Source organism: Crassostrea angulata, chromosome 9, assembly GCF_025612915.1.
Source record: "Crassostrea angulata isolate pt1a10 chromosome 9, ASM2561291v2, whole genome shotgun sequence".
Taxonomy (NCBI): domain Eukaryota; kingdom Metazoa; phylum Mollusca; class Bivalvia; order Ostreida; family Ostreidae; genus Magallana; species Magallana angulata.
In genome coordinates, this window is record NC_069119.1 from 14,892,398 (window position 1) to 14,961,322 (window position 68,925).

General features: G+C 32.1%; 4 protein-coding genes across 4 annotated transcripts; 2 read left to right on the plus strand and 2 right to left on the minus strand.

Moving 5' to 3' along the window:
* Window positions 1–4,951: 4,951 nt before the first annotated feature.
* LOC128163988 (uncharacterized) lies at window positions 4,952–34,253 on the minus strand. The gene is made up of 14 exons (XM_052827696.1): window positions 34,036–34,253; window positions 33,522–33,923; window positions 32,971–33,104; window positions 28,105–28,351; window positions 27,493–27,632; window positions 17,346–17,586; window positions 12,535–12,672; window positions 7,518–7,539; window positions 7,289–7,329; window positions 6,973–7,006; window positions 6,506–6,594; window positions 6,333–6,378; window positions 6,113–6,199; window positions 4,952–5,866 (listed from the first exon to the last, which is right to left on the minus strand). Exons 1-14 carry the CDS (start codon window positions 34,097–34,099, stop codon window positions 5,803–5,805), a joined length of 1,749 nt encoding a protein of 582 aa, XP_052683656.1. The 5' UTR covers window positions 34,100–34,253; the 3' UTR covers window positions 4,952–5,802.
* Window positions 34,254–36,021: 1,768 nt separating this feature from the next.
* Window positions 36,022–47,971, minus strand: LOC128162383 (uncharacterized). The gene is made up of 14 exons (XM_052825563.1): window positions 47,836–47,971; window positions 47,320–47,721; window positions 46,776–46,909; window positions 45,148–45,394; window positions 39,853–39,992; window positions 38,851–39,091; window positions 38,589–38,726; window positions 38,282–38,303; window positions 38,054–38,094; window positions 37,811–37,835; window positions 37,472–37,566; window positions 37,329–37,374; window positions 37,124–37,210; window positions 36,022–36,906 (listed from the first exon to the last, which is right to left on the minus strand). Exons 1-14 carry the CDS (start codon window positions 47,897–47,899, stop codon window positions 36,843–36,845), a joined length of 1,746 nt encoding a protein of 581 aa, XP_052681523.1. The 5' UTR covers window positions 47,900–47,971; the 3' UTR covers window positions 36,022–36,842.
* Window positions 47,972–53,798: 5,827 nt separating this feature from the next.
* On the plus strand, window positions 53,799–54,389 carry LOC128162139 (uncharacterized). The gene has a single exon (XM_052825332.1). The coding sequence runs from the start codon at window positions 53,799–53,801 to the stop codon at window positions 54,387–54,389; it is 591 nt and encodes a 196-aa protein (XP_052681292.1).
* Window positions 54,390–54,542: 153 nt separating this feature from the next.
* On the plus strand, window positions 54,543–62,199 carry LOC128162140 (uncharacterized). The gene is made up of 3 exons (XM_052825333.1): window positions 54,543–55,727; window positions 57,923–58,215; window positions 62,110–62,199. The coding sequence occupies exons 1-3, from the start codon at window positions 55,352–55,354 to the stop codon at window positions 62,197–62,199; spliced, it is 759 nt and encodes a 252-aa protein (XP_052681293.1). The 5' UTR covers window positions 54,543–55,351.
* Window positions 62,200–68,925: the final 6,726 nt, after the last annotated feature.

A 68,925-nucleotide genomic window follows, 5' to 3' on the forward strand; every position in this document is an offset into this window, starting at 1 on the left:
CGAAACGTTCAAGCAATAGAACTTTTTTTTATTAAATTCTTAATTTTTTTTAAACATTTTACTCAATGTGATGAATAGTAACGTACCGTAGGTAAATGTAGTAAAATATCTACTTTCCGTTTCTTAAATCACTTCCGTTTGTTCATTTCCTGTCATGAGACAAAAACCTTTTTTCAACGAGATATTACAACTACCCGGAAACAAAAACTTGAACATCCAAACTTTGAGGAAAGACAAAATGTATATATTATATCCATTTCCTGTTTACAAGATAACTGGAGATTTGTGCAGATTAATACATGAGGAACGGAAGACCTTTTTGTTGCTATAGCAACAAGAGTCTAGTTATTATTATTTTTTTCCCCTTTTTGTCTTGTGAATTTCTCAGAGATGTCTTGATGAATTTTTATGAAATTTTCAGGAATGACTGAAAATATAAACGTCTAGCGGATTTTAGTAAAAGATTTTCTAAATTCACTTCCGTTCGTCCGTTTCCTGTCCCGCGACAAAAAGCTTGTAACCTCGAGATCTCAAATACAGTAAATACTTGAGCATTCAAACTTTGTGGGGTGATAGACCTATAGCTGTAGATGTGTTTAAACACTTTTGTTTTGTTCGTCGTAACTTCCGGTTGTCACCGGAAGCCCTTCAAAAATAATTATTTTAAGGCATTAATTTTTTTGTCCGTAGAATAGCTATATAAGTATAAATCTATACATAGGATATCTCTGCGATGTAATATCAACGAAAATATTCTACTTCCGGTGAGATATCTCAATTATCTCAGGTAGCTTTTATAAAACACATTTTGTACCCGCGATATCTCAGAAACTAAAAGTGATCAAGGCACGAAACATTCACGTATGATAGACACTTGATTGAAGATGTGTTTAAACGCTTTTATTTTGTCTTCCGTCACTTCCGGTCCACACCGGAAGAGTTCAAACAAATCGAGCTGTTTGTCAGTTTAACTTTTTTCCTTTGATAGTTTTAGTTATTTCGATAAATAATAATGTAAGATAGGCAAGTAAACAAGAAATTATAAATTTAATTTTTATTGAGCACTTCCGTTTGTCCGTTTCCTGTCCCGAGACAAAAATTCTTATTTTGAAGAGATCTAAAAAACGGTAACAACTTGAACAACCAAACTTTGTGGAATGATAGACCAATGTACGTACATGTGTTACCACTATTTTGTTTAATCCGGCGTAACTTCCGGTCGTCAAAGGAAGTACACCAAATTTTGATTTTTTAAAAATTATTTTGTTTACTTAGCCTGGAAGTAACATTTAAGCTAAAGAAATATAAAAGGTCATATTCAAATGGTAAAAAAAAATCTACTTCCGGTGAGATATCTCAAATATCTCAAATAGCCTTATTTTATAAAAAACATAAAGTACTCGCAATATCTCAAAAACTGTGAAAGATCAAGACAACAAACTTATATGGATGATGAACATTTGTTTGTACATGTGTTTAACGGGTTTCATTTTGTCGTACGTCACTTCCGGTTCTCACTTGAAGCGTTAACGCAGAAGACTTTTTTTTACTTTAGATTTTTTTAACATTTTACTCAATGTGAAGAACAGTAACGTTCCGTAGGTAAATGTACTAAAAATATCTACTTTTAATTTCCTTAATCACTTCCGTTTGTCCGTTTCCGGTCCCGAGATAAAACTCTTTTCTTAACGAGATACTATAGATAACAAAAACTTGAACATCCAACCTTTGAGGAAAAACAAAATGTATATATTATATCCATTTTCTGTTTACAAGATAACTGGATTTTTTTGTGCAGATTAATACATGAGGAACGGAAGACCTTTTTGTTGCTATAGCAACAAGAGTCTAGTTACATGTACATCTGCAAAGCTATATTATATTATACACTACATTACACAAAGTTTATATTCCATGCATCTTTTAAGTTGATGTGCACTTATTCAAATTTGAGTATTATATACTTTCTAGATTTAAACATTCCAATGGATAACTAGATTTTGAAACGTCAGAAAAGATTTAAAATAATTAAAATTACACCTAAAAAATTCAAAAAAGGAAGAATTAAGGTGTGTAGAGACTTAAGTTATCGATTCAATGTTTATATCTGTAATTAATAATATTACATGTACAACACCAACTTAACTATTTTACAAAGCAACCTAGAAACTCTTATATTTAATTTGATTGCTGTTACTTTCTTTTTATAATTTTACTTAGATTTGATAATTTAGCTTTCTTTTTTACAGATAATATCGAAAAGTGGGAGGAGACTTAATAATGATACAAAGCGTTCGTATTTATTTGTATTATTTTTGGCAATATGTATCATCGCCTTAGTTTAAATACATTTTTTTAAACCCTAACGTTTTCCTTAAAAGTTACATCAGACCAATTATTCTTTAATTTCAATTAAGAAGGCTGGATGGTTCATAAATTAATTATCAAATATGACCTAAATTTTCAGAAATGGTATGTGTTGTTATAAAGAATCATTAATATAAAAAAATATCAATATTAAAATATTTAAAGAATCTACTTAATTTAGATTTGAAATTTATATACTTTACTATATATTTATATATAACTCTTCTTCTTAAGCTTGGTATAGCATTACAATGGCCCAGACTCTCATGTCCTTTAATTGTTCTGTTTTTCACATTTCTGACTCACAGCAACATACAAACTTCACAGAATATATCGTATTCATTTATCAATGTATTGGACGTTAAATATATTTGCATGTCTTATCCTGCATAGTGTAAATTTATATTTAGTTTTTCCATTTATATTCTTTTGCAGTATCCTACTCGGTTCTATATCCAACTAGCATTGTCGCATTATGTAACTGTTTGTCCATGGAAGAAGCCGGACTTTTCGGACTTCAATTAGGACTTCCACCATCGATAAGGGAAGTTCTGTTAGAATCGCGTAACCCACCTAAAGAATTAACCTTCAGACTACTTCAAATTTGGAATGGATCAAAACATTGTCCTCGCCGAGTTAAAAAATATACTGGATGTCATTAGATATACATCTATTATTTCAAAGTTTGTACTAGAATGGTTTTAATCTTCTAAATTTGTCCCAGTTTATTTTCACCCCTTTGCGCCCGCTTTGTTATGCAGTGAACAAAGTTTAAGTATGGGCAATCAAAAACAATGTTTACATAGTTATTTTAGTTAAAAAGACCAGTTATCTTAAACTGCATCAGAGAGAATTAAAGACTGGACAACACTGCTTGCAAGTTTAGTAAAGCGAATGAATCACAAGGCGTGAATGCCCTTGCATAAAGTAGTTTACTTTTAATTTAATCTACCAAAAGAACATATAGGCTAAGAAACTCATTTGAATACATAGAACGCGTCATTGATTTTCCCAGAGAAAATATAATTATGTTCTTGCTTTTTTGCTTGCAGAGTACAAGAAGCACTTCGTTGTGTAGACAGGGATGATCTGGCAGATGCATTTGGAGCAGCATTTGTTAATAAGTTACCATTCGCTGAAAAAACACCTTCTAGTCTCTCTAAAAGTATATTTGAATTATCACATTTCGATGCATTTTGAATTCTCCCTCGAAAACATTTTCATAATACTCTTTCAGAATTTTGAGTCACGCGTACAGCAATAATTAATTCTGTTTAAACGAGATTTAATGGATTATATGTGAACATGTGTTAAAGCATGTCCATATATATATATATATATATATATATATATATATATATATATATATATATATATATATATATATATATATATATATATATATATATATCTATATATACTCTACTCGTCTATGTTTTATATTCACGCTTGAACAACAGTGTTTTGAGGGTCTTGCGGAATGCTCCATGGGTTTCAAACGTATGAAGTTCCAATGGTAGTTCATTCCACAATTGGGCACCTAGAATGTTTATAGCTCTTGCGCCATATTTATTTCCTGACCTCTTCACTACAAGTTTCTATTGGTTAGATGATGATCTCACTGTCCTGTTAGCTTGGTAGACAGAACATAGATCGCTCAAGTATTTTGGTGCTGTAGAGGAATGCAGATATTTGTGGATAGTTGTCAGTACTTTGAATACAACACGTTGTTTTACAGGCAGCCAGTGCAGTTGTTGAAGTACTGGCGTAATGTGTTGTCTGTAGTGTGTTTTTGTTAGACAACGTGCAGCGCTGTTTAGTTTGTTAATTAAAAAAACATGAAAAAAAACTTTGAAAATTCACAATTGCCTTACAATTACACTTTTCGTGACATTTGCCCTCTATAATATTTCTCGCAAATACAGTCCTTTTTGGGAGGGGATGGGGTACTTATTATTGCACTTACAAGATATACTTCATAAAAATAGTCAAATTTAGTCGCTGCACAAGGTTTACCTTCTTAATTTTCTTTGTTTTCTTAAATTTCATGTTTATATATCACTCTATATGTCATATAATCGGCATATACTCCCCAAGATTTTAAACTACAGACCCTGAAACTTACTACTTCACGAAATGCTCGCTGCATTGCACATATGTACATGTACGGTACTAATTTAAAAAAACAAAACACTTTTTCGAACCGCTATGGTAAACAAGTTATCCTTCCTATATTTCTTTTTTTTATATGTCCTATATTACATATCTTTCTATTGATCTAAAAATGAATTAATAATATGCCCTGAGGGAGTTAAAAGTTATTTGCATCTCTTTATCTTTTTTCTTTTTTCTTTGCATCAGAAAATACCAGCTGTATTATGAATAAACCTTTGATCCGTAGACTTGTTATAATATTAAATCAATAGGTTGTTAAAGTATAAAATTAATATGATATTTAGTTTTCAAGTTAAGAAAAAACCATTGATCGTTTGATATGAAATATCTTTAAATATCATAAAATACAAGATTTATAATATATAATTAGATAAAATACAAATATACTTTGTACATTTGTATTTTTTTACATTCATGTTCTTGGAGTTCAATTTGTACTAGTATAAGTAATAGACATACAATCCTTGACAAGGGAAGCTTCTATCGACCGATGCAACCGTTAATTAATTAAACAATCATATGAAATGATATCAATGAGGTAAACGAAATATACATTTTTTTTTTTACATCTTTATTGTACTACTAATAAGGATAAAATTGTTAGGACACATATTTTCTTATATAATCTAAAGCAAATAATACTATGTACATTTATCGTAACAAAAACAAATATAATATAAATATACCTATATTTGACACACAGATAGATTCGAAGTTAGATGAATGTTAAATGAAGTTGTTTAGGGTTCTTTAAAAAACCTGATAAGGGCGTACGTTTTCATGTACAGCTGATTCGATCACGTAAGAATGGTTTTTTATTGTTGAATGAATGCTCTTCTTAATCATTATAGGATTGCTATACCCACGTGATTGTAGGATTGCTATAGACCTATAGCTAGATAACCTGTTTTCAGCTGTCAATGAATGGTCAATTTCAAAATTTGAACGTCAAATTCCAAAAAAACAACTCGTGCATGTATCTGTAGTTAATCATAAATAATTTGTTAGAAATCTAATGTCAGAAGGCAAATATATGGTGATATTTGACTACAACCAAATATGAATGGTTTTTATACATTTTTTCTTTATACTTCTACTATATTCTTCACTGATATGAAATAGGATATTAAGAGCATCATAAAGCAAAAATATTAAATACATAGTCAACAATTATACATGTACATTTAGTCTTGATAGTTACAGTATAGAATTTTCTTGAATGATTTTAAAGCGAGAAAAGTCGTAGATTTATTTTGTTCACTATAATTTTAAGACATCGTAATTTTGCTCTTTGACTTCCTTTGTGGCATCTTCGTAAATCGATCTGAAAATAAAATCAAGAACATATGTTACGTGTCTTATTCCCTCTTCAACATTTCATCATCATCATCATCATCCTCATCATCCTCATCATTATTATGGTCACCATCTTAATATCCGTCTCACCCCCCTCTCTCTCTCTCTCTCTCTCTCTCTCTCTCTCTCTCTCTCTCTCTCTCTCTCTCTCTCTCAACGCATTTTTTGTTTTACATTTATTCTTGGTTTTTATTTTTTTTTATACTTTGAATACCCCTTTCTTTCGTGTTCCAAAGCCTGGTTTTCATAAAAACTTTGTTTTCCAATTGGAATATCGTAGTTTGCTGGTAGATAATATTCACTGCAATACAATAGAATGCAATATATTTGAGTTTGGAATTTTATCATTATTTATCAATACATATTGGTATATCTTGAAAAATGTTGTAACAATAAATGCAATCGATTTATAAGATCAAAGAAATAAGGCTTGCCTTGAATTGTCATAACATTCTCTATCAATGTCTCGACCTTGTGTTTCTATAAACGGAAAATGGCACATCAAAAAGAAAATCTTACATTTATTATCCTTATGGATATCAATTGAAGTCATCAGTGTATTCTTGGTTTATCTAAGAGTAAGGTAAGAAATGCATGCAAACAGTACCTTCTATTGAATTCGTTTTGATTCCTTTCTTTGGAGCACCAAGAGTGGAGGAAGGTTTCTCTACATAACGTGTACTGCTTTGTGTCTGGCTAAAACAATAAATGATTAATGTTGAGAATCAGTAAATATTGAAATATAGGTATTTTACGTGTTTACTCTGCTCTGGGTTTTTTTTCTTTTTTTCTTGGGGGGGGGGGGGTGGGGGGTGGGTGGGTGTTTAGTTAAGGCATTTTTAATTTGAGCTCAGTGGCTATTAGAGTTGATTTAAATGTTTTTGAACATGCATGCGGATTATTGATGTAATTTTACATGGAATATTATCAGACTGTTGGGTTATTTTTTTTGTTCAAAGTAATCAAATTATATTTTCTCTACTACATGTACAAGTATGTCTATCAAACATTGGAAGTTAAACTTTAATGCCAATGCAGTTGATTACGCTGAGAGATAGAACACATCAATCTTACATGCGATTTATATCCGCGTCTATGGCAGACAAGGCTAAAAAAAAAAAATAGAAAGTTGGTATTAAACATACTGTTTTTCTTTTTCTTCTTAAAATTGAATTACATCCTAGATGCAAAACTTTTCTGAGTCATCGATACGGTATCATTCACCATGTATGTTTTTTTTTTTACTTTCAGGTTTTTCAAAATTAAGTGTTTGAATTTCAAATTAATGTAAATCTTAATTATATAAATATTTTTTCAAGTAACAATGGATAAAATATTATCAATTCTAAATGGAAACTTTATAAGTTCATAAAGATATAAAATGACTTACATTGATTGTTTGTTGTCCCTTCGATATAATATTTCTTTTCACTTAAAAGTAAATGTTAAAAAGGTTAACACTAGATCAGTATGAGTTTCACATTTTGAGAATTTCAAATGAATGGTTTGAAAAAAAATCAGAAACCCGCTTTAATTCACTGGAACCCTTGACTTCGTATTAAACATAAAAATATAACAATAAACAATTCCAAAAATACAAGTCAAAAGATATCGCATACCTTTCAATCTTAATTACCATTCCTTAAAAAGAAAAATATATATGATATATAAATTGAAATCAGACAGATAAATCTTATATCATTATTGAAAATTGGTACAAGTGTGTGCATTAAAATATACAATAATTTTATGAAATTATAATCTATATACTCTGGAATCATTTAAATTCTTGGTGGGAAAGTTATATGGATAGTGGGTTTTTAGCTTATTCATGGGGATGTAATTAATTTGAATTTAATTGAGCCATCATGAATTCTAATGATTCCACAGTAGTAAAAGAATATATGTTTAAAGAAGTTTCGATATAATAATTAATTAATAAATGAAAATTCGAAAAAAATTATCCAGACTTCTCTTGAGAAAACTTGTAGACAAAAAAAGGGAAATAATGTCTTGTATCTCGTTGAGAAAACGTGTTTTGTCTCAGGACCGGAAACGGACAAATGGAATTGTTAAATGAAAATAAAAAGTGTGTACTTCTTGTACATTTATTTACCTAATGTATGGTATTTTATAAAAAAAAATGAACTCAAAGAAAACACGGTCAACTCGATTAAAATCTAGATATAATAACCAGTCACAACCAGAAGTGACGGTGGACAAAATGGAACCCGTTAAACATAGCTTAAGTCAAATGTTTATCATCGGTGAAAGTGTCACATACAGTTTCTTAAAGCTCACGGGTACACATTTAAAAAAAAAAAAGAACGATATTTAAAATAAATGAAGAATCTCACCAGAAATAAAATTTGCTTGTTTATTTAACATTGTATAGATGACATAGGTGAGGTTTTATACTGATATACATGTATATATTCCATGTAAAATAAAAAGGTGAAGAAAACATCATTTTTCAAGTATTTTCAGTGATGGAAGTAAGGATGAATCAAAGAAAATTGTTTAAACACATCTACATAGATGGGTCTATTATCCCAGAGAGTTTGGTTGTTCAAATCTTTGCTGTTTGTGAGATTTCCCTGGTACACCGGTCTTTTTTTGGTCTCGGGATAGGAAACGGACGAACGGAAGTGTTCGTTGAAAATAAAAGTGTTTCTTTAACATTTGCCTATTGCACTTTGTTGTTTATCAAAATAACTAAAACTATCAACAAAAACACAGTTAAACTCATAAAAAAAACTTGATTTGTTTGAACCTTTCTGGTGAGGACCGAAAGTGACGGTCAACAGAATGAAACCTGTCAAACACGTCTTCAATGAAATGTTTATAATTCATTTGAGTTTCGTGTCTTGATCTCTTACAGTTCTGAGATTCCGATGGTACAAAATCTGTGTTAAAAAGCTACATTAGAGATGTTTTATATATTTGAGATCGCATCGGTGACATTTGTAAAGATTTATAATAATATATTTATTCTATGTAAATCAAATAAAATACATAAAAATGATGTTTAAAATACATCCAGTGACGACCGGTAGTTACGGCGAACAAAACAAAATAGTTAAAACACATCTACAATTATAGGTCTATCATTCCACAAAGTCTGGATGTTCAAGTCTTTATCGTTTTTGAGATCTCTAGGTGACAAGCTTTTTGTCGTTGGACATGAAAAGGACAACGGAAAAGGAATTTTGAAAACATGAAAAAAAACCTCGAGATATCTGAAAATTTAAAAAAAATGTGAAGCCATCTCAGAGAAATCTTGTGGACAAAAAAGGGGAAAAAAATAACAAGAGGCCTATGGGCCACATCGCTCACCTGAGTAACAGTATGTATGATAAAATCAGCTTAACAGAGTCATAATACAAACTATATGGACAATGCATTATAATACATGTAGATCCTGTATCAATAAAAAATCATTTTTTCATCCTGGATATTCTTATGTTTATAATCAAGTCCCTTTTTCTAACAGGATGACCTTATCGTCATATCACCTGTTCGCGGTGGTGTTAAGGAAGCATATGGGATCTGAGTTACATGTAATTTCGTGAAATCACAAATCTTAGTTATCATGTACATATTCAAATATCTAAGCAGCGAAACGTAGATCAAAAACAAATAAAAAATACTGAAGACATTTTTTTTCCAGAAATTAGTTTGTATTACGTAGATTTACACTTTGATGACGTCATGACTAAAAGTTGAATGTCGTGTGAATTTGATCGGAAAGCATTGTAAACATATTCAAAATATAACTAATCTAAGAACAGTAACAAAGTATTGTTTTCCCTCGGACTGAAATGTCACATTTTCATTGGATTAAACATGGCACGTGATTGCCTCATATATCACTATGTAGGTGCTGTGAGGATTAATATTAGGCAATATGGCCGTCATTGGCCGCCGCCTCACCTATTCATCTCGATATTTCATATTATTTAACACAGAAATCGTGTTTAGTAAGTCATTAAAATATTTAGAGTAGTGGCCCTTTGGAATTATTTTTTAAATTAGAGTAGTTGCCCTTTGAATATTGACGTTACATTGTTGTGTCTGGAGCAGAACAAAATGGCAGCGCCTAAATTTGCTCAAATCTCTGCAGGAGTTTAAAATTGAAGAGCAACAAAACATTGTAAGTAATAAGGCTGAAGCAAAGATTTTTTAAGCGTATTTGAAAGGTGGTATTGATAATTTTGAAGAGTTTAAATGAGTTTAATTGGACGAGATGTAAGGCATCTTGTACATGGCTTTGCGTAGATCACCGCTATTTGTGAATGAATATGTCGCTTGATAGTCCTCGGGAAAACAAAACACTTATTAGGTTAGTTACTGACTCACTACGGAAATATATTGGGTTGATCAATCTCATAGACGGCTCGGCTTCGCCTCGCCATCTATGAGATTGATCAACCCAATATATTTCCGTAGTGAGTCAGTAACTAACCTAATAAGTAATATCGTGGTGTGATTTATTGAGAATTGAACATAAGAATACTGGGGGAGATGTTAGTTTTATCAATCATTCGCTAAAAGGTATGTAAATTTGCTTTTCTTTCTCGGCCAGGCTTTCCTCTGCCATTGTTTACGATATAAAAATCCGACTAGAACCACACTACCCCGTATATATTGAACTTGAAATTTTATACGTATCGTTAGTTTGATCAATGCTTAAATTGAAAAGTGCTGCTAGAATCCCATGTTGTGTGTTGTTTTGATGCAATTTGCCGTTTTCCGTGCAAACTATATAAAAGTTGGGAAGGTTTTACGAGAACCGGATGAATAACTTTTTAATAAGGAAAAATATAGGATTCTAGCAGCGGTTTTGATTAGACTGAGATGATTTGCTTTCACTTGGTATGTTGATTTTATTTTGGAAACCGCGGGGTAGTGTTGTTCTATCTCATTTTATGTTAAGGAATATACGTAAGCTATTTATAGTTGTCACGTGATAATGCACCAGTGTGGCAGTAACGATTTTATTGCACTGACATCTATTTTAAAGGACAATGCTAAGTTTTTGATCTTATTCAAAATAATTATTTAATTCCACGATTTTGAATATAACAGTCAAAATGAGACGCTAAATTGCCCATATGCTTCCTTAACACCCCTGCGGAGCAATACAGCTCTCAAAAAGATCCTGAACAATTGTTTATATGTGGGAACTGATGCTCTTGTGAGACCCAAGCATCGTCTAACAATCTTGAAGAATCAGCAATATGTGAAATTGCTTGCATATAAGTAAAACCATATATCATACCATTTCAGTCTTGTCAATAATTAAAATATTTTTCTTTGTAAAATTGGATTCTCAATGTGGCCCCACCCTACTCCTCAAGATTTTGGTTTAAAAGAATAAGAATATATTTTATCTGAGTTTGCTTTCAGTAAAGTTACAGCTTTTCTAGACAAGAAGTTTTTGGAAAAAAGATATATTCTTTTTAAAAATCCATCTATATTCCTTTTTAAATCCCCCCCAGCCTACTTTGTGACACCATCCCAACCCGGTGGATTATGACATAAGGATGCTTTCACACAATTTTCAGCTTTCCTGGGTGATAAGTTTCTGAGAAAACGATTTACACTATTCATTCCTATGTAAAAGTCCATCTGCACACCCAATGTGGCACCACCCTACCTAAGGGGGTGGGGGGGGGGGGGTCATAACTTTTACAAGTTTTAATTTACGCTACATGAGGATGCTTCAATACAAATTTCAGTTTTCCTGGCTGATTAGTTTCTGAGAAAAAGATGTTTAAACATTTACTCAATCTATTCCTATGTAAAATCATGACACCCCCCCCCCCCCCTTGTGGCCTCACCCTACCCGCGGGGGTCATGGTTTTCAAAAATTTAAGTTTACACTACCTGAGGATGCTTTCACACAGGATACAGCTTTCCTGTTTGTTTTGTTTCTGAGAAAAAGATTTTTTAAAGATTTATCTATATATTCCTATGTAAACCCCCCCCCCCATTATGGCCCCACCTTACCTCCCAGGGACCATAATTTGAACAAAGTTAAATTTACACTACTGCACACTACCGTAGGGTTATTCCACACAAGTTACAGCTTTCCTGGCAAATTGGCAAATTTTCTGGCAAACTGGATTCTGAGAAGAAGATTTTTAAAAGATTTACTCAATATGTTCCTATGTAAATGTTCACCCCCATTGTGGCCCAACCATACCCCGGGGATCATGATTTGAACAAACTAAAATTTACACTATCTGAGGATGTTTCCACATAAGTTTAAGCTTTCCTTGCTGATTGGTTTTTGATTTTTGAAAAATATGAACAAATTTTCAATAAATCCGAATTATCTTCCCTTGAAAAAGAGCGTTGCCCTTTATTTAACAAGATTAAATCCCCTTAACCCATGATGCTTTGTGCCAAGTCTGGTTGAAATTTACCCAGTTGTTCTGGAGAAGAAGTCAAAAATGTAAAAAGTTTGCTGACAGACAAACGGACGGACAGAGAGACAGACAGACGGACGCTGGACAAAAATTGATCAGAAAAGCTTACTTGAGCTCTCAGCTCAGGTGAGCTAAAACATTACAATCATCAAGAGGTCTTCCGTTGTAAAAAAAATAATAATAATATAATCATAAATATTACCAAATAAGCTTATTTGTCTCCATCTACACAACACTAGCATAAAGAAAAGTGTAAAAATCAACACGACAGCTAGTAGGACTGAAAGTACCGCTACTGCAGCTTCGCTGCAGTCAGGTTCGTCAACATACTGGTTTTGTCCTTTTGTAAACAGAAAAAGAAAACAAACAAAAAAGGATTAGAATGTGATTTCTATTAGCTTAAAACTGACAAGAATTTAATACATTGATAAATAATCATTTGATTTATGGAATAAAATATCCAATAAAATACTTTGTCTCGATGTTTGGGGACCGACGTTTGTATTTGTCTGATTGAAGGGGTACCGTGAGTTCAATGTATGTGTGGCATTGAAAATTGAACAAGCAGACGTCTCAAAACGACGGAATATGAACACCTTCAAATTCAGTTTTATTATTCAACCGGTGTATCCCTGACTCGCTACATTTGAGGACTAATATAAAGTGTTCATTCTTATTTGGGTAGATATTAAGTGTTATTTCTTTACAAATGTCATACACATAGGTTTTACATCATCATTATCAAATATTATATGATAAATGAAATATTATAAACTTTATTAATGTACCATTGTAATGTACAAGAGGGAGACCTGCCCCTCTTCACATATATTAGGCAATTTTGGACTGTGTGATAATGTTGTTAGTCCTGCCGCATATTTGCTTCATGTTCCGATTGTATATTTATTGCTAAAACATTTTATTGAACAGGTATGTTCTACAAATATATGTACAATAGTGATACGAATATTATATCAATTGACTGAATGATACCTCCCCGAATAGTACTCTTATTTTACTTTACTATTACTTGTATTACAATGTGTTATTTCATATTTACGTCTAATTACGCTTAAAAAAATACATTTATAAATATTGAAGAAAACGGATACTTTGTACAATATATATATATATAGATGCTCTACAAATATATGTAAAATATTAATACGAATATTATATCAATTGACTGAATGATACCTCCCCGAATAATACTCTTATTTTACTTTAATATTACCTCTATTACAATGTGTTATTTCATATCTATGTCTATTTATGCTTTAAAAAATACAATTATAAATACTGAAGAAAACAGATACTATGTACATTATATATAGATGTATGATTCATTTATACCGCTGAATAGCATTACTGATCCAGGTCGCCCCTGGCACTCCAGGAGATGTATATCTAGAGCGCCTCTGCGTAGGTATTATCTCACATCCAAATGTATTGTGTTTAATAAATACCCCCAAAAAAGGTTTTAAATCTGTTTGTTGCTTTGGTTTCACCGACGTGGAATGAAGATAGGTAAAATTGTGAATGAAAATTGTGAACCCTACGAAATTTACAAGCGAAGTAGCCAAACTGTACGACACAAAGTTGTTTATAGAATGTTTCAACGAAAATATTTTGTAAATAGTCATTTTAAGTTTCATTTTTCAATACCTACCTAAAAGAAATGGAATGTGTACGTAGATTAGAATCCAAACTATGGCGAACGCCATCATGGCCAATTCGTCAAACCAGGATGTTTATATCTCTTTCTATTTCTATCTAGCATATACCTTTTAGAATCTCTAAAAATAGCTCAACGCTCTTTTGTAGTAATTCATTGTTAACAAGATTGGTCGACGCATTTGATTTTAAAAGGACGACATTCAAAATATTCCAATCGTAAAAGCATCAGACCTTGTAAAAAAAAACCAGGAAAATATGCAAAAGGCTCATTTTTGGCAAATCTGGTTGAATTTCTTCAGAAAACAGACTAGATGCTTTTAAGTTGATATGTGCACTCAACCATCATTCTCTCGCCATTTTAATTGTCGTTGGCCTCAGGTAATAGATCATACTGAGCTGTTCTCTGCACCTCGGGAAAAATATTAGAATCTATCGACTGCTCAAGCACTAAATACTTACCTGGTATTCTGCTGATTTACAAAATTTTATCACAAAACCGTGTGATTTCTCTCCTGTCATTCGGGTCATTTAAAACCATTGGATATAAGACAAGAGCTGCCGAGCGCAAGGCAAATAATATATGTGAGATCTATATATGAGAGAAATCAATTGAAAGGCACGAGACATTGAAAACACATACAGTACCGATCTCTCCCAACCTAACAGAAAGTAAACCCCTTCTAAACCCTGGGATTACTTTCTGGGTTTAGTCTAGGCTTACTCCGGGTTTACTAGAGTGTACCCAGAGTAAACCCAGAGTGAACACAGAGAGTTAACCCTGTCAGAAATATACCCCTGAAAGCAGACTCTAACTGTGTATTCGGAATATACAAGGGGCATGTATTACAGGCAGTCGAATGGTAAGATCAAATATGGGTCTATTCCACATTTCAGGACGTACAGTTGACTTCAAATACAATTTCCAAGTAAACCCCGAATAAACCCAAAGTAAACCCCAAGTGGACCCATATTTTCAAAAAGTAAACTCAGAGTAAACCCCAAAAGTAAATCCGGGGTGGGGTTTACTCCAGTGTTAGGTTGGGTCTGATCGGTACTGTATGTGTTTCTTGGTTGGGTAAATGCTGTGATGAATATCCCATTTATTCAGTATGTCCCATATGTTAATATGCCAACCATAAAGAAGAAACATTAGCACTACAATCCATTTTCTTTGATTCAAAATGACTGTAAAGCGACGGAATATTGCCATATTTATAGGGAATAAAACGAATAAGAATTTTAATCAGACCAGTATTCATTGTGTTCTAATTGCCACAATTGCTTCGGTCGTGTTAAATGTTATGATCGGAGAACATATCACAACTTCGGTCGTGTTGAATGTTTAAACAATACATTATCGTAAAAACATTTGGGGAAATGTGGTAGACAAGAACGTCATAAATGCTCATGTTCTTGGAGTTATCAGTTTCTCTAAATGTATTAACGATCTCCGATCATCAGCCATGTTTGGTAACTCTAAATTATTTTTTTTTTATTCATATCATTTTGTATAGACATATTTAATAAGTCTTCTATTGTCAGTATTACGAGAAGTTTGTCAACAAAATACCTAACTTTGTGGATCCACGGAAATCTACCACGAATAGGATCGTACAGGTAAAGGAGCTCGAGTCACCGATATCACCTGTTGATCTATATTTATTCCATTATATCTAAAGTAGGCAAATTTGAAATAACTTTGTGAAATGCATGGAAAACACTTTAAAAAAACTCGTTATTTCACTTCGTTTATAGAATTTAAAGGAGAAATAACATTTTTATGATCGGAGAACCATCATTAAAAAAATATGCATGTATTGTTAAGAACCTTGGAATTTTGAAGTCATATCATTTTGCGGAGTAAACTATTATGCATAGTGGGTGAGGTAGATTTTTCTGAACAAATTAAAACGTATTTTACGCTTGCTAATAGAATGATCGGAAACTACGCGCAAAGGATAGCGTACAGACTTACAGAAATAAAGAAAATCAAAGTACTGAAAGTACTGAAAAGCGCTAACCTAGCTTGGTTCTAAGAAAATTTACTGTGTGCAAGCGTAGGCGGAAATAAGCCTTATTGAAATTTTGGTTTATGTTTGATGAATATCAATTTAAAGTATCGAAGGCCAGATTTCTTTAAATATATGTTACTTTCTAAAGATGATGTGAATTAAAGCTGAACACGACTTGTATATGGATACTTGCCTGAAAAAAAGATATGTTAAAATCACAAATTATACCTTTTGAACAGTAATTTATCACAGTGTTTGACATTTTCCTGCAAAGAATCGATTTCATTTTTCTATATTTTAGCTTCTGAATACGCACTATATTTTTTCATCACTGCGTAGCATCCCGTGCTGATGTACGTAAGCCCCGCAAACCAATCGTATCTACTCGGCCATTTCCGTCACCCAGATAACTGGTTCCCTATACCTCTTACCAGTTTAAATGATGTATATTTCTGCTCATAGAGGGCAGTTATTCCTTGCACCGGAAATAGAAGTCTAACGACAATAAAGCGCTGAGCTATGCTTAGCGCTTTAAAAAGACAACAAATATCCCTAACCAGATATGTTTTATTTATTCCTTCTTAAATCCGTATCGTTAGTATCCTTAAAAACACCAATGGGTCATAAATCAACCAAAAAAAAAAATAAAAAGAAAAACCATCCAAAATCTCAAAACATCGAAAACCATTTCAGTTAGCTCAAGGTAAAATTAACCCCCCTCCCCAAGGGAACACAAATTTTTTCTAACCTCTTCAACGTTTTACAAATCGGAACAATGACGTTTTTTCTGGTGATTGGGAAGAAAAAATTTGAGATGTATATGTTTCGACCTAAATCGATGGATAGAAGGAACGTAGTGTAAACGTTTGAGTAAACATACTGCCAAAATGCACAAATTTAATCACCGACGAGTGACTTGTTACTGCCAATATAACACCATTAGTGGACACAATGACATTCATTTCTTAAATGTATACAAAGCATTTGGCACTTGACGTGCAAAAGTAAAGCACGGAGTTTATATTCTTCAATATGTAAACGAATGCGATGTTTATGAATAAATTGAAATAAATATTATACATGGTTGATCATTTTGAACTACACGTAAATTATGTTACGTATTGCAAAATTCCTTTAAAATTACCCTTTATAAGAAATTTATGCACCCTTGAACATGCCCCATGAATCATTTTTAACAGGAATTCGTAAATTGATCGTTTAAATGTGGCTCTGACATTCATGTCATTAACGTATACTTGCACTGCATGACAACATGGTGGTTACTTAGTTAAAAATATATCCATATCTTTTAGAGAGAAATTACCTTCAACAGCAACATGTATTGATATGTTGGAAGACGCCAATCCATTTCCACACGAAGTATATTGGGATATTTCGCACAAGAAGTGTACCGCCGTGTCAAATACTGTGATGTGATACTCCACTTTACTGAAAACCGTTATTTCTCCGCTGATGTTTGAGGTTGCTATTTTCTTCTTCCCCTGTAATTTTACCTCTGTCCATGTTGCATTGTTTTGCTTTCTAACACACAAATTTATTATTTTCTAAGGAAAGAAAAAGTTGGAAGACACTGTTTTTAACTTGTGTAAATTACTATTTTTTTTAAATTACAAATTCAAATTAGAAACTTAAGAGAGAAATTTCAATATAGGGGTATGATTTTACGATTTGGATTGACCAAAAAGAGCATGAATGTTACTGTGAATAACCAATCCATTATTCGTAAACATTTTTGTGATGTAAAGACGATTCCGAACGGGTTCTTTCTTGAGAAAAAATTTTTTTTATCACTTTTAACAACACTAAATTACAGCTAGTCTAGACATTCCACAAACATGGTGAAAACCGTTTTAATGACATTTTTACTTTAAGAGCATGTCTACGAGAAAACCATGCAAATATGGAAAAAAGCTGCGGCAGCAAGTCTCAAGAATGAACAGAATTTTATCATAGATTTAAAGGATACCCATCTAGAGTCAGATATATGATGTTTGTTTTTGCACTGGATGTTTCTATTTATAGTAACGGCCAGTATTGCATTCTGGTTAATTAGCCTCTAAATTCTAGAAAAGTTAAGAGAAAAATTGTCAAATTCAGTAATTAATTACAAAATGTATAAACAATATTTGAAAAAAATAAGACTATATTCTTAAAGAAGAAGTTCAAACCTTTAATCGTTGCATATTTTTTTTCAAATATCTATTTACACCATGAAGTCCCAAGGGTGTAAATGTTGGCAAGATGCCAAGAAATGATAATTATAGCGAGCGCAGCTCGCCGGCGCGCAGCGCCGGCGCGAAGCGAGCTCTACCGGCAAGGCGTGTGTGAATAGAAAATTCGGACTAGTTGCACATTCATTCAACGGATTTTTTTGGCGTCAGTAAATCGGACCAGTAATGCATCGTTTTAATCGTCCCAGTAGTTCCCTGTAATCATGGCAATTTTTATCACTTCACACTCTCACGAGAATCAGCAAGACAAATTTAGACAGTAAAAACAAATAACGATGTAAGCGACATACAGTCAATGTTACCTCTAAAGTTCACCTCAGTACCCTTTTAATCAAAAATAATCGTGTGACGTCACAAACGTTTACACATTGATCCGATATATTTTTTCGGAGTCAGTAAATTTTGACCCACAATTCATAGTACCAATGGTTTCCAACCTCACGTTCCAACATCACGTTCTCCCGAGAATCAAAGTAAAACCTTTGAAAAGCTTATAAGATGTGTAATTTAAAGAACATCATGCTTTTTAAGTAAATAAAACAGTATACTTCGCATACTTTTATTTCTCAGGGGAGTTTTAAAGAGAAAGACGACACTTAACCAACGTCAGCTTTGACGTCACAATAAGCACTGATAAGGGGAAATTACTCTAATTGAAGTTATTGTAAATCTGCTGAAATGACCAAAATCCTCTTAAAATCTTGCAAAGGCTAAGATAAAGAACAGCTGACGAATAAGGACTTTCTTCAGATACAGGAAACAGTTGTAAATTGCACTAATTTGGATGAATGCTCACAAATATTTTATTCACTATAATTACGGTAATTTCCTGAAACGTAACGTTATACGTAGCAGCGCCTTTTTTTTTAAAGGGGGTGGGTGGGTGGATGGCAGCCTCATCCAAAAAATCTTCTTTTAACATGATAAGCAAATATTTTTAGGCGTAAATTAAAAATAAAATTAAACATTAATTTTTTTTTTAAGTGGAGGGGCAAATCCATGGTAAGTCGATTTTCTATGTATAAATTGACAAAAATGAAGAAAAATTTAGCATGGGGGGAGCTCTATGATGAGTCAAGTTTTATATGTAAGTTTAAGAAAAAATGTCTACTGCAAAAAAAAGGGGGAAATCAATCAATCAATCATAATCACAATCACTTTAAAAGAGGAGATGCAGTGCAATGAATATTTATATATTAAAATCTTTATTATTTAACAACATTGTATCTGATATTAAACTATTGTTCTACATATAAATAAATAAATTATAACAAATCTTATAAACTATGAATAATGAAAATTTACTGAAAAATAGGTATGTTTTATTTTTTGGCATTCAAATTTCACGTTGTTAATTTTATTTTATTAATTTATTATAATTCATTGTTTGATCACATGCTGTGCTCGCCCCAACGGTAATTAATTACAAAATGTATAAACAAAATGTATAAACAATATTTGTTGTTAATTTTATTTTATTAATTTATTATAATTCATTGTTTGATCACATGCTGTGCTCGCCCCAACGGTAATTAATTACAAAATGTATAAACAAAATGTATAAACAATATTTGAAAAAAATAAGACTATATTCTTAAAGAAGAAGTTCAAACCTTTAATCGTTGCATATTTTTTTTCAAATATCTATTTACACCATGAAGTCCCAAGGGTGTAAATGTTGGCAAGATGCCAAGAAATGATAATTATACATTTTTGTCAGTTTTTAAGAAAGAATTTCTCAGAAAATGGCACATTATTTTTTGAAATTTTGTGTTGATAAGAAACTGTTTGATGTATTGTTACAAATACATAAAATCCATCTTTGGACTCTCAAGGACTAAAAAGTAATAAATTAACAAAAACATCCCATTTTCAAATAAAATAAAAAAATTTTGGTTTTTGAAATTTAATTTTACAAGCGATTTTAATCCACTGAAGTCAATATTTGTAATTAAACATGAAAAAAACACCCTATTTTGCTTTAAATTAAAAAAAATTAGTGGATATCATTGTTTCTCATAGAATTCTTATTCATTACAAATTGTCTTCCCTGTTGCGCTCTTCTGTAGAGAAGGTAAACTAGTCAGAATGTTGACAAAGCTATACAAGTTCAAGTTCAGGCTACATGTGTAAGTATTGAGAAATGCTGTGAGTGTTGTTAATATATGTTATGATATTGAATGATTTTAATTGCACAAAAATTGCCCCATCTTGTTAGTGTTATTCACTATATCACATACATTTTGAAGTTTGATGGAGACTTGTATCTAGTCTATAAACTGCTATTTTCTGTCCCGATATAATTAAGCAGCACATTTGGAGGAATTTTAATCAAAATATACAAACTTGTGATAGAAGTACAATTAAAATAGATGAAGGGGAAATTTTCCAAGATGATCTCATTCACAGATTATCATATTTTACTCGAAAAAATCCACATAAACGAGAACTGATTTCTTACAAAGATTTAATTTATAATGGGGTATGACCTGAGCGTAGCCTGGTCACGCTAAGATTATTCTTTCTATGTTGAAATAATTCGGAATTCACAAGGAATGCCTCGTGCAATTTTTCATCGTTATCATCGGAGTCTGTTGCAATAGACATCACATTTCTATACGTGTACATTTCACTGGCCATCTAAAAATTACCCTTTAGATGTTAAGGTTAGACTTCATGGAATCTTGAAATGACGGGGAGGGGGCCAGGGTTTTTTAAGTTCTTGAGAATGTAACACAGTAAGTACATCTGAAATTAATAGAGAGGTCTACTCCCTACCTCTCTATTAGCAGTTGATCTCTTCTCTTGGAAAAAATTAAAGTTTGTACCTTTTCTTAAAATTAAAATATAGTTGTAAAGGAAAAAATGAGGTGTTAGGTTACCCTTTCCCCCGGGGATCTCAACCTGCGAAAACCACATATGAATATGAACATAAACTACCGGTATAAAAAAGTTACCCCAAATATTAAAATAGACATCATAACTTGTTTTTGTGGGATTGTTTTTTGGGATGTTATTTAATTATAACCCATCATAAGAAGACCTGCAGGCGTGTTCACGAAGCTATCTTAGGACTATGGTGCGTCCTAAGTACTTCTTAGGATGTCTTAGTCTTAAGTCTGTTTCTCGAAGCTCTCCTAAAATTAGGAACCGCCATAACTTTGTCCTAACTTTAGGACAACACCTACCTTGTCCTAAGACCATCATAAAGCTATGTAGCAACCTCTAATGATACAACGTCCACTAATGATATAATGTTGCATTAGTGGTCAGGATGTTGACCGCTAATGATATGATTTTATCATTAACGAACAGCCTATCCGTCCGCTAATGATATAATTTCAGATTTATATCATTAGCGGTCAAAAACTGTGACCTCTAATGATATGGGAAAAAAATGAGAAATAAGTACTACCTTGACCACTAATGATACATATTTGCACACATTTTCAATTGCATTAGTGGATGGATTTGAAACCTTTAATGATATAACATGATAAAAGATTCTCTCTCTCTCTCTCTCTCTCTCTCTCTCTCTCTCTCTCTCTCTCTCTCTATATATATATATATATATATGGGTTTGTTAATTATAGATTAGAACGAGAAAGAATATCAATTATAGTTGGTTTAATTAAAACTACTTAAACAAAAGGGATCATGTCGTTGTAACAAAGAATATTAACCCGAGTTAAAATTGACCTGCGTTTCATTTTTCAACATTGATTATTGATTCGGGGGGGGGGGGGGGGGGGGGCTTTTCTAACGTTGAAAACTGAGTCAAAAGTCGTGAAATGTATATCCCGAATTTCATTTTTCAACGTTGATTATTGATTTTGGGATATTGGGGGGGGGGGGGGGGGTTTCTAACGTTAAAACTGATACCAAACGTCGTGAAATTTATACCTGGGGTCATTTTTCAACAGCATAAAACAGGTTTTTTTAAAATCTCTGATGACCTCACACGTTGAAAACTGACCCTATTGAAAATTGACTCCGACTTCAGAGTTTTGAACTGTCCTTGATCAGAAGTGTAACTTGCTCTTCACTGTTTAATTGTACATGTGTGTACTTAAACGTTTCGGTTTCAAAACTTTAACTCTTTCATACTATCCGCTATATTTGCCGTCTTGGGTAATTTGACAAATCAAAGGTTGATTTTTCCGACTTCAATCATTTAATAGTACATTAGACTGAAAGCGTGGTATGTAGCAACCTCTAACGATACACCGTCCAATTATGATATAATGTTGCATTAGAGGTCAGGATGTTGACCACTAATGATATAATTTTATTAAAACCGGGTCAGTTAACAATCTTTGTTTAAGCGACATAATCACCATTGTTGAATTTGTTTTAATTCAACCACCTTTAATTAATATTCTTTGTTGTTCTAATATATAAAAGCTAAAAGTTTAACAATGATTTATTAAAATCGTAAAATTGCTTTTCTTCAAACTTTCTTCAACTAAAAATATTTAGCGCAACTCCTTAATGATAAATGATAATCAATTTGGATCTTCAAGTAAACAGACGAAGTCATAAATTGAATGTATTTTGTCTGTATGCGACTATTTCAGTTCAAGTAAAATGGCAAAATACCAGGGGCAATGTCAGAATGGTGTATGATCAAATAACTGCCCCCCCTCCCAAATTGTAACCAATTCTTATGTAGTATCGTATCAAATTCAAATATTTATCTAACGTTTTACAGTGGTTGTATTACATATTATACTCAACATTAGTCACCATTGTCCATGACCTGTCCATCTATATATGACGTCACTTACGTTAAAAAAATTTCCAAATGTAAATATCGTCATTTTTCCTTGATACTTTGTCTTTGTAAGTATAGAGCGCAGGTATACTCAAGTACGATTTAAAATTTCATATATATATATATATATATATATATATATATATATATATATATATATATATATATATATATATATATATATATATATATATATATATATAAAATCAAAAAAAGAAAATGAACAGTTCCAAAGTTTCTATTTACAGGCGCTTTCTAGATTTACATCCTTCTTCAGGTGAACGTACATTAGTTATATCACTAGTGATATAACTTATGTACGTTCACCTGAAGAAGGATATGTAAATCTAGAAAGCGCTAGTGAATAGAAACTTTGGAACTGTTCATTTTCTTTTTCTTTTTTTTAATTATTTATACTGTGTGATATCACTTTTCACTCTTTTTTGATTTTATATATAAAATTTTATATTTAATTGTATCATATTATATCATTAAATGCTGCATATCCATCCACTAATGAAATTGAAAATGTGTGCAAATGTGTATCATTAGTGGTCAAGGTAGCACTTATTTCTCATTTTTTTCCCATATCATTAGAGGTCACGGTTTTTGACCGCTAATGATATAAATCTGAAATTATATCATTAGCGGACGGTTAGGTTGTTCGTTAATGATAAAATTATATCATTAGTGGTCAACATCATGACCACTAATGCAACATTATATCATTAGTGGACGTTGTATCATTAGAGGTTGCTACAAAGCTATAAAATCACGTTTTTGGGGATACTGGGATGTTGTGAAGCCTTTTCTTAAGACCGGTATAATAAAGCAATATTTTCCACAGTTCCAGCTTTTTCGACAAACATCAAATTCCTAATCCGGAAAGGGGGGGGCATAGTCATTTATTCTATCATGTGTGTTCATTTTAACAAAATGACGTGGATGGGGACCCCGAACTCTCACCACTTCCCCATTACTACATGCCTGCCTGGGAGCTGACAAATTTTTAAGAATTTTTTTTTTTGCAAATACTATCTCTGTTTGACGAATGAAAATTATTCACTTATTTTTTTTAACTACACTGTACACTAAATGCGTTACATTCATTGTTTTGGTTTTAAAAATTGTTGATAACAATTATTTAAATTTCCTTTGCTAAGAAGTAAATTTACATCTGGTTATATAAGCCATACGTGATCATTCCTAATTTTTATCACCTTATTCTGAACAAAAAAACTTTAAAAAATTTGTAATGTTGAATGAACTGTATTTATATATTTACGAGATATATTACAACGTATTTCTTATTTAACATGTTCGTGCATTCTATATATTGCAGATTAAATGGAAATTGGCTGTGTTTGTAAGGGTACATGTGTTTCCTCATGTAACGTTTCAAATTCTATGAAAATCGCGAGTTTATGTATATTACATATACTTGAATGACAAGATTCTCAAATGTTAATTATCTAATGACAATACGCACGTGTTATTTACATAATTATCTGCTTGTAAGCCAATTCTGTCCTGCATATTTTCTTTATAAAAAAAAAGAACAGTTACATGTATTTGAATTTTTTTGGGGCGTGTGATATTTTTTATTTCATTATTTTATTTTTTTTTTTATGGGGGGGGGGGGTGTTTCATTTAAAAAAACATCAAAACAAACTAAATTGTTATTGGTCACTGATATATATTTTGATAAATGTAAATTTTTAAAATGTATACATAAAAATTACTGGTTTTAGGCCTATTGTGATAACTACAGAGATGTACAACTTTCTGGCAAAATGTTTAATGATTCAGCCCTACACAAGTCTCTCAAATCCGATCTGAATGAATAAATGTGAAAAATAAGAATGGTTGTAGAAGGTTAGGATATCCTAACTTAAGATGTTCCTACGTTACCGTCGAGCTACATCTTAAGACGAGTCCTAAGTTGATCTTAGGATGTTCCTAACTTTTTTCCTAAGTCATATCTTAGGAACACACTTAGGTCATATCTTAGGAAAGTTTCCTGAACATGCCTGCTGGTCCCAGAGTTATGAAGCAGTCTAATAAAAAAAGTCAAAATTTTTACACTCTCTTATTGTCTTGTGATAAAAAAAATTGAAAAAATGAAATGCTAATAAGATGTGTCTCTATATTAGATTACGCTGATATTCTGCTGATATTTACTAATTTTAAGCGTAATTTATGATGTATCATATTTTTTATTAACATTTTTTCAGGCTTAATATCGGGTCGCTCTACCCCTCAAACAATAAAAGTTCAATCTTTTATAATGTCGGACAAAAATAATTACCAAATCTACCTTATTCTATGATCATTTAATGTGATGGACATTCATTGGCAATTGATACCACACCACTTCCATATTTTTAAAAATATTCTGTTAAATTCAACAAAGATATGTTTAATCATTTTTTTTTTCATGGAGATGATCCTTTTGTTTTTTTTTTCTTTTGTTTGTTTGCTTGTTTTGGGTTGCTTTTTTTTGTTTGGTTTTTGGTTGTTTTTATTTGGGTTTTTTTTGGGGGGGTGGGGGGGGCTTTGAAATTTGGTCATACTTCCTGAATTAAAAAATCACATGTTCAAGTATAAAAAATAAAAAGATCAATACATAATACATGCAGAGAGAGAGAGAGAGAGAGAGAGAGAGAGAGAGATATTGTCAATCTGTGGTAAACAATATGTAAAATTACACACCAAAAGAGCCCGGCTTTAAGTATTTCAGTACTTTGAATTTTGTAGTTTTGCCCCTGTAATTATTCATTCGTGTATCTAATGGGCACTCTGCTTGTCTTAATATCAAAGGCGTCAGAACCGGGGGTGCGGGGGCTGGGGGCGGGGGCAAAGTTAGACCTAAACATTATGAACATAGCATTATAGAGGGTTCAGCCCCCCTCCCCTTTTTCTAGCAGTAAAGATAATTGTTCCTAAATTTACCATTAAAGATTGAGAAGTTGGAGTCACAAGCATACTAGTCCCCCCCCCCCCCCCCCCCCCCCCCCGGATCAGGAATTTCATGATTTGGGGAAAAACATTTTGGTAGGTAAGATTTTTTTGGGGAAGTATAGGTATCCCCCCCCCCCCCCCACGAATTAGGATTTCCATGATTTTGGGAATTAGTTCCCCCCCCCCCCAAATATTTCTAAGAATTAGTCTAGCCCCCCCCCCCCCACTTTTAATTTGCTTCCGACGCCAGTGAATGTGTAGCACTGGCAAATAAGTCCAATTCAGCTTACATGTATATTCAAATTCCCATTTTCCCATGATTTCTCGTGTTTTAATGGCATTGATTAAAAAAAAAACTGAAATGTGTTGAAGCAATCCTTCAGTTCAGTAAAATATTGTTTGGCTCGCGAATATGTCTGGTTTTTTCCCCATAATATACATGTTACAATGTAAAGCTTACGCCAAACTACAGATTCTGGAGAGTTTTAAAAGTAGAAAAATGTCCAACTTTAAGACAATATATTTGCAATATTATTGAGAGTCCAAAGACAGATTTTTGATATATTGTAAAGATAAATGTCCTTTTATAACTAGGAACAGATTTAGTGAATTTAAAGTGCCATTTTCTGACTTTTAAGCATTTAAAAAATGTATATTTTCACAAATTTACAAAAAGTTGGAAACATGCCAGATTCGTGACCTATCTGCACTTAACAGAAAGAATATATGGGAATTCTCACAAAATGAATTACACAAGTGTACCTTGTTAGTGTTAACTCTAAATGACTTTTTGAATTCATATTTAAACTAAACTCAGAATTCTTCACCATAGTTTGGTGAATTATACAAAATGTTATTCTTAAAAGGGTCAAAATGCTATTTTTAGTAACAGTGCTGCAGAACCAAGTTTAGACTGACCACATCAAAAAGAAAATTGTGGCAAATTAATTCATATAGATGCACACTGTTACACACAAAATATGAAGTTGATCAGAGAACCTTGCTCCCACCACCTTTTGCATGGTTTTCTCGTAGACATGCTCTTAAATATATTTCTTAAAATTGCTTTTTTAAATTATGATTTAGGAGGTAACCATTTATAAATCATAGTTAAAAGTTAAATTATTATTATTATTTTGATTGTGCCAATGAATATGAAAAAGCTCCATTCGACTGGTTTAGTGTGTGAAATATTTTCTCAATGTAATCTTTTAGTAATTGACAGAATTGCGTTGTGTTCAGAACGTATAATTGTTATAGGTAAAAAAAATTTTGATGTTGTGATAGCTGTTGTAATTTTATAATCAAAAGAAAAAACTAGAGTTGTATTTTATCTAAAAAAGCAAAACTCCGTAGTTAACTTTAATTTGATAACAACTTTACTGTGATTCTTTGTAATTTGCTTTGGGGCACAATATATTGTAGGGCTTTGACAAACGTAAGTAGAATGAAAAACCATGCATAATGAAAATATTAAAAAGTACCGCAATTGATGTATTATGAGAATGGACAGACGCTGTGCACTGTAAATGGATGGTTTTTCCTGGTCCATCTAATACTATCTGTCTTGGATTGAGCAAAGACGTTTTGTCGTGAATAAGAATTGGCAACATTCTCCATTTGTCTAAAACGACATCAACATCAACAACAATAGCAAGTTAAAGAGTCCAAATATTTAAGCAGAATTCCAAATCCTACGACAAAGGACGTTTTTAGCGTTTTAAAAGTATTCAGACTAGTTATTAAATATCTGTTGATTGTAAACTACACAACAATTTTGTTTGCATCTTAATTTTCTGTTTTCATCATGAAAACTTACTTTTGGAGCAAATGAGGTAGTTTCAATCTGTATGTGTATATCTATGCCTAATGACATTTTATATCATTTTAGCTTGTAAACAATTTCTGCTATTCTGCTAAAAACCACTCGATCTGACAAAAGAACGTTATCAGCATTTGTCACACAAAAATTATAAGGGGATAATTTTTTTTCTTTCCAGGAAAATTCATTGATAATTATAAAACCAATTAAAGAACACATCTTACAAGATTGAATTGACAAAATAAAAATTAAAATGTTCGAAACGCATTTGTACCTGGTTGGGTGTCAATGGTTGGTATGTTAAGTGTCGCATTGATTCCTTTTATTCCACAGGCATTACTCCACCCAGACTCACACATTATGTCGAAGGCAGTGTCATTTTGCGATATATGATAAAATAAGGTAGAGTTTTGCACCACAGTACATCCATCTTTGCTCCTTTTTACTACAACAGTGCGAGGGGGATCTTGAAATGAAAGTAACTTGAATTTTCCATTTTCTTTTCGACACCAACGGATATCCTAAAAAATACGCAAAGTATGTTTCAATCTAACAACATTCAGTATACATTTAAGCAGTGTATTGAAGCTTTTTTTGAAACACAAACAAACACATGCACGCACGCATGCACGCACGCAAGCACGTACGCATGTGCGTGTGTGGTTAGCTCACTGTTAGAACAGTTGGTTCAATAGGTCGTGAGTTCAAGCCTCAGCCAGGGGGGAGGTGGAGCTCCAATATATATATATATATATATATATATATATATATATATATATATATATATATATATATATATATATATATATATCATGTAATCCGGCCACTTATTAACCGTTCCTATGCGGGATAATTACTGCTCAATTTTCGATCAGTTTTCCTGTCGTTTCTTTTGATCTAAACAACTGTGAATATAAATCCGAACAAACAAGTTCAGTCTTGTTGTAGATAAATACCAATTTTTCTCAGCAAAAGATAGATAAAAAAGGAAAGTGGAATTTGCATATTATACGCAGCTCTGTTAAGGTTTACTTTGTGGTCGCGCCGACCAGAAAGTACGGGAAATGTTAACTATGACATCACACAAAACAACAAGTCGTCAAAAATGGTCATAAAGTAATGACCACTTGTTATGGGTACAAAAACGTTAAACTATATTCAAAATCACCTTTGCGTGCAACTTTATAGTCAAATAAGTCAATCAGTGATAAATATAAACAACTTACTGATCACGGTGAACTTGCCGATATGATGTCATACTGTAAATTTTGACGAATATTTTTTGTAGAGAGAGGCGGGTCAACCAATTTTTTAAACATGGAAAATGCATTTTATAAATGAACAGAAGATAATCGATCATCGGAACCCACGGGTTTTCTATCCCTTACACTGCTTTCAACGAACCCACGGGTTTTCTATCCGTTACGCTGCTTTCATGGGTTGAAAGAAGTGTAACAGATAGAAACCCGTGGGTTCGGACGATGACGATAATCTTAAAACAATTATCATACCATGAAATACTATCTATTATGCTTGTTTTGATTTGGCATGTGATTATTTTTTAGAGCGTGTATTGTTTCTTTTATTGAGTGTTTACTGTACAAGTTGTGTTTGACATCGGGAATCCTATCTAAATCAGCTTTTACGAGGGCATACACTAAACAGATCAGTACGATCTTATGGATATAAATTAAGGGAATGTTGAATTCATTACAAAGTGCTGCTGCTTCGATGAAATCAATAAAATGAATTAATAATAACGCAGAATATAAAGCAGTCATATAAATTCTAACCGGAACTCATTTCTTTGATATTTATTCTTATAAAAGAAGAACTCTATACAAAGCAGCAGCACTTATTAGAATCTATCAGAAAAGCAGAAATTAATTATAATGAAATTTTTAATTCAAATAAGGGTATGCCCTTGTAATATTGAAATTTGCTTATGACCTCCATTCGGGAGAATTATTAACATATGTCACGTGACTATCAATTTAGGGGACCACACTAAGTGTCATACAAAGTAGCATTTACTGTACTGTTTCATTTTACATTACATTTACATCATGATAAAAAAAAACTTTACATATTTTGTAAGAACAGATGCATCGTTTTATCAACGTTTAAATCCGCTGATATTTTCATAGTAAGTCTTAACAGTGCTGCGTATTTTACCCCGATTTTGTTCAGGCTGTGGGAGTAAGACTGCCGATATCGTTTGTAATGCTCGGTGTATGGTAACACTTACAGATTTACATTTTATTCTCTGAATATGTTCCGTTCTTAACTAAATTTCCGTGTATTTTACAATTTATCCATTGTTCCCTGCATCAAAACAGTTCTCGTCATTACGTAATTAGCCCCTGTTGACATTACGCGTGGCAAATTTTTGATTTAACGATTCCCTTGTCTCTTGTCGGACTTCTAAGGTTATTCAAATGGTAAAAAAAATCATCAATTACGATGATTGGATAAAAAAGTATTTTCATTGTACTTATTCCGTAATGCAGTTATAATTTTTAAAATAAAATAAATGAAAATGAAAATCGGCTACGTAATCACGATCGAGGATCTGTAAAAATAGCCCATCAATATCTACTTCATTAAATGCTAAAATTAATTTGCAACAATGTCCTCCAAACTGAATGTCACCTAATCTGGCTAAATTTTTCAGAACTATCTTCCGCCGGCCGATTAGACAAGTTTTGATGTAGCACAAGTTTTATTCTTTTTGTTTAAGTTTTTGTTCTTTACAATGCCTAATTTATATATTGATATGCATGTTAAGGAATTGAGCTACATTTTCATCTCAATTTGTTTTAAATGGGTCATTTTCTTTCCAGCAATATAAATGTAAATTAACACCACGAAATAAACCATGTTCATGCATTACAAAACTATAATGTGTTTTACATTGCTACTGTTGTGGCGAGTGCAGCAAGAATTACACATGCATTACATCATTGTCAACTTAGTGATATTTTGACAGTTATCAAATAACATCAATGAATTAGAGAGAGAGAGAGAGAGAGAGAGAGAGAGAGAGAGACGCATTACACATGTTTGATTCACCTCTAAATTTCTTGCGGAAAATATAGCGCGAGCTCACTGTGACATCATACTTTAAAATCTAAAATCATTAGTTTACGTATCTCAACTCAATTCACAAGAATAGAAGCATGTATAAAACCTTTTGGGTCTCAGGAAAGCATGAGCGGTACTCCAAATGTTTTCTCAAATCTCAAGGCACCGTAGAATTAGAGTTAAAAATTAGCCATTTTTGGCATAGCACCACGGGAGAAAACATTAGAGAGCATTATGGGATGTAAATAAAAAATATTCTTGATTAATTTGTAGGTTGAGCTCGTTCTTTTTCCTGTGCGCACTAGCTCTTTGAGCTTGCTTTGCTCGCCGACGCTCGCTTTTAAGTCTTATATTTTTTTTCAAAGTGTGTTGACTTTGTCCTTATTGTATCCTTTATTTTCCAAAACAATCTTGATTAATCAATTGAACCTTATTGTAATCATTTATTTGGTGAGAGGAATTTTAATCTTTTTTTTTTCTAGAAGAGGTGTTCATTACAAAACATACATTTTTTGGATACAATTTAAGTCAATGCAGGTACAAAGCTATATATAAAAGAAATGCAAACTCATTTAATCATGTTTGTATCATTAGGGTCTTCCAACGGAAGACCCTATTGTTTTTCTTCGGATTCTTTTTCATTATTATTATTCTTCCTCTGACTTTTTTGGTGGCTTATATCTCATAAACTATTCAACCAATTTCCACGAAATTTTCAGGACTTATAGAGCATCAACGGCGCTACATATTGTTATATTTTCATATGATGACGTCACTTCCGGTTTCATATATTGACGATTTTATAAATTTTTAAGGGTCATTTTGTCCAAGCATCTCCTCCGAAACTAATTAAGACAAAAGCTTGAAATTTACAGGGATTGTAGATGAATGTTTGTAGATGTACCCCCTTGCTTCCGTTAATGAAAATTGCTTAAGGCCTTGAAGCTCGCCCGAACCTGAAAATTAGCACTAAAATTTTCCACAAAATTTTAGAACATTTTTTGTATTAACTTTTTATGTATACATATTTTGTTAAAACATGTAATGCAAAAGAGGTTTATATTTGCAAGACCTATAACTTGATATGAAGAAAAAGGGGCTGTCCCCTCAAATTAGGGGCCAAGAGGGCTCTAAAGTCTTCTTATAATAACTCTTTACTGAAAAATAATTTGTTATCAATTATAGAACCAAAAATGTTCATTGTACATCTGTTTTTCTATACGGTACCATACCTAAGACATATGATACGTAATTAAGGGTTTCAAGGGGCCAGATGTCTAAAAATTTGGTCATTAATATCTAGAAAAGGTGAAATATTTTGAAAAGCCTTGTAGAAGAGAAGTTGCTCAAAATAATGTTCTTAACGATATGGGATCTAAAAATATTTTTTGGGTGGCCCTGGTAAGGAGTTTAAGGGTCGGCCCCTAAAACACAGTTGCTCGGATATCTCAAGAACGGTTAACAATTCGTGAATACTTGTGTAACAAAATATGTTTATATTTACAAGACCTTTCATTTGATATCAAGAAAAAGGGGCCAGCCCCTCAAATAAGGGGTCAAAAGGGCTACAAAGTCTTTTCATAATAACCTATTTTTAAGCGATAATTAGTTATTAATCATAAAGCAGAAAATAAGAGCTTTTTATTCATAATTCAAAACTGAAATCCATTCTAAAATCAGACGATGCAATACAGAGATATAGGGGTTTAAAAATTGATTTCGGAAATTTTGATTCTACTTTCTTTGTTAAATCGTCTTTTTACAGATTCGAATTTGTATTTGCTAAGTCGTTCTTGAAATCGATAAGGTTTGTTAATTCGTATTTGGTATCATTCGGATTTTGTTAACTCGTACCAAGAATAATTCGATTTTTTTGGTCTTAGTTTCTTATGTTTGTTGGTTTAAGAACCCTGCTTCATACAGGAACTTCTAGCTTTACTTTCGACATTACCGGAAGACCCACTCGTTGCTTTGCAACGAGCTTTGCTCTAGTTTTATATATATTTCCTTGTCTAAAAGAAGCTTTGTGTATTTACTGTAAAACTAAAACACCTACCTTACTTGGCATGGCATTGATACTCTCTACTTCCCCAATGCACTGCAACTGCAAAACATCACCAGTTTCATACATTGACTTTGACGGTAGCCGGTTGACAATGGAAATACTTTCCATCTTTTGGGGAAACTGGCCTTTATATTATGAGAATTGCCCATTATTGAATTTTGGTATCAAAATAATTGACTAATTGAATAATATTTCACTATAAATACCAACAAGTTATTTCTGTATCATTCAGGCATAAAATGTAGGCCATCTATACAGATTATTGTTAGCTTTTGTTTCTGACAACTTTATTGCTCTATTTTACACTTATAATCAGAGAAATCATCGTTAGAAAACAAAAACATTTAAAATGGTTGAACTATACATGTATAAAGTTGCAATGTCTTTTTAAATGAATTTCATATTCCTTTTACTTTTCAAAAATACAAATAAAATATTGATCATTATTCTTTAACATATTGATGAATGATAACACGATTTGTCTTGCGATTTTAAGCAACTTGCACATTGAGATGACTATAATGATTAAATGTGGTTTATACCTTTTATTGAATAAATATTCTTTTCAGAAGTGTTGAAAGTAAAAGTCCCATTTGAAAAAAGACATCTCCAGCAAGCAGATGTTTGGGAACCAAGTATGCATTCGTCAGATTGAAGGGATGCATTAAGTTCAACGTAACTGTAGAAATAAAAACTAAACCAGCAGCTAGTTCTGAATGACAGTATATCAACGCCTTTAAATTCAGTTTCGTTATTCAATCGATACTCCCCTGATAGGTTACATTTGAGAACTGATATAAAGTCTTCATTTTCATTTTGGCGAATATCAAGTGTTATATCTTCATAATAAACTCCATACGCATACAAAAATGTCAAACATTTAATTGTTGCGTTGCTTTTACCGACGGGGAAAGAAGACGGGTCCAACTTTGTTGTAATATACCCTAAAAAGATAAAACGCAAAACGTATAAGACACAACGTTGTTTGTAAGAATTTCAGAAAAATAATTTGATCAATAGTCTTTCTTAGCTTCTTTTTTCACCGTCAATACATACCAAAAAGAAATGGAACGTGTACGGATATCAAGATCCAGACAAGAGCGAACGCCATGGCGGCCATTTAGTCAAACCAGGGTGTTTATACCTTACGTTTGGCAGTCTAGCATATACTAATAATATCTAAAAATAGCTTACGCTCTTTTGTAGTAATTCAGTGTTTGAAAGATGGTTCGACGCTGTGGAATTTAAAAGGACGATATTCAAATTTCTCCGATCGTAAACAGAAAAACAAGAACTAGTGAAGAAATTTCCAGCTGCATGGTATGTGCATATTCATAAACACTTACATAATTCTGAAATTCTTACAAAGAATCAAACATTTTGCATGCAAAACAAAAAATTAAGGCCTTTCAATACGTAAACGATTTCGCTCTCTGTGATTAAATTAAATAAAATAATACACATGGTTAATCATTTATTACTAAGCAATGATATGTATTGCAAAATCAGATTTAAATAACCTTTTGAGAGAAATTAAAACACCACTTGAATATGCCCCGTACATCATTATATACAATTCAATAAAGCAATTCCTTGGGTGAGAAGATTGTTAGCTTTGATTTGGTTTCTGTCCAAGGTTCATCGTTTAAATCTACAAGGTATTATCATTTGGTGTTTAAGAATTGGTGATGAAAATAACAAAAGAAACTACCTTAAACGATTATTTACGAATGAGAATGTCAAATAAAATTGATACTATGAAAACAAAGAAACATTAAAATACATAGCTCATTTAAGGATTCTCGGGGGGGGGGGGGGGGGGGGGAGAGAATGTGTCAAACACACGATTGCCTTTAATATTTTTACAGCGAAAGGTCAACTTTTGGGTAAACTATATGCAATATTTCAAGTAAATTGACCGGATAGGTTTATGTTATATATAGGATTATAAAGGGTTTTCATTTTCAATTTCATGTGTATACAAGTACAAACATACGATTTTCTTTTAATTTTCAACGATGGTAGGATAAGTTTTTTTTTTTTTTTTTTTTTTAAATAAAATCAAATTGACTGGATTGTTCATACGCTATCCGCCCTCATATATGTAGCTGGGTCCTATAAACGTGTCGTGCCAGCCATTTTACAAAAAAATATTGTTTAAGATAAAAATATGTTTACGAATCTTTAATTTTATTTGTAATAGATAAAAACATAGCTGTTTGTTTTTTTGCTTTGTTGTATTGGTTTTTTGTTTGTTTGTTTTGTTTTGCTTTTGGGGTTTTTTTGGTACCAGAAAATACTAGCTGTCTTATAAAAAAATTTGATGGATAGAATTGTAATTATGATACATTATTAAGATATTAGAAAAATTCTGTTTTGAACTATGTGTCTTCATGTAGTTTTCCGGTTAAGAAAAAAGCAATGATCGTTTGATATAACATATCTTTATATATCAGCAAATACAAATCTTATAATACAGAATTAGAAAAAATACAAAACTATTCTATTTCATGTAACTTTATGTTTTTGACGTTCATGTTGTTAGAGTTTTGTACTAGTACTAGTGTAAGTAATGGACATACACTCCTTGATAATAGGAAGCTTTTCCCGACCTATGCAACTGTATAATTTTTTTTTTCATCTTTTTTGCTTTACTGATTATGATATAATTGCTAAAACACATAGCTTCATATATATATATAAAAGCAATTAATACAAGCGTTGATCCAAAATTAATGTCACAGATGCGATAAAATCGTAAAAAATCCACGAAAAGTGACAAAAACTTGAGCTTTGAGATATCTACCCATTTTAATCCAGATTTTAAAATTGTAATGCATTCTGATACATATTTCTGAAGATAATATATTTTGAAGAGCGTGAAGCATGGATAGTTGCCACAGGCTAACGACGCCGTTTCTATAACCTTTGGCGTTCTTGTAGAATTCCGTAATTCAGTGCTCTATAAAAATTGGCCACGTTGCTCTACTTAAAAATTTTTTCCCATTTTTTCATAAAGTAAGTAATTACTCTTTTTGGGATAGTGTGTTGGATCTTATCTAACGTGCGATCAGTTTGTCGAGGTCTCTTCGAGAAGTCTTGAATGTAGCTTCATGTAATTTAATCAAAATTTTACTTCAAATTAGAATTTTGATAAGAACAAATTTCATGCATAATTTTATACAGCGCCAGTGTAAAATGCAGTGCATAATGTGACATTACTTTTGGATCAACCCTTGTTTTATGTACATTTATTGTAACAAAAACAAATATATTATATATGTATAGTTATGTTCGACAAACAGATGGATCCAGAGTTCGATACATGTAAAATGAAGTGTAAGTGTTGTTTAGGATTGTTAAAAAACGTTGACAACGGCATACTTTTGCATGCACGGCTAATGCAACAGCGTAAAAATTGTTTTTGTTACTTGAATAAATGAGTTAAAGGATTGCCATACGTATAGGATTGTAAGATGGCTATAGACCTATATCTAGATTAACTGTATTTAGCTGACTGTGAATGATCAAACAATTTCTAAATTTGAACGCCAAATTAAAAAAAAACAACTCATGCATCCATCTGGACTTGACCATAATTTGTTAGAAATATAATGCCAGAAGGCAAATATCTAGTGATATTTGACCACGAAAATATTTGAATGGTTTTTACACACAATTACTTTTTTCATACCTTCACTATTTTCCACTAATATGATATAGGGTATTGAGAACATTCTTGATTCAAGGACATATATATGCATAGTTGACAATAATGCATGTATTTTTGATATTTACAGTGATTTTTTTTCTTGTTTGAATTTAAAGCCAGAAAACACATTTAGATAACATGACTTTGTTCACTATAATTTCAAGACATCGTAATCTTGCTCCGTTTCCTCATTTATGGCATCTTCGTAAATCGATCTGAAAAAAAAGAAATAATGTGCATGTATATAGGCTTATTGTTTTACGCATCGTCATCATTATCATTCATCTTCATCGTCATCATTTTAATTACATGTAGCATTTTCATCGTTCTCTCTCTCTAACTTTTTACTATCGATTTCTCTCTCCCTGTATTTTTCCTACTTTTATGCATTGTTATATATGTTATATATGTTATGTTATATATATGTTTTACAAATTTCTTTCATGTTCCAGAGCCTGATTTTCATAAAAACTTTGTCTTCCAACTGTAATATCGTAGTTTGTTGATTCATAATTTTCACTGCAATGCAACCATACATTTGAATTAAGACTTTTACTACTACTATTGACATGTATTTGTATATGTTCGAAAATGTTGTATCATTAAAAGTAATAGATTTTAAAGGAATAACACTTGCCTGGCATTGTCATAGCAGTCTTGATCCATGTCGTCACCTTTTGCATCTAGAAACAAACACTGAACATCAAAACCACAAAATTAACTGAAATTAATCTATATAAATGATCTGTATCTTCTAGACTGAGTGCAGTTTAGATTTACCTTCTACTGAATTAATTTCGATTTCGCTCCTTTGAACACCAACACGTGTGGACGGGTTCTCCACATAACGTATACTGCTTTGTGTCTGGCTTATACTAAAAAAAGAATGTTAAGGATAAAAAAATGATTACAATTTATGTTGTTTTTGTTGTTGTTTTTTGTTTTTTTTTTTTTTTTTTAGCTTCATGCCAACTTTACGCGTCATGAAGACTAATGAGGATTTTTAGAGTTGTATTTGTAAAATTGTCTGTACCACGATTATTTCTATTAACTATCGGAAATTAAATAATAATGCTCATGCAGTTATTTACGCTGAGAGATAGAAAACGATAATCTTACGTGCAATTTCCATTCGCAGACAATGCTGAAAGAAAATTTAAATGCTGGTATTAAACAAATTGCTTTTGATAATTTTCCGAAAAAAACTTTCTCAGTGCAAATCTTTAATGAGTCAGTAAAACCGAATAATTCATTATGTATTTTTTTTCTTCACATATCTCAAACTTAAAATGTTATTTACATTAAAGAATTATTCAGGACAACATTATTATGTTATAAGTTTAGAACAATTAAATGACTTACTTGTACTGTTGGTTTCATGTTCGAGAAAATATTTCTTTTCACTAAGAAATAAAGAGGTATTCACAAGATCAATAAAATTTTAACATTTTGAAAGCTTCAAACGAATTGATTGATAAAAATAGTTCGCTATATTTCGCAAGATCACTTTCAATTTGCATTATATATTAAAATGTTACATCAAACGTTAAACAATTTCAAAACAATACTTGTCAAAAATATATTGCATACCTTTCAATTTTAATTACCATTCCTTCAAAAAATGTAAAATCAATTCAAATTTCATTAGAAAAAAGCGTAATTAATCTTAATGAAAAATATTGAAAATATGTACAAAAGTGTGTATTTTTATGTACAATATTACATTATAAAATTATAATCTATGTAGTAAAAAACTATTGTTAAAAATATTGTAGTCCCGATAGATAAGTCTTGTGGTGATTATTCATATTGATTAATATTTCACACTGCATATTTAGAAATACATGCAACAACAACAATAATAATAATGATAAATATCAAAGCTTTAAATTTTTACCAGATAAGCGAATTTGTTTCCTCCTACATAAAAGTGTCAAAAAGAGTAGTGTAGAAATCACCACAATAACGAGTAGAACTGAAACTACCGCTACTCCAGCCTTGCTGCAATCCGGTTCGTTACCAATCTGGTTCTGTGCTTTTGTAAACAGAGAAAAGGACATACAAAAAGGGTTAGAACATGAATCCTAATAGATATGATAATAAATAATCGTTTAATTAATTGAATAAAAAAAATATATTTTTTTAGGAAGAAAAACTACCTTCACCAACAACGTGTAATGATATGTTGGAAGACGCCAATCCATTTCCACACGAAGAATATTGGGATATTTCACACATGAAGTGTACATCTGTGTCGTATATTGTGACGTGATACTCTATTTTACTGAAAATTGTTATTTCTCCGCTGATGTCTGAGGTTGCTACTTTCTTCTTCCCCTGTAGATTTACCGTTGTCCATGTTGCATCGTTTTGCTTTCTTACACACCAATTAATTATATTCTAAAGGGAGAAAAAGTAAGAGAACATTGTGTTCTTAAATTTCAGTAAAGTCAAAAATTACAAATCAAAAACAAAGACTTGAGTTCAGTTAAGGGGAATGGTTTCATTCACCAAACATAAGCATAACTGATCCTTTAAGTCAACCAATTCAATATATAATAAAATTCCTTTGTTATTCAAATCCCATTCCAAGAAGAATGTTCTTGTTAAAAAAAAACAGCTCTAAACAACACGAACTTACAGTACAGATATCAAACAAGCATATTTAGAAACGTTTTTAAAGTCCATTATTTATGAAATTCTTGATTCAGATATCTTTCTTCAAATTACGATATGTCTTATTTTATAATTCAAAGTTGTAGGTTACCATTCACTTTAAACTTTAAGTAAGCTAATTATCATTTTGCAAGTGCCAATAAATACCAAAGATCTTTTTTACTTGGCTTATTGTCTGTAATATTGTATTAATCGAAAATTATTGTTAATGATGCCAGAATTGGTCTTGTGTTTAAACCGCATCATTGCTATAGGTCAACCTTAGTTGAAGTTTAGATAGTTCATGTAAATTTATAGTTAAAACAAATAGAGTGATAAACATTGCAAAGTCTTTAAATAGTAAAACATTGTAGTGATGTTTACTATGTTGGTAAACTTAACTGGGTTCTTTGCTATTTGTTGTGACAAAAAATGAATTGTGGGTATTTCACAAACTTAAAAAAAAACGGAAAACTATGCATAATCTTAAACTATCTAAAAAGTACCGCTAATGATGTATTAAGGGAGAGAACAGACGCTGTGCACTGCAAATGGATGGTTTTTCCAGATCCATCTAATTCTATGTGTCCTGGGCTGAGCAAAGACTTTTTGTCGTGAATAAGAACTGGCCACATTCTCCATTTTTCTAAAACAACATCAATTTTTATCAACAATAACTAGATAAAGAGATTAAATCAGTAGGCAGAATTACAAATCCTACACTAAAAATGGGTGTTTTAATGTTTTGTAATTGTCCAGACTATTTATTAAACAACTACTGGATATAAACTCTACATTCGTTTTAATTTTTTACATCTTAGTTTTTTTTACCTTTAAAAAGTAAAAAGTTAAAATCCTTGTCATAAAATGATTAAATCTTATACACGTGTAGTTTTCAATTTACAGTAAATGTTGTTTAAAATACAAGAGCATGAATGAAGTTTTTTTTTTCAAAATAAGATTTTTAGAATTACGTAAGATACACTCATTTGGTATATAGTCTACTCATCGGTTAGTTTTTTTTCTTGACATTTCCAAACTTGATATACCCGTTACCCAGTATCTACATGTATAAGCCTATTGTACATATCTAAAATCAGCATTTGCCTTACAGCAGAGTTATTGAAGTCAATTTAAATAGAATAACCCTAATTATATGGGTTTTTTTTAATTCACTCAGTTTTTTGTTCTTTGTTGACACTTGGTAATGCTTGATATGTTTACATAATATTACATATTATTACATTTTATATAACATTTCAGCTATTGTAAATCAATCTCTTTTTCTTATTCGTTACAATAAACATACCGGTATTCTTGGAATTTGGTTTCATTATGAGATGAATTAATATAATTTAATCTTTCCATATTGCATTTACTTTTGGTTAATGAAATTAAATGAGTAATATCCAAGCATTTTTGTTGGCATTATAAATCCAAGTCGTTTTCTAAAGCCTATTGTTTAAGTACATGTACCCTTTGATTAATGTGTTATCCAAAGTGTATATGTTAAAAGTTCTGAAAACGTGTAAGGCTATTTATGATAAGAAATAATCTTTTGCCAACTTCTTGTTTTTCACGTTGTTATATTGGCAAGTGGGTAACTCTGAGTCATTTTTCAGTTTCATAGAAGTGTTCGAACATCGTCTGTATCAATTGAGGAAATTTATTAGTACACTCACTATAATAATTGTTGCATTAGCGAGCAAACTATTTCTTCCTTTGATGTATTTTCTGTCGTCAAAATCGTTCCCACAATTCCGTGTAAACTGCATGTGACTACCAATAGCATGTTCTCGCGAGAATACGTGAAAATGTATTTTAAAAATGTCATGCATTTAAAAGCTGATTAAAACATTCTACTGAATCTAAAACTGGTTTGGAAATAGTTTTGTTTAACTAATCTATTCTTATTTTTGGCAATTCGTTCGGAGCGTAGTTTAATGTATTTTGACTGAAATTGTCGAGTGATGCCTGCTCTACAAAGGTGATGTCACGGTGTCTAGATTGAACACGTGACCTTAGTGTATTGAATAACTAGAAAGGCGGATCGAACTGTGCACGTTTCTAATAAAGCAGATGATGAAATTGTGCTTGTGTTATTGGCTTTGTCTTTGAGACGAGCACCTCGTAAAACAAAAATGTTTTGGTTTTTTTTTTTTTTATTTCACACATTCTGCAGACATACAATGATGATTATGATGCTTTAAATATAATAATTCAGAAGTGCAAAAGTTTATTTGAGAGAGAGAGAGAGAGAAGGAAAATTCAAGTAAAAATTGGATTCCAGATGTTCCAATGAGCATCAGAAATCTCATTTCACCATTTTTATAAGAAATAAATTTCTGTGTTTCATAGAAGAGCTTTAAAGACGACATTGCATAAGAAGCACTTAACTGTTTCTCGGTACACCTTGCTGTGTAAATATAGTACTTTAACCAAAGAAAAATGATATTAAGGATATCTTTGCTTTTACCAAGGATGCCTAGAATGAAAGTTTTCTTGGTAAATGTAACCTGAAAATTGATTTTTTTCTTCTACATAATGTGTAAAGTTTTCTAAAAAAGATTGAACACATTCACAATCCCACAATATATGTTCTATAGTTTCCTCTTCTCTGTGACAAAAGGTACACATTGTAGAGTTTACTTTTTTAATTTTGAATAAAAAAGAGTTTGTTGCTAAAATTTTGTTAATCATTCTGTATTGGAACCATTGAAGTTTACAGTTTTTTGTTATTATGAAAGGTAGTTTATGGATTAATTTCAATTTCATGTCCTCTATATCTAATAATTCATTCCACCTTCTTTTACCTGTTGTCACAGAGGTATTATTGTTTAAAATATCATTAAAAAAAACTTTGACTTTTTGCATTTCATAACTTTATGTATGTTTTCTCTAATAAGCGGGTTTGCTAATTTACTGAAAGTTTGGTTTTCACCCAATTTTCTGATGTATGTCTTTACAGCATGGATTATACTTGCATATTCTTAAAAGTTGACCTTTACATTTGTATACATATCACAAAACTTATCAAACTAAGAAAAGTACTATCTTCCACAATGATAGCATTGATGTATCTAATATTATTATCAAATAGTTGTTTATTAAAAAAAGATTTCCCTCCAATATGGATCAAAGGGTTATAAAATAAAGGTGAGTCTGCAGTTGCGCCAGATTCTAATATATTATGCAGGTCAATCCATGCCTTAGACACATCTATCCAGAACTTGTTTTTTAATGATTTCAAAAGTATATTAATGTATTCAATACCACATGATGTAAATTTATTTTGATTAAAATTAACTATGAATTGACTCAACCCCTGTTTGTAACAATAAGCTGTCTCACCCAGAATGATTTCATGGAAGATATAAATGCTTTGATAATTATCATCTTAAGACCACCTTTTTCATATTTTTGAACAAGAACATCCCTCTTTATTCTGTGAGTTGAGCCATTCCATATAAATGAAAAGATAAGCTTTTCTAATTCTTTACAATAAAAGACAGATGGGTTTGGGATAGACATTAGTTTATGATTCAACAAAGGTAGCACTAATGTTTAATAACTGTAATCTTGCCAATGGGAGTTAAATGTCTTTTCTCCCATTGTTTAAGGATAGACTTAATTTTAACCAATTTTGGATCATAGTTAATACTAGGCATATTTAGCAAATCAACATCAAAATTTTATTCCAAGCAAGGTGAATTTAGTAGATCCCCAATTCAACTTGCTATTAGGAATAAGTATATCATTACTATATTTTTTGGAACCAATCCATACAGTTTGAGTTTTTGAATAATTAATACACAAGCCAGAAATTTCCGAGAATCTATGTAATGTAGAAATGGTTTCTAATAAACTTTCTTCACTTCCATCAAGGATAATCGAGGTGTCATCTGCAAGTTGCGAAATCTTTTTTTCTATATTACCCACTGCTATACCTTTAATTTTTTTATTTTTTCTAATTTGTATCACCAAAATTTCTGCACAAATCGGGAATATTAGGGGATAATGGATCTCCTTGTCTACACCCCCTCTGAATATTAAAAATTTCAGAGAGATTGCCACCTTGATTATACGCAGATGTTATGTTTGTATAAAAAATCTTAACCCACCGTCTAATAGTGGGACCAAAGTTAAAAAAATCTAAAGTTTGTTGTATAAAATTTCAAGATAAGGTATCAAAAGCCTTTTCAAAGTCGATAAGCAATAAAAGACCGGGAATTTTTTCATCTTCGGTTTATTGCATTATGTCATATATTAACCTTGTGTTTTCTCCAATAAATCTATTAGACATGAATCCAGTTTGATCTGGATTTATAAGTTTATGTAAATATTTTTTTAATGTAGCAGCAATACACCTAGATGCAATTTTGTACACAGTATTTAATAAAGTTATAGGACGCCAGTTCTTAATATAGTGTCTAGCTTTGTCACCTTTAGGTAGCAAAGTAATTACACCATGTCTTTGTGTGACTGATAATACATTATTTTTATATCCATAATTTATAGATCTAACAACAAAAACACCAAATGAATGTATTTCCAAAAAACCTTAAAAAATTCTGAAGAAAAACCATCAGATCCAAGTGATTTATTAGCTTTCATACTAGAAAGTGTGTAAAACAAAAATGTTTATACATGTATACTTGAGCAAGAAATATTTCTATTTTTATTTATTCTTTTTATTATTTTGTTTTATCCATTTTGTAAACCACTTTAATTTATTATTATGAAACATATGTACCCCCGTGCACACGCCCCAACGGTTGCACCGTAAATCATGTAAACTTCATAAAAAGTCAGGAAACCTATTTTAGTATGGGTCAAAAAAAAACTTAAAAGCATTCGCAACGAAGTGCTCCTGATAGCAAATTTCCTTATTTTTTTTTCTTTTATGCAATGATTTACATTCACTGCGCTTGATTTTATTCTTCAATAGGGAGTAACATCCCGATATACGATCTTTTTTTTATATTTTAAGGTAAATATACGAAAACAAACAGTTAAAGTGATAAAGCGATACCCTCCTGCATTGACAAACTTCTAACAGCCTCAGTGAAGATGCATGTAACAATGTATTGCTTTATAACAAACAACGAGAGAAAGATTCTTAAGGAGGCTCGGTTGTCAACAAATTAACTACCAGATCGACCTTTTCCACATTTTCAAAAAATTACTTGTTTAGGTATCATATATAATATAATAAAGAAAAAAATAATCTGTTTTAACTTTCAAAATTTGCATGTTTTCCATTATTTTGCTCATTTTAAACAGATTTATTTGGATTAAAAATGGCCAAGACCATCAAGCCCTTTTAGTGATCGTTATTTTCTTCAAACCTTTAAATATGATACAATCTTGTATAACACTGGCCATGATTAGATATGTGACAAGTAGGTAGACAGGAACAAATAAAACGCACAGATTCAGTAGGTTGCATAGTAATTAATACAATAAATTGTTACAGAAACACAAAGCAATATCAGAAATTTCATTATACAGTAGAAATTTATCAATTAATGAAAAAAAATTTATAAGAAATATCGGAAATAAGTAATCAGGAACATTGTCAATGCCTTTTAAATTGTATATTTAGAGTGTTTATGTTTGATAATTTCGAAATTGTCGACTATCTGTTGGTACTCTGAATTAAAGCGTCATATATGTATATGTAAGAAGTATGGTAAAAAAAAATTTTACATTTCCTCACATATAATGTTTGTACAGTAAGTTTGAATTTATAAATTTCAATTCAGCATAAAATTTTAAATAAATCGAAAAGCATAAGTTACCTGGTTGGGTGTCAGTGGTTGGTATACTTAGTTTTGCACTGATGCCTTTTGCTCCACAGGGATAACCCCAACCCGACTCACACATAATCTCTAAGGCAGTGTCATTTTGCGAGACACGATAAAATAAGACTGAGCTTTGCATAACAGTACATCCATCTATGCTTCTTTTTACTACGTCTGTGCGCGGAGGATCTTGAAATGAAAGAATCTGGAATTTTCCACTTTCTTTTCGACACCAACGGATATCCTTAAAAAAATACACTAAGTATCAAACAATACCGTATATTCGGTTTTTTTCGCGTGTCACAAAATTTGCGAAAATTGGGAAAATCTGTAACAATATTAATTTGAGGCAATCATTTTTTGCGATATAAAAAGTTTCTTATAGAAAATGATACAGGATATAAATTCTGCGTATTCCAATGTTTGAAAATTAAAAGGGGTCGCGAAAATTAGATCATCGCGAAAATTAGCGGATATACGGCATTTAGTATACATTTCAATTGTGTATTTAAGCTGTTTGAAGTATACATTGTAGTTTTCAAAAGTTACAGGGGCACGGTCATAATTTACGCTGTATTAATTTCAGTTTTTGTTGTTTACAATGATTTATTGATGCATCTAGTTGCTTGTTAACGTAATTAACTTAATTTCTTTATTTGTTTTAAATGTGGCGTTTCTATCAAGCAATCTAAATGTTTGCAAACACTACGAAACAAGCCATATTTGTACATTACAAAAAATATTAAGCCTAGTATTTTTGCTCTGAACTCCACTATTATTATTATGATACTAAATCTTTAAAAAAACCTAATTAAGCTTAACCAGTTACCACGCCGCTTTAATAAATCCAAAATCAAATTGAAGTTTTCCAGGTTATTTTCAGACTGTGATACTGAGGTAAAAATAAATAGTGTACATGTTGTACAAGATAAATTCCTGTTCCACATACATATATGACGCATACTGGGCATTTTAATATGCAATTATTAATACATAATTATATCAATTCATTTTACAGATTAGAATTCAAAAAGAATATGCCCAGAGTGTCACTGATGTTGTTAACCAGAATAAATCAGTTACAATATAAAGCATCTAATCAAAATTGGCCGTTTATTATTCATTAAAACCTGACATTGAAAAATTTATTATTTCAACCATGTTTATTTTTTAATCTTTCTACCAAAACAACTATTTTCCAAGAATTTTAATCCACTATGTCACCACCCACCCTCTCTTTAACCATGCAACGTATCTTATGAAAATATTTTTATCTTTTTCTAATATTATTTTTTATTGTAAGGCGGTCGTTCTAACATAACATTTGTAAGTGAATTTCACTAATCCATGGCCTTTTGTTAACTTTTTTATTTCCGTTAAGGTATGTTAAAAAAAATTCTAATGGATTAAACGATCGTTATTAAAATCATTTAAGTGTGTGGTGAGGTTCTTTTTTATTTTCTATATGAAAGGTGTTCTTTAAAAAATAAATATTTTTTAAATGCAAGTCAATGCAGCAATACCACAATAAAGCACGGAGAGGGGCAAATTAATAAATCATTGGAGAATATTAATTTTGCTAAACAAAAAGAAGCCTCGTGTATTTACTGTGAATACACACTTACCTTACTTGGCCAGGAATTGATACTGTCTACTTCTCCAATGCACTGCAGCTGCAAAACGTCATCAGTTTCATACATTGACTTAGACGTTTCCCGGTTGAGAATGGAGATTCTTTGTATCTTTTGAGGGGAATTACCTTTATTTTAAGGGAAATAGCCGTTTATTAATTTTTTTATGTCAGAAGTAATCAATTGAATATAAATGAATTGTACCAAACAGTAATTGCTTTATCATACAGGTATAAGATGTACGACTTCTATTATGATAATGTTTTAGCACTTAGTGAATTCGTTTTCTCTTTGAAAAATTTATTGCTCTACTCAACAATTAAAATTAGAGCAATGGAGTCATAGAACAAGAATATTAAATTATATTTGAAGGTTGTTTTTTTAAACTTATTGTATATTTCATTTACTTTTGGAATATACAAAATGTAATATGAATAATTTTTCTGTAGGATATTGTAAATAATAACATTCTGTTTTGCAAGTTTAATCAAGCAACTTGTATTTGCAGAATTTTATAAAATTTCAAAATGGTATATACCTTCTATTGAATAAATATTCTTTTCAGAACTGTTGAAAGTATTAGTCCCATTGGAAAAAAGACATCTCCAGCTTGCAGAAGTTTGAGAACCAAGAATGCATTTGTCTGATCGAAGGGATACAGTAAGTTCAATGTAATTGTACGAAGAATAACGGAGCGAGCATTGGTCGTCACGAAACGACAATATATTAACGCCCTCAAAGTTAGTTTCGTTATTTAACCGGTGTGTCCCTGACACGTTACATTTGAGGACTGATATAAATTTTTCATTCTTATTTTGGCGGATATCAAGTGTTATTTCTTTATAAAGTCCATACTGAAACAAATAAACAGAACATCTAATTGATGCGTTGCTTTTACCGACGGGGAATGAAGATGGGTCAAATTGTGTTGCGAAATACCCTAAAAAATATAAAAGCAAACCTTATAAGTCAAAAAGTTGTTTTAGATAAATTTCAAGGAAATTATTTGATAAAGATCCATTCTAAGTTTCATCTTTCATCGTTCAATACATACCAAAGAGGAATGGTACTTGTACGTAGATCAAGACCCAAACTATGGCGAACGCCATCGCGGCCATTTCATCAAACCAGGATGTTTATATCTTACCTTTGATAGTTCAGATTAAAGGTTTTAAAAACTCTATAAATAGCTTCACGCTCTTTTATAGATAATCATTGTTAAACAACATTTTTCAGCGCACTTGGTTTTTAAAAGGACGACATTCAAAACTTTTCAATCGTGAAAACATCAGACAGTATGTTTCACCAAAAAAGATATGCAAAAGGCTCTTTTTCGCAAATCTGGCGAATCTATTGAACAAGTGAATCTAAAGACTTTTTAAGCTGATATGTGTACTAAACCATCGTTCTGTCACCATTAAAAAGTAGATTGTCTATAGACGTATATATCTTTCTTATGAAAATTAAAAGGGGACAGAAGTTAATGGAAATGATCTTGGCGACAGGTAAATCCACTTCCATTTTATGCATGTGTCTTCACTCTTACAAGACATAAATGAAATAAAAAAAAAACGGAATAAAAATATCACATTTAGCGTTCTAGCAAATATCTGCAGGGTTTTGTTTAAGTAAAAGATTAAATATAACAATTTTAATTTTAATAAAAATTTACATTTATAACCCAAGTAATCCTGTTATATGTGTGAGAGAAATAATTGTGTAATTTTTTTTATATTCAGCTGATTTGCAAATTTCTGTCTCAAAAATTGTCAAGCGCAAAGCAAGGCTATATAATTTTTTTTTTATACCTGACTATAATCGATTTAGAGGCAAAAGGTGACAGCCTTTTGCCATATGTTGTAGGGAAATAAGACACAGCGAAATTTTAGTCAGATCAGTGTTCATTGTGGTTAGGATGTCACAACCACGACCATGTTAAATATTTAAACATAAATAATTGTAAGCACATTTGGGGAGATGTGGTCAGTAAACTACACGATATCAATACTCAAGTGTTTGGACTTATCAATTTCTCTAAACGTATTAATTAAACAAATATGCGTACAAATATCGTAGCTCTTATCTATTATAATTAAGAATCATAAGATAAAAATAGAGCAGAGCTCGTGGCAAAGTCACGAGTAGGTCTTCCGTTGTTGCTGCGGGTTGAAAATATATATGATTTGGTGTCAAACGATTATAATGACTAAACTTTCAGTTCTGCTTTTGTTATAAATACATGTTGTGATTGAAAACCTGCATAAAAAACGTGTTTTCAAAAAGACCGGAAGAAAATGTTTTAGGAAAACTATTTGTCGAACACAGTTTGTGTAATTGTTTCAAAAATTCTTTAAACAATGAGAAGTTTAATGGCGAGTTGAATTTTTAAAGGGTAGCAAGCATTGCTATATACATGTACTCATGATTCATGTAAGGAATTGAAAGAGATCGAACCGGCCTAAAAAAAAAAGCACGTAACCGTTTCTTTAAGATAACTTCTGTATTTAAATCTTTCAAAATTTTTGAAGACTATGTGCAAGTTTGAAATTGTTGCATGGTGTCAATATTTGGTAAATAGTCAAAATTGATGGCATCTCTTACATTTCTATAGGGCTGATTTAATTATTTAATGATACGAGTAGACTTGGACATTCAAAATAATAATTAGCTATCAAAGATCAGCGGGATAATTTATACAAAAGTGAGCGTCTACATTTTACACCAGATGGTGCTATTTCAAAGAGACACCGCTATGTAACTCGGTACTAAATAACCTTATTTACATAAATGAACATTTCTTCTCTCGATGATTCAATAATACACAAGTACCTTATTTTTATGTCAGTTTTTTCTTCTTTATCAGATCAAAAGTAAAAATCTTATTAAATATGCCTAAAATCATGGTGTAATGGTTTTTATTTTCATTTTAATTGAAATGAATGTGACAAAGGGGCATATTAAGTCGGAATTTTGGGGTAACATGTACATAAAGGAAATTCGGCGCATGTTCCATGTTTTTGTTTTGTGATTTCTTCTGTTTTCTCATAAGTTTATATCAGGAAAGTAAAGTCCGTAAAAATATAAAATGTGCAAAATTAAAGGGGGTGAGGTATGTGTTACATTGAAAAATCCATATACAGTGCTTAATTATTGACGTATGACGGCGACGCACACGAACTTTGCGTGCTTCTACCTAAAGGTAGTTGAAGCATGCGAAGCGTCTGTACAAAATAATCACTAATCATCCAAGGCGTGATAACTCCCTGCGGCCAAGTGCGAGGAATGAGTTACGTAAATACAATGTAAATTACACAAAGCTTACGCTCTAAAATGTTGCAGTAATTGTATGCTTATTTATAATATAATCATATACTCAATCGTTTTGTTTTCACCTCTTGTGCTACATGTAGAATAATAGAAGAAAACCAAACACTTTTCAACTTTATTTAATTAACCACTCCCTAATTTGTTTTCATTTTTTATAAGAACATGACATATCCCAAAACGAGTTATGATAAAAGCACAGGGCACTAAAAACGTATTTTGATAAATTTGTAGATTTCAATGTAAACAAGAAAAGTATCGATTGCGACTTTAAAACACCATTATGCACAGGGAGTTATTGTCTATTTGCAAAATGAAAGCGGATATACATGTTTTCATGTGAAGCTTTAAACTCTCATATTATGCAATATCCAAACATTACTAAATTACACTTGGATTGAAAAGATATTGAAGAACAACTTTTCTAGCGACAGCATTATCGAAATATTTACCGTTTTTTAGTTATAAAGCAAAGACTTTCCAGGTGCCTAGATTCTTTTTGAAAGGGACCAGTCCCTTTTGTATGGTCTCAAATGAAAGCCCCTAATATTATCCACAACTTTTTGTTCTATATGTATTTAGGAAATATTCCAAACTAAAACGTTACATAGCTAAAACGTGAGTAAAATATAGCTATTCTTAAAACATAGATTTCGATTTAATAATTCGAGTGGTATAATTGGAAAAAAACTAAAATACAAAAATCAGAGGACAATTTTCAAAATGTCAATAATAAAGATTTTTAAATTTAACTTATTTGCTACGGAGCCTTTGTCTGGAAACGAATGCCCCTAAAATTTTAGAAAAAGGGGAATAACTCAAAACTGGGAATTGCAATTTCATTTTTTTTTGTTCTCTAGAAACTTAATTCAGTTAACAATATACCGTGAACATTTGAATGAAATGGAATGACAAACAAAACATTTATTGAGGTTTTAGAAACGTCTAGAAGAAGAATAACAATAATGAAGAATTACTATCAGAATCAGTACAAGGTCTTCCATTGAAAACGGAATACCTTAATTATCTCAGCTACAAAATTTAAGGACGGTTATATCCCCAGTTTTTTGTGAATCATTATGTTGGTCCATGTATATTAATTCTGTGATTGTCAGTTTTGGATTTTCAACAAATTTATCATGGGAATATTGGATCAATGGTCAATGTCTTTTCTTTAAAGTAATAAAGAGTAGCAACCGTCTGCACGGCAATTTTTGAACAATTTTAATGGTATTTTTTTTCATCGACACCAATTGCTGTCATGGGTAGAATAAAAGCGGTAAATGGTCTCCGTCCAAAAGATAGCATACAAACTTAGAGAAATATAGGGAAAAAGAACGACAAAGAATAGCCTTGACCAGATTTGTTTAATTTATTATTTCGTAAAATTGTATCGTAAGTATCCTTATTAACATCAACGGGTCATAAATCAATTTAAAAAACTCCATGAACTTGGCAATCCGCAAAATGACGTTTGCTTTGTGACAGGGACATATAATGTAATATTATTGATTTCGACCTAAATTGATTGATAGATTGAATCGTAGTGTATTTATAGGGCTTTATTGGATTTAAATGAAGCGAATCAAATGTATAGTCCAATCCAAAATTTGCAAAAGTTGTTCTCTTTTGTGGGTCAACCCAAAGGTCAAAAGAAAAAACAACAACAACTTTTCCCTTCTTTATGCAGCCAAATATTGGGCGTCCTGTGAAGAAATCTCTTGGAATTTAATTCATCTCTTCGATGTGTGGGTTGCCACAACTTGGGGCAATCAAAATGCACAAGGGAAACGGATTTTTAATGTCAAATAACGAAGTTACATCCCTCTGAACTACAAGGAATACTGTATATATTAAATGCCCCCCCCCCCCCCCCCCCCCCCGATGGCGGCCAAAGGACATAGCTTTCGTAAAGTGCGTCTATGTGGTCACCTCATAATGCTCCAAGAATGATTCTGTATTCTTTAAGTGCCTTTAACTTGTAATTGACAATATGACACTGTTTGTGGACACATTGACTTGTTTCTAAAGTTAATACAAAGAACTTAGCTGTTTACACGCAAAAGAAAAACGGTAAGGTGATATTTTATAAACTATTTCGCTGTTTATGAATGAATTAAAATAAATATTACACATGGTTGATAATTTTAAACGAAACCTAATGTATTACAAAATTGCTTTTAAATTACCTTTTGAGAGAAGTTTTTACACCGTTTGAAGAAGCCTCTGACATCATTTGTACATATGACAAAGGCAGAAAAGGTGATAAACTAATCCGTCTAAAAGGGCCAGGGATTTTCAAAATATCAAGGTATACTCGATTGTATAAAAATATTAAAATTACGAAGTCAAAAAGATAACTATACAAATATCTTTATTACAGCAATAAGGACATACATAATGATTCTTTGCCATGCTTTATAACTTATAAGGGATAGTTGGATCTTATTTCAAACTACTCTCTTTTAATTTGGGTCTTCTAAAGCCAAATGGCTTTTAAGTAGGAAGATTATTTTTGTTTTTAGAGATAAATGAAAAATTATGAACATTTTAAGATGGACAACGTTTTGAATATCAGATATTTTTTAGAGATTTATGTTTCTCAACTTAATATGAATATTAATTTTTATAGAATATCTTAAGTTTGGTCTGTATTAAATCTATCATGGAGAATGTGTTTAATTGCTTTATAATTACCTTGTTTCCGGTAAAAATGACATGTATTAGGTAATATATATTAAGTCTGTTCTGTCAATGTCTAATCAAAATTATATGCGTTGTCTTCAACGTAATACAACGTAATACAACTGATAAGCTATCTAATAAAAATGTCTGCAAAGTTTGAACATAAATGGGAGGTACGTATACATAAAAAAGGAATGGAAACTAAATCATTTGCAGGCTGGCTATTTTATCAATTTGCTATTTGTGTCTATGTGAAAAGTGAAAATATGGAGTCAGTGTAAAGACAAGTGTTGAAAAATATATTGTTTCAGAGAAAAAACAATTAATAATTTTTTTGTTAGCAAAATAAACACTAAACGTCAACTTAAATCAACTTGAAAATAAACATGACAATTCAGTGGAGTATAGCCCTATCAAAGATGTAAATTTCCATTGTTTCTTTGTAATGCACCATTATTTCCATCAGCTGATATAAGCAGGCGTCCTGACTATAATGTGTCAGCTTGAACGTCAAAGGTTACAGGGAAACAACAATTATGTTAATAATTGTATTTATGTGTTGAATGCTATAATTTTATTTGCTTATTTATTGTATTTTTCATGTTTATGTTTGATTAGATAAGTTGCATTTCTTTCCCAGGCCTTGTAGTGGTCGTTGGCCATATTATGTAATTTACCTGCAGTGGTCACTGTCCATGTCTATTTTTAGCCCAAATTCTTAGTCTAAAAACCTCTCAGTGACCTATCATGTAATTGTTAAAAATCCAATGGTGAAATTCTCCCCAAATTTAATTTAATAGCCAATCAAATTAAGCGATACGGTCACGTGGTTTGATGCGGTCAGTATCTGACCGGTGAGATTAGGGTCATTCTGTCTTCATCTCTGATAGTGTTAGCACGAGTAATGTTTTGATACAGTAAGTTTTGAAACGCAGTTTCTATTTTTTGTTGTATGCGATATCGCATGATTATTTGTGCTGGTTCCGGTTGGGGTACAATATGTAAACAATGAGTATTTTAAATGTGTGCGTGATTGGACATTCTTACATCAGAAGATTAAGAGATTATTGTATGCAGACAGAAACAGACAATCTAAATTTGGACCCTGAAGTGTTTAAAGTATCATTTAGAGGAAAAGGCGGTTTGAGATTAAGCAATCGTGTCTTCAGGGCGGAGATTCTACATTTTGACTCAATTCCCGATGTGGTGTTTTTACAGATTGGTGAAAATGATATCGGTGAAAATACAAACAGTGAGAAATTAGCTAGGGATATTATATCTGTGGGACAGTATTTAAGAGATGGTGTTGGAGTAAAGGTAGTGATAATAGGCCAGTTAATTCGCCGAATGCAGTTTGCATCATGCCAAAATTTTAACGTCTTTGTGGTTCAGACTAATGAACATTTGAAACGTTTTGCTGAGCCACTTGGTGGAATTTATTTCTGGGGACATCGGGGGTTTTGGAAGGACTTTCATTATTTAGGCCCGGATGGTGTCCATCTGCTGTGTACCCCTGCCGAGGACCAGCCCATGAGGAAGTTTCGCCGCAGCATTAGGAATGCGGTGATCCTGCACTCAAAAGTTTTGAGGGCAGTATGATTTTAGATCTTATGTGCTATCACTCTAGAATAATGATATTCAATGATATGTGAATATATATCCATATTTATATATATTTACATTTTATTTGTTTGAATTAAGACAGTGTAGGGGCAGTTTATGTATTAAGTCCCTGAAATTAAAATGCGTGATTTTTCGTGTTGATGAGCATCAGTTCAAATTCTACCTTTCATTTTAATTAAGCGTTTTGGCTGGAACTGATAAATTTTATGTTTGTTGAGTTTGCATACTAAAGAATGATGAAGGAATATTGGGTCTGTGTAACCCATATGATCAGTGGGACATGTTCCTTACAATTATGAATTTAATGTTAACATGTTATTAAAAATCAGGTTGAGACTTTTTAGTTACATGAATGTTTGGATCTACATGTACTATTAATGATGAAGGAACATTGGGTCTGTGTTACCCATATGGTCAGTGGGACATGTTCCTTACAATTATGAATTTAATGTTAATAATGTTATGTAATTAAAGTCATGTTGGGACTATTTACTTACATAATGTTTGAATCTTCATGTACTAATAATGAGGAAGGAACATTGGGTCTGTGTTACCCATATGGTCAGTGGGACATGTTCCTTACAATTATGAATTTCATGTTAATAACGTTATGTAATTAAAGTCATGTTGGGACTATTTAGTTACATGAATGTTTGAATCGACATGTACTAATAATGATGTAGGAACATTGGGTCTGTGTTACCCATATGGTCAGTGGGACATGTTCCTATTATTATGAATTTTATGTTAACATGTACATGTAGATCAAAATCTTGTTGGTATGCGCTTAACTGATCAGGTCAAAATACCAAGTACATGGTTGAAATCATCTGTTAATGCAAAAGTTGATTATGAAAAAAAAATTTATGGGTTAGGCTAATCATATATGTGAAAGGATAGGATTCATACTTATTATTCTTATTATATGTTTAGCCATTATGCCACCCAAAAAGAGAGCCAGGAGAGATGATGTGGCAACTGGAGGATTACCACCAACAACACCACCAACTGAAGTAAATAAGGGGAAAAAAGGGCCAAAAAGAATCCGAAAACAGTCGGAGAATGACACTGTCAATGTGCTACCAAATATTGATTATGAACTTCTGGCAAAAGAAATTGTAAACCAACAAAAAGCTGATAGTGAGAAACAAAACATCAGTGAAAGTGTTGGGCAACCTCCGATGGTGAATTCTGTTGAGGATACTGCACCAGTAGTTGGGGAAGCTATACCGGCCGCTGCCACAATTTCTGCCTCTGCGGCTGCCACAATTCCTGCCTCTGCACTGGGAACCTTACTGGATAATGTGTTCACAGGTGAGCCCGCAGGCAATTTATCTCGGAGTACTGGTAGTTGTTTTGCATGCTCTAGTAGCCCTCAAATTCACTTATCAGATTTTGTGCCTCTAGGGGCATCGGTTTCCTCAAAACTGAAACTTAAAATTTGGAACAATGAATTTGTTGACTTAAAAATTTATTGCCGACCTCAGGAGATGAACCCCTTTCAATTGTGGTACAAGTGGGTAAAATTGAGCTACAACAAGCGGCTTCACATAAAACACCTATTACAATCCATCAATGGACAGATGCTTTTCTGGTATTCAGTACAATTTACTTACAGAAATTTCCCCATGAGGCATGCAATCTGTTAAAATACATGTTTACAATTAGGGAGATTCACAAGCTTCATGGGGACCAACCCTGGAGAATGTATGATGAGTCATTTAGGAAAATAAGAGAGACACCCCTCCTGCCGTGGGAGAGAGTAGTAACAGAGTTGCGACTTAAGGTAGCCTCTATGGGTTTAAAGTCTCCTACCCAATTTCAAGCTTATAATGGTAAACGGCAGCCCTTTCGGGCAAAACAGTGCTACAATTATAACAATGGGCAAAAATGTCACTCCCTACCTTGTCGATTCGCCCATACTTGCCAAGCCTGTAGTGGACCCCACCCCCGATTTAAGTGTAGAAACATGTCATCCAAATCTTTCACTTCAAACAGGAATGGCGCTGGTTCTTCCAACTCCAGTAAACCCGTTAAGACTTCACAATGAACTATTAGGTTATGAGGCAGATGAATTGAAATTGTTAGTGAATGGCTTTACATTTGGGTTTAGATTAGGCTGTATTAAGTCCCCTTCCATTCATCCTCCTCATAATCATAAGTCTACATATGAGCACCCAGAAGTTATTGAAGATTACATTCATACGGGTTTAAGTAAGCATAGGATAGCTGGCCCATTCACAAGACCCCCTTTACCTCTTTTTAAAACTTCTCCTCTGGGGGTTGTACCAAAATCCGAGAAAAACAAGTTTCGAATCATTCATGATTTATCCTTTCCTGCTCAGGACTCAGTTAATTCTAATATACCTAGGGAATACTCTCAGGTTCATTATGATTCAATTGATACGGTACTCAGTTTGGTTCATCAATATGGGATGGGTTCTCTTATGGCAAAAACAGATATAAAGGATGCCTTCAGAATAATCCCCGTGAACCCAAAGGATTATCATTTTTTGGGTTTTACTTGGAAAGGTCAATTCTACTATGAACGCTGTTTGCCAATGGGGGCAAGTAGCTCCTGTCCAATATTTGAGAAGTTAAGTACAGCTCTTCAATGGGTTATGTTAAACAAGCTAGAAGCAGGGGGTATGTCTCATATGTTGGATGATTTCTTTTTTATTGGGCCTCCTCAGTCTGAAAAATGTAAAAATGATCTGATGAATTTCTTGGATTTATGTGAAAGGATTAATATTCCAATTAATGATAAGAAAACTTCCTGGCCAGTAACATGCATCACCATTTATGGTATTGAGGTTGATTCTATTGATATGATGAGTCGGCTGCCACCAGACAAATTAGAAAAATGTAGGACTCTCGTATTTCAGTTTAGTAGGCGTAAAAAAGTTACTTTGCAGGAGCTTCAATCATTAATTGGAGTCTTAAATTTTGCTTGTTTGGTAGTAGTTCCTGGTAGGGCATTTTTACGTCGTCTGATTGACTTGACTATAGGTGTGAAAAAACCTTATTATCGAATAAAATTTAATAATGAGGTAAGAGCTGATTTAGCCATGTGGCTACATTTTCTTCAAAATTTCAATGGAAAATCAGTTCTTCTTCCAGAGGAATGGGAATCTTCAGATGTCACGCGACTATTTACAGATGCTTCTGGTTTGTTAGGATTTGCTGCTGTTTTTGGTTCAAAATGGTTTGCTGATGAGTGGACATAAACTCTTCTACCTTTGCAAATTGCCGTAAAAGAATTCTTTCCAATTGTTTTGGCTTTGGAAATTTGGGGTTCAGAGATGGCAAATAGAAAAATCTTATTTATGTCAGATAATATGGCAGTGGTAGAAGTAATCAATAAACAGTCCAGAAAGGAAAAGTGCCTCATGCATCTACTTCGGCGTTTAGTAATGGTGTGTTTATCAAAAAACATATTCTTTAAGGCAAAGCATATTCCTGGAAAATATAAAGTGGTAGCTGACTCCCTGTCACGTTTGCAATTTCAGAGAGCCAGGGAGGCAGCACCATATCTAGACCAACAACCAACTGCCATTCCCGAGCATCTATTGCAGATTTGTCCTCAACCACCCAAACAATCTTAGTAGCAGCTTTGTCTCCCTCTGCACGTTTATCATACAGACGTTCATGGGAACTTTTTCTCACATTTCGAAATAATCCAGTGTCGTTACCTTTGTTTACCATTGACATTTGTAATTTTATTGGTTTCCTGTTTGAAAAACAATACAGTTCCAGCAGCATTGCCTCACATATATCTGCTCTGAGTTATATACACAAAATTGTAAATGCGCCTGATCCAACACAAACATTTATTGTTCGAAAACTCCTTAAAGGATGTCACAAGCTTCTTCCTTCACAAGATGCTAGATTACCAATAACACTGAGTATAATGCACAAAATTCTCTCTGCATTAGTTTTCACTGTTCCAAATGCATCAAATCGGGTACTTTTGCAAAGTCTTTTTCTTCTTTGTTTTAACGCCTTTTTACGTTTAGGGGAAGTTGTCACAAAAAAGGTATCAGATAAAGACAGAATACTACAAGTTCAAGACATTACTTTTATGGGAGATAGGAACAATCCTTCAGCAGTTCAACTTGTTTTACGATATCATAAATCACAAAAAAATGATCCTATAATCATATCTATAGAAACCAACCCTGTTTCCAATTTCTGTCCAGTACAGTATCTCTATAGATATAGATCACAATTTCAACATGTTTCAGGCCCCTTTCTTCAATTGATCAATGGCTCTCCAGTCACATATTCTTATGTTAGCAGTGAGCTTTCGAAAGCCATAGCATTTGCGGGTCTTCACCCCAATAGATATAAAGGGCACAGTTTTCGGATAGGGGCAGCAACACATGCTGCACAGTTAGGCTATTCTGAGAGTTTTATTCAGCATTTAGGCCGCTGGAACTCCAATGCATTACACAGATATATTAGAATACAATCGTTTCAACTGTAATTATTTGTATCTACAATCTTTCTTACCCCTGCAGTTTATTCATAGCAGGCCAGTGAGTAACTGCTGCTATTGATCTGTACCAAAAAATGTCCTTATGTTCGTTACTTTTTCCATAAGAGAATCTTGTGCGTAAAATACGGAGGGTGTCTCAATTAATTTTGTTAGTTATAGTATGTTTACAGGTGTAGTAATGTGTAATGATAGGCCAGTGTTTAACTGCTATTTTGTAGTTGCACATTGTGTCTTTAGATATTGTTAGTACAACTTTTAAGTTAGTTTATTAGAGTGCCTGCGGGTTTCACCTTGGAATTGCCATTCATGTTACGTTTGTACGGGTTATAGTATTATGAATTATATGCACTTATTGCCAGGTCAGTGTGTAACTGCTGGTAACAGTATGCCAAGTCAGTGTTTAACTGTTGGTACATTTGACTATAAACTGTGATTTGTGTATGTGTTCACATCAGCATCAACAAGTGCACAACTCACCTTGGATGGCACAATGGAATTGCCAATTGTCATTATGCAATTCACATTTGGTGGCATATTTTATTTATGAGGTACCATTTTTTTGCTGGTTTTGTATATATTGTATATAATTTTGAACAAAATATTGTTTTTCTGTATTTTAAGGGGATCGGCATATTGATAAGTTATTTAACATTTTGTGTGAACAGCTTTGGGTCTGATCCCCTACTATGTTGTTTATATTTTTCTTTACTTTCGTCAGTTTTAATAAATGACATATTTCATCATGCACAAGTGTTGAGTTCATTTATCAGACAGCAGAAACTGAGCTGCGGTGAGGTTGTGCAGCATGAGAAAACATAAAACAACAATTATGTTAATAATTGTATTTATGTGTTGAATGCTATAATTTTATTTGCTTATTTATTGTATTTTTCATGTTTATGTTTGATTAGATAAGTTGCATTTCTTTCCTAGGCCTTGTAGTGGTCGTTGGCCATATTATGTAATTTCTCTGCAGTGGTCACTGTCCATGTCTATTTTTAGCCCAAATTCTTAGTCTAAAAACCTCTCAGTGACCTATCATGTAATTGTTAAAAATCCAATGGTGAAATTCTCCCCAAATTTAATTTAATAGCCAATCAAATTAAGCGATACGGTCACGTGGTTTGATGCGGTCAGTATCTGACCGGTGAGATTAGGGTCATTCTGTCTTCATCTCTGATAGTGTTAGCACGAGTAATGTTTTGATACACCCACCACCATCCCCGTTTCACCACTCCAATATTCGAAAGTTGCATACATGTATAAAATATTGTTCTTTTGCATATGGCATATTTTATTTTTGAGGTGCCATCTTTTTGCTGGTTTTGTATATATTGTATATAATTTTGAGCAAAATATTGTTTTTCTGTATTTTAAGGGGATCAGCATATTGATAAGTTATTTAACATTTTGTGTGAACAGCTTTGGGTCTGATCCCCTACTATGTTGTTTATATTTTTCTTTACTTTCGTTATTTTTAATAAATGACATATTTCATCATGCACAAGTGTTGAGTTCATTTATCAGACAGCAGAAACTGAGCTGCGGTGAGGTTGTGCAGCATGAGAAAACATAAATGTGTTTGGTGCACATTACACCTGTATATATTGTAATTATAGTATTTCTCGGATGTAATACACGCAGTATATTATGAACAAAAAGTTGTAAAAAATTAAACATTATATAAGTAGTGCCTGTTTTGGAGGGTAACTGTTGAAATTGACACCCCAAGATAACCATTGTCAACCAACGCGAAGCGGAGATTGACAATGGTTTTCGAGGGGTGTCAATTTCAACAGTTACCCTCCAAAACAGGCACTATTTATTTTATTATACTGAATGTCTTCTTTTAAAGAAAATTTTACTGCTTTTATATAGAAATGAAGTGAATTCTACGGCGAACCGTACGCGCATAATTTACGCGCACGTAACAATTTGTTGTGTTACCCGTTGCCAAGTGTGTTGCTAATGCTGAGGGTAATAGAACGGATTACCAACTACGTCTAAACCAATCAGATATCAGTATTTAACATGAAAGTATAATAGAAATTATTAGTTGGCACCTTTAACACTTTTTGTATGGGTGTTACATTGTTAATTAATTAATTAATTAATTAAACAAAAAATAAATATAATAATATAGAATAAAAATGAGAGAAGGGAAGAAAACATTTATCTAGGTGGTCCTATGAAGTACTTGTTTCAGTTTAGATACCAACCCTTTAAAAATTTGAATTCATTTCTAAATGAATAATTATCTGATATAATTTTCTAAATAAAATAAGTGTTGATGAGATATGCAACCACATGTCTGCATTACTTTATACAATCGCTAGCATTTCTAAAAAGTAAAAGTGCACAATTTTCTTTCATGTACGCCAACAAATCGTGTGTGGGACAACCTAAGGAAAAGAAAACTTGTCAAAGAAAAGTGCACTGAAACAAAATTCAAAAGTTCTCATTTTGTTTTACATTACATCTAGAAAATAAAACAAGAACAAGTAACTCTACAAATATAAGTATAGCATCATCATCATTTAGATTAAGAAAAACTTCTTGTTGGAAAAAAATATAGACGGCTGATTTACATATTTTGCAACATTATAAGATGCTAATGAGAAAAAAATGTCATTGCCTCTTTACATTTATTCACGTACAATGACAAAATATCCATGTGTAATTCGCAAGGGCAATGTGATCTTAGCCAATATTTTGAACCTCTCTTTATGCCCTATGCTGATAGTGTAAATATTGACAAACTTACTACAAATAGTCAAAACAAAAGTTAAAGCTCGTTTTTAAACAAAAAAGGTTAACTAGTAAACTTATTGTTCTCAAACAATTAGAGGTATTTCCATCTTGTAATTTTTTAAGGGTTATTTCAATATAAGCAATAAATCATTTTCTCTGTGTTACTTTATGAAAAAGTCTAAATCCTAAATATGCAAAATAAATTGTTTGACCCTGACCATTGACCTTTATATCATATTGACTGGCAAAGGACAACATTTCAATTTAACGTAGTTTGATGGCCCCACGATGTGAGGTTCAAAAGTTATAGGTGTTTTTAACAAACATAAGAAACTTTCAGGAGCGATAACTGCTAGAAGGGGGTCTCAGATCCTTTTGATATTGAACCCTCTATGTGTGCTAAAGACATTGGTTAAAGTGTCAAGTCTCTATCTGTTTTGGTTTCAGAGGAGTAGCGACAACAAGCGCTACGTACACAAGGGCAATAACTTTGTAAGTTCTGAGAGTAATAAGGCAAAGGGTCATTTGGTACCATAACTTTTAATCCCCAATAACATTACGAAAAAATGTTTCAATATCTCTATAGAAACAAAAAAGCTGTCCATGGATAACAGAAAAGGACAAAATAATAAAAAAAACATTAGAAATACAAAATGTCTTTCATCTGAAAGGTGGAAAGACCTAACGAGTTCATAACTTGGAAACTAGTTGTAGGTTATGGACAGGAACTGACTACAAGAATCTATTGAAATGTTTGTTGTATGGTGTTTTCTTTCCCATTAACTAACTTGGCAGGTGAGGAGTTAAGACATGAGCTGGCTGCTAGGAGAATTTATTGCAAACTATATCCTTCAAATATAGTGAGTCAATCAGAACTTATTGTTAATCGCATTTAGGTTTTAGTACTGATAGTAATGTTATGTCAAGCATCAGACAGATGGCGAGCCCCTTCACCAGCTGAATGTGGGTTTGCTTCTGAGAATTGTTATGTACCTGATGAAGATCCGAATTCAAAACTAAAATCAAATCATAATTATCATTTTACGATACAAGGCGAAATGGCAAAATTAACAAAAAATGGTGTGATTACGTTATCTGGACACTGAAGGCACCACTCTTGGTAGAAAGAATATATTTTGATGAATTATTCTGGTTGAAATGTTTAAATAAGTTATAAACCGAACAATTTTTATATGAAAAGCATGCTTCCCGAACTATAAACACAAAGGTTGTTAAGGTCACTGAAGTGAATAACAACATGGATATTTGAGTCCACTTTGCTCAGCTGTAACATACATACACTGAGAAGACTGAATGCAATCAGCTGAATTCTATTCTGTTATTGCCGAAGGCGAGATCAGGTGATATATATGTATGTTTTTTACTTTACAAACTTAAAATTTGTCAAGAAATGTGATGTGGTGGGATATTAAAGATTTCAGAGTCTTCACAACTAAGTAACGTAAAAATAAAATTTTTCTTTTATTTGTTCAATTTATGCTAAAAAAAACAAAATGGATGATTTATATTACAACATTCTGTTGATTCTCACCATCAAGCAATTGTACAAAATGCGAAATCACTTGAACCTGAAGCTCAGGTGACCTTTAATCGTTATAACATTTTGATCGGCCACGTAAGTCGATTCCATTCCAAGTGCATAGTCCATGCAATGTATTTATGATGAATGATTCAAAAGTTGTTCGTGGGTTTTTTTAGTTAATGAAGTTTCAGGGACAATAACTGCTCGTTACTGCTTGTAAGGAACATTGGGTCCTTTTGGTGTGATAAATTAAAGAAGCCTCTGTGAAGTGAAGACATTGGTAAAAGTTTTAAGCCTTTATCTCTGATAGTTTCAGAGGAGTAGCGATAACAAACATTTCTTACACAAAGGGCAATAACTTTGCAAGCTTTGGGGGATATCAGGCAAATGGTCATTTTAGTGGTCAGTTAGAGAAAGAAGAAAGAGAAACTAAAGCAAGGTTCGTTGCATAGCAACGAGTGGGTCTTCCGTTAATTTCGGAAGTAAAGCTACAAGTTCCTGTAAAAAGCAGAGTTCTTAAACCCATAACTAGAGTAACTAAAACAAAAAGAAAAAAAATCGAATAATTCTTGGTACGACTTGACAAAATCCGATTGATTCAATGTACGAATTAAGAAAAATTTTCACGATTTAAAGAACGACTTAGCCGAAAAAAATCCGAATATTTCAAAATACAACTTAACAATTATTGAATTATTTTGGGTACGAAGTATTTCATTTTGAACTTATCGCTGTTTTCAAAACCAAAAACGCAGAATCAAATTTTCCGGAAAAATTAATTTTAATAGCCCAATATCTCTGTAATGCATCGGTTGCTTTTCAAACTGACTTCAGTTTCGTATTTGGTATGATAAACTCTACAAACAGGATAAACATTTGAAATTCAAACAAAAAATTCGAAAATTTTAAAACATTTCCGGTTTGGACCGGAAGTGACGATAGGTAAATTTGAGCCATATCTTACAATAACAATGATAAATGTATAAACACAGAACATTTCAAGGCTTTATCATGAAGCGTTTTTAAAAACGCCCAGGACAAAATCACTTTTTCAAAATTTAAAATTTGACGTAACGTTAAACCAGAAGTGACATTGTCATGAAGACTTTAACATCTTTCAGGCCTAATAATGTCACACAATCTCTGAAAGTTTCATTGAAATTGGTTAAAAACTTTTTGAGTTACGAAGCAAAAAAGTGGCAGACAAGAATAAAAAGCATAATAGCGAGCTCTACCGGCAAGGCGTGTGTGAATAGAAAATTCGGACTAGTTGCACATTCATTCAACGGATTTTTTTGGCGTCAGTAAATCGGACCAGTAATGCATCGTTTTAATCGTCCCAGTAGTTCCCTGTAATCATGGCAATTTTTATCACTTCACACTCTCACGAGAATCAGCAAGACAAATTTAGACAGTAAAAACAATAACGATGTAAGCGACATACAGTCAATGTTACCTCTAAAGTTCACCTTAGTACACTTTCAATCAAAAATAATCGTGTGACGTCACAAACGTTTACACATTGATCCGATATATTTTTTCGGAGTCAGTAAATTTTGACCCACAATTCATAGTACCAATGGTTTCCAACCTCACGTTCCAACATCACGTTCTCCCGAGAATCAAAGTAAAACCTTTGAAAAGCTTATAAGATGTGTAATTTTAAGAACATCATGCTTTTTAAGTAAATAAAACAGTATACTTCGCATACTTTTATTTCTCAGGGGAGTTTTAAAGAGTAAGACGACACTTAACCAACGTCAGCTTTGACGTCACAATAAGCACTGATAAGGGGAAATTACTCTAATTGAAGTTATTGTAAATCTGCTGAAATGACCAAAATCCTCTTAAAATCTTGCAAAGGCTAAGATAAAGAACAGCTGACGAATAAGGACATTTCTTCAGATACAGGAAACGGTTGTAAATTGCACTAATTTGGATGAATGCTCACAAATATTTTATTCACTATAATTACGATAATTTCCTGAAACGTAACGTTTTACGTAGCAGCGCCTTTTTTTAAAGGGGGTGGGTGGGTGGATGGCAGCCTCATCCAAAAAGAAAAATAAATCATGAAAATTCTAATCCTTCAGCTCTTTAGCAGTTCAATGGTTTCTTTATTTTCACTTCCATTTATTACATGCGGGGGGGGGGGGGGGGCAACATCATGTTCTTTTAACATGATAAGCAAATATTTTTAAGCGTAAATTAAAAATAAAATTAAACATTAAAGTGGAGGGGCAAATCCATGGTAAGTCGATTTTCTGTGTATAAATTGACAAAAATGAAAAAAAAATTTAGCATGGGGGGAGCTCTATGATGAGTCAAGTTTCATATGTAAGTTTAAGAAAAAATGTCTACTGCCAAAAAAAAAGGGGGAAATCAATCAATCAATCATAATCACAATCACTTTAAAAGAGGAGATGCAGTGCAATGAATATTTTTATAACAAATCTTTATTATTTAACAACATTGTATCTGAGATTAAACTATTGTTCTACATATAAATAAATAAATTATAACAAATCTTATAAACTATGAATAATGAAAATTTACTGAAAAATAGGTATGTTTTATATTTTGGCATTCAAATTTCACGTTGTTAATTTTATTTTATTAATTTATTATAATTCATTGTTTGATCACATACTGTGCTCGCCCCAACGGTCGCACCGCAAAACATATTAAATAATAAAAAGAAACCTTAGATTAACAAGAGAGTTATCCGTTGGAAACGGAAGACCCTAATGATAATAGAAAGAAACCGAAGAATAACAAGAGGGTCTTCCTAAGAATTGTTTCAATATATATAATAACAAACATGCCGCCCGAGAAAAAATAGAGAAGAAAAATAACTAAACTAATTCTCAAACAATCACAGGACTTTACAACTTATTTTCTATGTTTAAAATACTACTGTTAGAGTTTATGAAAGCTTTCACCGCATCACTACATGAAAACAAAAATGTAAGAAGATTTAGTATATTTTTGTTTTTTAAAATGACCTTGAGCTTTGACCTTTATGTGGATCAATGTCTCTACTATGTATGGTTAAAAATGGTGTAAGTGTTTTAAAAAGTTAAGAAACCTTTTAGCGCCAATCACTGCTTTTACAAGTTTGAGATATCAGATCTTTAGATATGAAAAATTGAAAATCCTTAAAGTTCACTTACGACATTGGTAAAAGTCTCAAGTTTTTACCTCTAACGGTTTAGGAGGAGTAGCGATATCAAGCATTTGGTACAAAAGAGGCAAATACTTTATAACTATATTAAGGTGGGACGTAAGGACAATATTTAAGAATGTCTTTTGAAGTCCTACTACGTCCATGAAAGAGTTTTTCTATATCATCATTATCAAAAGAAATATGAAAATGCATATGCATATGCACCAATATAATTTTTAATGACCTTGGCCTATAACCTTAATGTCAATTTGATAGACTAATGCAGACGCTTACATCTCAGGTGGTCCGATCTCTCTCTCTCTCTCTCTCTCTCTCTCTCTCTCTCTCTCTATCTCTCTCTCTCTCTCTCTCTATATATATATATATATATATATGTATATAAGGTCGTAGGGTTTATGATACATAAACAAACCTCATAAAAGTATTCGTTTATTATCATACGATAATACAACAAATCGTAGACTATTCAGGATATAATTGTGCAATCAGGCGTGCAACTGCGCTACGAATCTCTCAAAAATTAGAAAATTCCCTTTGTTTATACATGTTATATGTATTGTTAATATATGTCAAATCAAAGAAGGGATATGATAGCGTATCACAAAGAGGTAATATTCTCTTTTTAACTTATTACGTCACTTCCCCAACTGCTGAAAGTGCAAAGATGTAAAATCAGCGGTAAACAATAATCGTTTAAGCTCATGTATAAGACATATTCAAGAAAGTTTTCAATTAAGGGTGTTGTTTACTCAGAGTTTGAGTTTTCAAATTTGGATTGTTATAAATTTCAATGTAATGAGTAAAATTTGTTCTAAACGGAAAAAGTATTTATAGAATGAATTATTATTGACAATAAATTCGATATTTTCCCTTTATTACGGAGTTAGGCTCAAACAAAAATAGACTTTAAGCCAAACAGACGAAATTCGGACTAAATTATGCAGATTTTGTTTTCCGCTTAAACATTTTTGGCAGAACTCTAATATTAAAAGTTAAGATTTTATATTTTAGTGTATATAATTTTGCATATTTTCTCTTGATTTTACCTTACTTCTTCTTTAGAATAATCGTATGGCACGAATTGCAAAAATATTGAAAAATGCTTAAAAACGATAAAAGACACCATATCTCAAAATTTTGATCATTGACCTCATATAAATTTTATGCCAACAGAATAAGGTCAATATATGTAGTTCAATACTGTAAATGTTAATGTATTATCATCATTCAATTTTTTGTAAAATTGGATCGAAAATGGGTAGGGATTTGAAAACTGATAGAAGAAATTCGGAATGGAATATTTTTTAAAATTGTTGCTTAAATCTTAATGCTTTGTACCTATTTAGTGCCACTACCATTCATCAACTGTATTTTAGTAATTAAAAGTGTTTTATTATTTGTAATATTTTCACAATGAAGAAAATTTCAATCGTAGTGCAAAATTTTATGGGATTTTTCGTGATTTTTCAAAAATATTCAATGACCATTAACTCGAAAAGTAGGTCATTGACCTATTTTTTTGAAATTGAAAAACAACACTACAATCAAAGGTTTATAACATACAATTGATGGTTTTTCATTATCATCAGTGGATTTTTTTTTTCATTTTGAGTAAACGTCATCCTTAAACTTACTTTTCTCTATTCGGAACAGACGACTGAACTAAAAAAATTTAGGATTGTTGCGTGCTATAAACCTGGAATCTCAGTTTAGCCGATAGCCCGTCTTAGCCGATAACTGGTACAGTACCAGTAGAGACTTTGCTTCGAATAAAAAATCATGTTTATTAACTATTCCTGGGTATTTTAGGAGTGATGAATGTAAATTTATGGGTTTTTTTTCAATAGTTCCCCAATAAATAATGTCCCTATACTTGCATTGAAATACTAGTAATAATTTCGTTGATAAGCTCACATCTTTTTTGAATTACAGTTTACATATCTGAAACAAAATAATAGTTTATCTAATTTAATTGAAATCAATTGTGTATAATGTCCTGGTCACAAATTATGAAGAACCTGATTCTTCATGATTATACTGGTTTCCTCGCCGTCAGAAAGCTGATTTTCTCTCACATTAACTTGTGCTTGAGCCTGCCTGGATTGGAGGGAAATTTCTAGACTAATTCACCCAGCATTACGTCTTACAACATAATTACTGAATCACTGAACCAAAAACTTTTCGCTATCGTACAAGAATTTTCAGACGTAGACCACCACTCCGTTTGTCAAGTATACAGTATAAATTAAACATGTCTTTATTTATCAATTTATACTAACCGATGTTTTGACATCTAGATCAGAAAATAAACATAACGATAAAGGATGTGGAGGGGCCGTTACCATTTACGAGATGGAAAGAACACGTGAATTATTGGTGTAAGTCAAGTTCATACGTATATGACAATCCCGCTTCAGTCATATTTTACTGTTATCTGCATCACTTGGAAATATGTGAAAACTGATTACATGTACTTGTCTTTCTACGGTTTCCCCAGTAGTAGTTACAGATGCCACGATACCTCATAGAATGT

What these genes read in the sequence shown, in the direction of transcription:
- LOC128163988 (XM_052827696.1), bottom strand. Translation starts at nt 34,099, where the DNA reads ATGGCCGCCATGGCGTTCGCTCTTGTCTGGATCTTGATATCCGTACAC. An exon ending in AATACATGTTGCTGTTGAAG is followed by an intron (nt 12,673 to 17,345) that starts GTAATTTCTCTC and finishes TGTTTACAAAAG; the next exon opens with GACAAAACCAGTATGTTGAC. An exon ending in GACGCGGATATAAATCGCAT is followed by an intron (nt 6,595 to 6,972) that starts GTAAGATTGATG and finishes TTATTGTTTTAG; the next exon opens with CCAGACACAAAGCAGTACAC.
- LOC128162383 (XM_052825563.1), bottom strand. Translation starts at nt 47,899, where the DNA reads ATGGCCGCGATGGCGTTCGCCATAGTTTGGGTCTTGATCTACGTACAA. An exon ending in ATTACACGTTGTTGGTGAAG is followed by an intron (nt 38,727 to 38,850) that starts GTAGTTTTTCTT and finishes TGTTTACAAAAG; the next exon opens with CACAGAACCAGATTGGTAAC. An exon ending in ACATGAAACCAACAGTACAA is followed by an intron (nt 37,836 to 38,053) that starts GTAAGTCATTTA and finishes ATTTTCTTTCAG; the next exon opens with CATTGTCTGCGAATGGAAAT.
- LOC128162139 (XM_052825332.1), top strand. Translation starts at nt 53,799, where the DNA reads ATGAGTATTTTAAATGTGTGCGTGATTGGACATTCTTACATCAGAAGA.
- LOC128162140 (XM_052825333.1), top strand. Translation starts at nt 55,352, where the DNA reads ATGCCACCCAAAAAGAGAGCCAGGAGAGATGATGTGGCAACTGGAGGA. An exon ending in ACTGGATAATGTGTTCACAG is followed by an intron (nt 55,728 to 57,922) that starts GTGAGCCCGCAG and finishes TTGCAATTTCAG; the next exon opens with AGAGCCAGGGAGGCAGCACC. An exon ending in TGAGTTATATACACAAAATT is followed by an intron (nt 58,216 to 62,109) that starts GTAAATGCGCCT and finishes TTTTGGTTTCAG; the next exon opens with AGGAGTAGCGACAACAAGCG.